The 72,089-nt window shown below is 46.8% G+C and overlaps 1 protein-coding gene and 1 pseudogene across 1 annotated transcript; both read right to left on the reverse strand.

Annotated features, from left to right (window-relative positions):
* Positions 1-2,958: 2,958 nt before the first annotated feature.
* Positions 2,959-41,484, reverse strand: LOC144113243 (uncharacterized). The gene is made up of 20 exons (XM_077646216.1): positions 41,416-41,484; positions 41,184-41,278; positions 37,197-37,351; positions 35,771-35,817; positions 35,290-35,351; positions 34,942-35,102; positions 34,805-34,842; positions 33,019-33,149; positions 32,646-32,749; positions 32,183-32,288; positions 29,752-29,819; positions 26,579-26,660; positions 12,813-12,857; positions 12,681-12,725; positions 11,741-11,938; positions 11,144-11,350; positions 8,477-8,611; positions 7,955-8,092; positions 6,129-6,176; positions 2,959-3,162 (listed from the first exon to the last, which is right to left on the reverse strand). Exons 2-20 carry the CDS (start codon positions 41,259-41,261, stop codon positions 3,100-3,102), a joined length of 1,911 nt encoding a protein of 636 aa, XP_077502342.1. The 5' UTR covers positions 41,262-41,278; positions 41,416-41,484; the 3' UTR covers positions 2,959-3,099.
* On the reverse strand, positions 38,707-40,663 carry LOC144113244 (uncharacterized; annotated as a pseudogene).
* Positions 41,485-72,089: the final 30,605 nt, after the last annotated feature.

Genomic DNA, 72,089 nt, shown 5'->3' on the forward strand with positions numbered 1-72,089 from the left:
CGTTACTTGATAAGTTCCTCCAGCAGTCACGGGTACGCCAGCCGCGATGTCTCGTGTATATATTCTGACGCATGGATGCGATGCAGCTGGCGATGAGTTTCATCATCATCAGCCTGACTACGCCTACTGCAGGGCAAAGGGCTCTCCCACGTCTCTCTAATTACCTTTCCTTTGCCAGCTGCTGCACCCACCGTATGCCCGAAAACTGCTTAATCTAATCCGCCCACCTAACTTTATGCCACCCCTGCTACGCTTGCCTTCTCTTAGAATCCACTCCATTCCTCTTAAGGGCCAGAGCAGTTATCTTGCCTTCACATCACATGCCCTGCCCAAGCCCATTTCTTCCTCTTGATTTCGACTAGGATGTCATTAACCCGCGTTTGTTCCCTCACCCACTCTGCCCGGTTCCGGTCTCTTAAACTTACACCTATTATTTTTCCTTCCATAGCTCGATGCGTTGTCTTTCACTTAAGCTACCCCTTTCGTTAGCCTCCACGTTTATGCCCGGTGGGTGAACCGGCAAGATAAAGCTGTTGCATACTTTTGTCTTGAGGGATCAGTGTTGTAGGCGTTACCGAAAGAAAAAGTAACTAAATATGTTACTCGTTACGATAAAAAAGGAATGCGTTACCGCCCTACGTTAGCTACAAAAAAAAGGTAATGTGTTACCGTTACAGAATAAAAGTGGCATACATTAATTGCGGTTACTCCATGGCTATAAATTTTAATCAGTGCATCTTCACTGCAAAAACTCACCATAAAAATTTTATAAAGCTCATATTTCGCATAAAACTTCTACCCCAAACAATGATTTTAGCCGAAATCCTGATTTAACGAGAATAATTAGCACAAATGTGCAGGAGCTTAGCAATGTTATATTGGCCTAAAGTTGCCTGTAGAGTTACATGCGATGGCTTCTAACTCTGGCACATGGTGAAGCCTCTTTCTGAATGTGACATTAAACACAAAATGACACTTCATCGTCAATTTTCACTTCGCAAAGAAAGCATCACTGAACTCTCAACAAATTTACAATTCTGAAAAATGAGATGCTCAAAAATCCTCGGCATGTTTCTTCTCTTTAGAGAATTGTGTGCGAGTAGTTTGGGAAGGGGAGGTAGGCAAAGGCAAGTGTGTGAATGCGTTTTCGTGCACGTGTTTCGTGCTTTATGGCCCTTCTGTTTCTTTTAGTTTGGTGCGTCGTCAAGAACAGGTGTTTCCTGGCATGCATGCGAGCCCTCAACGAGGGTCTTCGAGACCACCTGTACATTTTGTTTATTTGCAATGTCACTTTAGGTGCTCTGCATTTTTTTTTTTTTTTGTGGGAGACAAGGGGGAGACAACTGGAATTAAAAGTAACTAGTAACGGCAGCGCAGTGTGAAATGTAGTTACGTGGGTCATCTACAAAGCTTTTGTTTTTTGAGATCCACTTTTTTCCTCTTCCGTGCAGCTTAAAAGGCAGAATTTGTAGACTCCAATACAGGAAGATTGTGTAGGACCCAAGAGGCCGCCGCTGCGAAAACAGTGCAGAAACGCACGCGTGCCGCAACTTGCCCCCTCCTCGTTGCTCCCTCCCTTCTGCCAACAAATGCGAATAACCCATCGCGACCGTTCAGGATGAGGGTCCGCGCATTCAGAGCTATCACAGGGCCACAAAACCTTGGCAAGTCCCAGAAAAGCATGTTGCGCTTAGCTTAGTCAGTTTAGTGTATGGGGGTTTAACGTCCCATAGCAGCTCAGGTTATGAGGTACGCCATAGTGAAGGGAAATGTAAAAAAGTGGTAGGGTTTTAACGCAGTTAAACCGAGTAGACGTGCGAAAGCATGTGTTTAGTCTTAATGGCTCACTGTTTTGCTTTGCTGGGTCATTGGCATGTCTGGCGACGATATTACTCGGGTTAAGGTCTGATCGAGGTTAAGCTGATCTGATCTGGAAGCAGGTGTGAACATACCTAAAACTTGCATCGAATGACACAAGATATAAGCATAAAGCTTAAAAATATTAACTGCTTTCAGCACAAGCAGAACTCAGCCTAACTACACACACCCCCATACACTAAACTGATTAAGCTATGCGCAACATGCTTTGCTGGAATTTGCCAAGGTTTTGTGGCCCTGTGATAGCCCTGAATGCGCAGAACCTCATCCTGAATGGCCGCGATGGGTTATTCGCATTTGTTGGCAGAAGGGAGGGAGCAACGAGGAGGGGGCAAGTTGCGGCACGCGTGCGTTTCTGCACTGTTTTCGCAGCGGCGGCCTCTTGGGTCCTACACAATCCTCCTGTATTGGAGTCTACAAATTCTGCCTTTTAAGCTGCACGGAAGAGGAAAAAAGCGGACCTAAAAAACAAAAGCTTTGGAGATGACCCACATAACTACATTTCACACTGCGCTGCCGTTACTAGTTACTTTTAATTCCAGTTGTCTCCCCCTTGTCTCCCACAAAAAGAAACGCAGAAGACCTAAATTGACGTTCAAAATGTACAGGTGGTCTCGAAGACCCTCGTTGAGGGCTCGCATGCATGCTAGGAAACACCTGTTCTTGACGACGCACCAAACTAAAAGAAACAGAAGGGCCATAAAGCACGAAACACGTGCACGAACACGCATTCACACACTTGCCTTTGCCTACCTCCCCTTCCCAAACTACTCACACACAATTCTCTAAAGAGAAGAAGCATGTCAAGCATTTTTGAGCATCTCATGACACCGTAACTAAAGGAAATTGGAAAATGTACAAATGGCTCGATATCACTTTAACTTGGACGTTCATGCACAAGATGCTGAAACATGATCTTGAGTGCGAAATGAATAAAATTACAAGCAGCCCTCATGGCAGCATACTTTGCATAATGTATTCATAGAAATTTTTTTTTTCAAGGAAAAGAATGACGCACATCCTAATGCATTTTGTCGACATAAAAAAGGATTCAAATAAGCGATGCTCTCACGGACATTTGGTGCACTCAGAATTCTTTATTGAGGCACAACTTGAAAACCATGAAAAGATAAATCGGGACTACAAGGAGTCATAGACACTCAAGCTTGAGTTGACCGATCTGTGCTTCTTTGGGGACGATGCACCTGCCGGCATTCCAGTTCAACTTGAGTCCTCTTTTTTCTCCAGCTTTGATTTTTTGGACGAAGCTGGAACTGCAGATGCCTTACAGCAATATGAAAGTATAATGCATACATTTAAATCCAACACTTAAAGGGTACCTGAAATAGTTTGCACCAAGGCTAAGAAAAGTGAAAGCCAGGTGAAAATCTTAGCTGGTCAAACTGGTTTAAGGACTTCAGTGGAAGCGCAGGTAGAAAGAAGGGACAGCATAGGACACAAGAGTAAAGAGCGCTGACTATGCACCACTCTTCATCAATCTGTATCAATCCTGGTTTAAGGAACAAATTCCCAGTAGATTCCAAATGGAACAAGTCAAAAACGAGCCAGATATCAATTGGTTTTGTTGGAATTAAGTCGCAACTAGTTCTTTAAACCAGTTTGACGGCTTAGGATTCCTGCAGGAGATGGGCAATTCAACATCCATCAGTACTGATAGATACTGAATTGCCCATCATCCTTCTGAAAAAATTTTAGATCTAGCTTATGTAGCACCACAGATATCAGCAATTAAAAATGAACCCCTTCCTTTTCTTTTCCACTCGTACACCAGAGTGAGCCACAACAAAAATTATAGGCCGGTACTCCACCGTCTTGGCTCAGTTTACTTTTATTTTTGGCTGCTCACTCCCCTGCCACAGCACTATAGACTGGATCTTCTTCAGCTGGTCATGCCCCCGCCTCCATCATTTACAAATATCCTTGGGGTTTTTGGCAAGCCAATTACAGTCTCCTCATAACTGATGTCATGCGGGCCACATGTCATTGCATTGCAAGATTTTGACAACTTGTATGCGGCATGAATGCTCAATAGAATTTATTCTACATACTGTAAAATTCCGAGCAAGCGCCCCCATCCCCGCAAGTCGAAATTACTGGCGAAGTAGGGGGTGGCGCTATCCCGTAACAGGGCTGAAATTCAAGATCGTGGCGACACTTTCCTGACAGAAAAAAAAAAGGTGCACTGCACATGGATTTAAAACATCCTGCCACTCTTTCCCGCTCGAAGAACTCTAAGAGCGCATCGTCCACGTATTCACTAAACACCCGCGCGCCGTTACTCAACTTTCTTTGAAGTTTTGCTTTCCCGTAGGTTTGCTGTAGCAACTTCCCAGCATTCTTGTCCCATTCCCGTATCCGTTTCCGGTCGAGTTTGAAGTCTCAAGACGTTTGGTGCATGTAAAATTGCGCTTCATCAACGTGTACATTTTTTTTCCCCCTTAGCTTGAGGTCACTGCGGGCCTCTAGTCTGCGTGGAGAGCTCTCAGTGAAGCTCCAAGCTACCCCCTACCCGCGTGCCCCCTCCCACAAACAGCGGCAAAGGCACAGGAGTCATTCGCCGCTTGACAGCACCGCTGTGACGCCCAAAGACTCCTGGTTTTGTTAAAGGGGCCCCGAAACACATTTTCAGAGCATTGTTTTGCCTGTTGGTTGCATAGAATTAGTTATATTGATGCTATTAGCATCGGTCGCACCACGTATGCTGTGGTTTTTAATATTTTAATTAGCTTGCAAAAACAAATTCGTGCTGCTGACAGTGTCACCATACAGTGGCGGTTTTTAGCAGCGGATATAACATCGCTTTGTGCGAGCTTGATGATTGGACAAAGAGTAAATATACTGCAAATTGCATTAATAATTAGAGATACGTTTTGTCAAGTTTTTGTGTTTTATATTACAATAACAAAACTAACTTGTTTGCCCTAGATAAAAGCACTCAAAACCAAGTAAAACAAAAACACGCCACCAGAGGCACTGGCTACATTTTGTATCAAAGGACTTTGCGCCTCTCTGTAAACATCCTACGACCTAGCACTAAATACTTATGGCTACTCTCTATGTATCTGAGAGCGGCTTTGCGGAATCGATCCGATCGAGCCATTGCACTCTATAAGCGTTCATTTCGGTCCCAAGGAAGGATGCATTCGTTTCACATTTAGCAGGCAGTGCGCATCATCAGCTTGTGGAGGATCACCGGGCGGTGGCACCAGATGGCGCCATGTTCCCGTCAACAGCACGCGCTCCTTGCTCGCCGTAGCCGTAGCCAACCAGTGCGCTAGGAGCGACGGGCGATGGTTGGCGGTAAGCAGTAGCGGTACGCACTATGGTAAATGTGTCTGATATCTTGCGCAGGCTGCCACACCGTCGCAGTATCTCGCACTCGAGTTCACATCCATAAGTAAGGGAACGTCACTGCTCAGTGTTCCCTTCTGCGCCGCCGACATGACAGTGAAGCATCGCTGGGTCAGCTGGGCGTTCACATGGTTGTCGTAACCATGCAAACGGCGCTGCCAGCCTTGGCATGAACGAGTTACAGAGAACAGGCAACCATGGAGTGCAAACTTCCGCCATGTGCTAAGATAGGCTGTTCTGATTGGTCGCCCTGAGTGTCGTCATTGGGAGAGTGAAATGGGAATGGGAAGCTGCGCGAAAATCGAGTTGAGGGCAGCATTTCGTTTGCTTGTATTTTGAAATTTCTTCATTGAATAACTCCCGTTCCTATGCATCGATTCTCGTAATTCCTTTTGAGTCAGCATCTGTGTGACATAAAGAATCCATTTAAAGTGTAACCAGCATCCGTTCAAGCAGTGTTTCGCAGCCCCTTTAAGCGAGGCGCACAACGAGCACGTGGTGCCACTTGGTCTAAGGCAGCATTCCCACGGCGGCAGATCCCCATACTGCATCTGTAGGGTGTCTGCGCCCGTGTTATCCGCAATGCACATGAGCCAAAACCAGTATGGCGGCATACACAGCTGAAAGACACACAGCTCCCATGACTTTCCTGGGATGAGTCTGAGCTGACTGCAGCTGCTGCAGCCATTCTCCTCCGCATGGCATTTATAATCTAATGGACCATACGAGCAGCAAGGCAAGCTAATGTGAGACACATGGAGATGCGTGCCCCTTTCCGACGCTTCATGCTGGGTAGCACTGGTATGCTTCACGTCACTTCACAGACTAAGAAATAAGAAAATACAATAGTTTTCAACTGCAAAAAAAAAGCCACTTACAGTGCAAGGACGCTTTCGCTTGCGTGGTGAAGCCTTTACTGGTGTTTTCTGCAAGAAAGCTTACTGTCAGATCAGTGATATATGCACAAAATATGCCTTTATGTCACGAAAAGAAATAAGTTTCAACTGGAAGCACACTCTCCCAGTTACTCTAAAGCAGTAACCGCATGAGGCGAAAATTCGTGGCGACACGCCGCGCGATGGCATCGCGAGATGGGCTGAGGGCCGCCGAAGCACTGTCGCTCATCGCGTCGCCCAGGTTCTGCGTTTGCAAAAAATTTCGCTCATTGCCCGGAAATGCCGTGCGAGACTAGCCAATGACGGTAGGCCTTGCGGGTGAGTAACTTCTGATCCGTCTTGCGCGTGAAAGACGATTTTTTTTTTTTCAGCGGGCTTTCCGCGCGGAGCAACAGCCGACGCATCCCTCACCATGGCAGCTATGCAAGAATTTAATGAAATGCTCATTAATGAAGTTCAAAAGTAAAGGGTGTTGTGGGTATGTCCTACACGCACTATAAGTCGCAAGAGCGCAGGAATGTCGCCTGGCGCCTCATCGCAGCATCCCTCGGGCGCACGTTTCTGCGTCACGTGACTTTGTGTAGACTAAAAATAAAATTATTACCTAAATATATTTTTCAATGTTTTTATTGTGTTTTATCTTGTATGAAGCCTTAAGAGCATTGTTCTGCGCGTTAATTAACGCAAAATGACTGTACGCTGAAGCAGCCGCAATCGAGCAACACTGAAAACGCGCCGCTCCGACGCCGAGTCCCATCGCTTCGTGCGGTTTGCGCCAGCGGCAGCGATAGGCGACGGCGGCGTCATCGCGCGACGTATCGCGAAGGAATATCGCCTCATGCGGTTACCGCTTAAAAGTGAGGGTGCAAGAGAAACGAATAGGCAGTAATGTGGCAACATGATGAGGACCCAGAAATCGTGCTCACAGATTGCTTTGAGTTTAGCACCTTGCCAGACATTCCTGTGGCATGGCATGCAAACAATTGTAGTAACAATAATTGACAGGATAACTTTGTATTAAGCACAGCTACCCTGTCCCTGGCCAGCCACTTCCACGTACAAAATTGAGTTTGTATTCTTATTTTTTAATGAAGTGCTCAACATACTGCACAATGCTCATGCAAAACATGCGTAATATTTCTCACTGAACTCCTTTCACTCCACTGAAACTTTTGTTCGACCAGGGAGGCATGAAACCGCACAGTGACACACATATCGCTGCTGCTGGTTTCAAGGCTAAAAAGGGCAACGAGGAGTCTTGTTCATGCTTTAAGGCATTTGCAGAGAAGTCATGCAATCGTCTGAAAAAAACAAAGCCATCCCTCAACCAAGATACTAAGTGATTGAGCACAACAAGGTTGAGCCCATATGGCCTAGCAGTCAGTAGTCAAATGCACAACTACTATGTGGCTGTGGTTGGCACACAATAAAAGGAAACCCTTTATTTGATTCTATGTGCACTAATGCATGCAAGCCACAGCTCCCATAATTGGTTTATGGATCCCAGCCCACATCTTCTGCATCAGTAGCCAGGCACTATAAACCAGTCAGCCACTGCGGCGGTTACAGCTCCCATGAGGAAAATAATAAGTATTAGCATTTTTCAGCTTCTACGATAGACAAGCAGAAACAAGGGACTGAGATAACAATTATAGGCACAAGTACAGCTCAACGAAACTTGATAAGAAACACAGCAGCAAAGAAAGCCTGATGATAGCCCTTGTTAGACTGCGGAATGTCTGTCTTCTCATGTGTGAATAAGGACTTTGTAACAATGAATGAACCCCACACAAAAGTAAGGCACTCACTGCCTCCTGCAGATGCTTTGATGCCATTGTTGCAGCGACTGCATGGGATTTGGTTGAGCAGGATTTCCCTCCAGCATTACCAGTCGGAGGCTTTGGCTTGACTGGAATTGCTTCGCAGATGCTAGCCAACTCAGAGAGCTGAGAAAAAAATTAATATAAAGGGTAAGTGGAAGCATTCATGAACAAATGTACTCAATCATATCATCTCACCATCAGGATGCTTTCTCTAGAAAAACACGCAATGCTCACAGAAAACAACCAAACTTCGACATCTATCAGAAAACAATGCTCTTTTACTTAAAGAGCTCACAAGTCGAAACAACTTATGCTGTACACGGGTTGGATAAACGAGACGAAATCTGCATTACAGTTTAAGGTTCATATCTTGAAGTAAAATGTCACTCTGGGATAAACCTCCACAGCTGCCACAGCATCACTCCAATTATCATAATGCATACTTTCTCAGAAACAATCCAAAATGCTCCTCTCAAACAACCTTGCGCGCAACCTTCAAGCCCTCACCGACACTTCACTTGATGAGCTTTCCTGTGATGAATCAGCAGGCATCTCCGCAACCTCAAGTCCGGGTGAAGTGCATGGAGATGACTCTGGTGTGACCACTGGTCCTTCCTGTCTCAGTGCAGGCTCATGCACAACCTGCAGTGACAAAGTCATGGGCATTGCATCAAGCACAGAATCCTCCTCAGCTTGTGACAATGCTAAAACCTGGCTAAAACTGGTTTGGTTTCATTTATGGGGGTTTAACGTCTCAAAGCGACTCGGGCTATGAGGGATGCCGTAGTGAAGGGCTCGAGAAATTTCGACCACCTGGGGTTCTTTAACGTGCATTGACATCGCACAGTACACGGGCCTCTAGAATTTCACCTCCATCAAAATTCAACTGCCGCGGCTGGAATCGAACCTGCGTCTTTCGGGCCAGCAGCCGAGCGCCATAAAAACTCAGCCACCGCAGCGGCTCTAGCAAAAACTGAACTCAGTGGCAGCTCGAAATGCTAGTTTAAGAGTGTGGCATCTAGTGCTATGTATGAGTTTTCATGCAAACCAATTGGCTAACATGTTGGGTGGCACATGACATAAATTGATGTTTTAATACTGAATGTACCCCACAGAATGCTTTTCAGTTGACTTCACAAATGTGCAAGGTACGTTAGGCAAGGCACATCACTGAAAAGCCTTCCGAAGAAAATGAGTACTGCCTGACATATAAATGCGATTCCCTACTTTGCTGAGATTTTCTGAAATAGTACAGAGTGCAAACCGCAATGTTTCATTCAGCCTATGAAATGCCTGTTGCCTGTATGCTGGAAAACAACATGAACTGCCAGCCATATGTATGACTTCCTTTGTATCGGTAGCATTGCCAGTGCTGTTTAAGGCCATGAATTGCTTGGCTTGTCTGCAACATCATTCAGTGTACTTCCACTTCTACATTTATTGTATATCAATACCCAGCCTAAACTAATGCAACGGACCTACACAGTGCAGACTTCAATAGCATGATTGACATGTTTCTGCCTAAATATATGCTGGCATGCATTTAATTATGATCATCCATGATCCAGGCAGACAAACAGAGATAAGCAAAACACACAGGAGGACAGCGCCATGCATTCATGTCTGCAGTCTTGCCTGGTTTCCTATCCTAAGCGCGAAAAAATTCTTACTCTTTTCAAAATCCTTCACTCAAACTTTCAAATGCCAAACTGATGCCCAGGAGTTCACATTACCAGGCCCAGGACTCTCATATGCACCTGCCTATACTTGCCAGCACCACCACACCAGTGGCCAGCACCCTATTTACTTAGAAAATAATGTTTTGCTGCCAGGTATTACACTGCTGCTGATCAATGCCCTAAGTCATACAGTAGGCCCCATCTGCAACACTTCTTAGTACATATCTTGATCGAAGTTACCCGATACTTTCTCTCAGGAGTGGAAGCCAATTTAGTGAAGGCTCCTTAACAGTGCTCTGCGGAAGCAGGTGCATGGCACCTCTTCAATTGTTCACATTTTCAAGAAAATTACAGACCTACAGCAGCCTGTGGTGCAAACAGCGATAGTGCTTCTGTAACTGGGTGGTGGTAACTGTGGGCGTACGGCCTGTATGAATGCATGTAAACAAAAATTTTCGAAGTGGCTCTTTGATTTCACAGGGCACCTATGAGCTTGCCTATTCAATAACAAAACCGAAATAAAAACCCAACAATACACATAGTGTGTGCAAGTTGGAGTTACCTTGACTTGGGGGTACACAGTGTGCGAACATAGCAGATGTAAAGAAAGCTTTTCAAAATTATTTTCTATTTTCACAATGCACTAATAATGGCGGCCGTTTATTCACTGCTGACAAGTTTCTCCGAATTGCATAAGCTTCTTGTGCATTCAGACGTGCTTTCTGTGTGTGATAAAATTACTCAGAAATATAAAATCGTTCAAACTAGATAGTTTAGACAGCTCTACATAGAAGGCATCTCTCAAACAGCATAATAAGCGAACTGCGCACAATAGCAGATGACAGCACACAGGATACCTTCAGCCGACTTTGGTAGAGCACCTTGATAGAGCTTCCTTTGGTAGGGTGGAGACACTCATTATCTGATTAAAAGGTGACGTTTTGAATCACAGGGGTTGCGCCGAACCCTATAATAAACAAAAAGATGCTAAAATTTATTCTGAAATAAATTTTCAGTGTAATGAAGCAGTATTAAATGCTCTCATGTGTCAAAGACGAGGAAATGCTGAGTTCCGGAGAAATATTTTATTGTGGCTAAATGAGATTTAGCTCCAAAAACTGGAGATGTCGCCACCCTACCAAAGGAAACTATCGAAGCAACCTAGACTCCGGCGCCTGCGAGCACCCTCTATGTCTGTAAACATGTTGTTGATCTATATCCTTGAAAAAACATTATTAAAGCAAGTACAGTGCGCAGTGTCATGTACACTATTAATGGGAAGCAGGGTAGCAAGGGATAAAACTTTTGCCCATTAAGAAAACAATCCAAAAAGGGGCTGTATTGGTAGCTATGCTGTTTCAGCATTTGTTATGGCAACCAGGGTGCAACTATAGAGATGCTCTACCAGTGGCCTGTGGGGTTTCACTTTGACCAAAGCTACACACCCTGAGGAAGCAGTTCGAGTGGGCGGCTAAATGTATGCTGCAGCCCTCACCACTCTGCCTCTAAAGGTGCTGCTTGCTGGCGCTTCTGCAAAAGCAGGTGCAATCAGTGATGGGGCTTGGGCCACGGAAGTGCTAGGCTTGTATGGAGTGTGCAGAAACGACGATGTGAAAGGGCATTCCTGTGTCGGCATGCACTTGGGTACATCTTGTGGTGCTGCAGGCGCAGGTCTGCTTCCCCGTTGAACAGCGGTTGAAGCCTGGTCAAAACAAAATGATCTTATTTAGCTGCAACAGGCCCCCAGCGTAAACTGAGTGCAACTCTTCGTTACTTCAACAAGCTTTCATGCAAAGCAGCTTTTGAACTGTAGCCAAAGTATCAGATCAATTTGTGTAAATTGCAGTGTGAGTAATTTTGCCACCACATGTAATCAACCATTCACGACCACCACAGAAATGGATTATGCAACTTCTAGCTGCCTATATAAATTTCAGCCCACACAACCTTGTAAAACAAATTCATATTAGTCAACGCTGGCACCCACCTCTCACACTTACAGTTGGCAAAATGATTGCATGCAGTTTAAGGAGCCCTGATCCAATTAGGGAACTACTATTTTCTTTCTCGCAATCACTGCTGCAGAACCTACCTGGCGGCCTGGGGTCACCCCTGCACTGGCAGCAATGACGGCTCTTTTCATGAACTGGTTCTCTTCTTTGGCTTCCCGGTAAAGACGCTCAATGCGCTCAAGTTTCAGTGCTGCAGAGTTCCTTGTTTCAGCTATCTCGTTGGTTAGGCTGCAAACCTTCTCCTGCAGCTTCGACACTTCTGCCTTGAGATGCTTGTTCTACAATTCAGAGAGAAAGAAGCGAAGTTGCGATATCAGCGGCTTTGTGCATAGGCACTATTAAAGCAATGTGGGCTGCTTCCTGCTTCAAAGCAGGCAAGGGCTGCCACATGCAAAAAGACTCTTAGTGTCAGAGACCGGCTGGGGCAGTGCAAGTCTTCCACCTCTGTTCAGGTCTAGAGTTCGTTCTATGAATAGATTCTGACTCTAATCAACCAGACAAAGCTGCTACAGGCACTCATAGGTACAACTGGGGCAGGTGAGGGTTTTCAGAGATGTGGAAGAGAGGAGGAGAGGCAAAAAAATTGACTGATGACTACGATAGTTGGTAATGCGAGATTTGAGTGCACCTCTTCACCTGCCTTCACCTACCACCGCTGGCAGGTGGCATGTTACGCTGCTAGCCACCTTCCAAGTGGCATTTCGCTTTGCTACTTGGACAACTGGCTACGCCAATATTGCCGAAGCCGAAGACGACACAGAATACAGGGAGGATGCACAAGGACTGAACTCTAAAAGGACACTAACAGTCTGGCTTTTCCTGCAACCACCCCCCTCCTGCACTTTTCCATCCTCGCAACATTAATGGCTGCACAGCACAACCCACTCACCTCCGTGGGTGCACCCCTTTCGCCCAAGCTTGCACATCCCTCAAAGAATTTTTCAGAGTGTGGACGAATTTATCTAGTGACAGCACCTTAGACTGTCAGGTTAAGTGCACAGCATGCACATGCTTGCTTACCTCAGTCTCGAGTTTAGCCAGTGCCTGTCTACTGGGCTCGGAAGGCTATGCATCAGATCAGACAATGATTGACAATGATTATATGCAGTTCTACTGTTAAGCTGACAAATGTGACATAATAATGGCACCTACCTTCAGGGCTATTTCTCCCTTTGAGGTTTTGAGAAACTGGATTTCCTGCACAAAGAGGATCGATACACTTAGCATCATGCTTGAACTAGGAAAACCTTGATGTACGCTGAAAGGACTGTATCGAGTAAAATGTGCACAAATTGTACAGGAAAGCCCTGCCCAACACAATGCAATGCACTTTCAGTTTAAAGGCCTACTTGAATTAAATTTTAAACAATCTAATCTGGCTGCAGCTTTGTAGAACACATGAAAAGAAATAAAACAAAATGACATAGTTGTCAGACGTGTGTTTCTCATTTCATCATCATCAGCCTTACTAAGCCCACTGCAGGGCAGAGGCCTCTCCCATGTCTCTCCAATTAACTCTGTCCTTTGCCAGCTGCATCCAGCCTTTGCCTGCAAACTTCTTGATCTCATCCGCCCACCTAACCTTCTGCCGCCCCCTGCTACGCTTACTTTCTCTTGGAATTCACTCCGTTACCCTTAAGGACCAGCGGTTATCTTACATGCCCTGCCCAAGCCCATTTCTTCCTCTTGATTTCAACTAGGATGCCATTAACCCGCGTTTGTTCCCTCACTTACTCTGCCCGATTCCGGTCTCTTAACGTTACATCTATCAATTTTCGTTCCATGGCTCGCTGCGTAGTCCCTAACTTAAGCTGGACTCTTTTCGTCAGCCTCCACGTTTCTGCCCCGTAGGTGAGTACCGGTAAGATACAGCTATTGTACACTTTTCCCTTGACGGATATTGGTAAACTGCCATTCATGATCTGAGAGAACTTACCATATGCGTTCCACCCCATTCTTATCCTTCTAGTTAATTCCCTCTCATGACACGGGTCAGCTGTCACTACCTGCCCTACGTATTTCTTAATCGCTGCCGATTGTGAACTGCTGTTCCCCTGCTAGACTGTTGAACATTACTTTGGTTTTCTACATATTAATTTTTAGACCAACCATTCTGGCTCTAACTCATTGGTCATGATTTGCAGGTCACCTCATGAGTGACTAAACAAGGCAATGTCATCAGCGTATCTCAGATTATTCAGGTATTCTCCATTTACTCTTATTCCCAACTGTTCCCAATTTAGGCCTCAGAATACCTCCTGTAAACAGGCGGTGAATAGCATTGGCAAAGATCGTGTCTCCTTGCCTGACGCTCTTTCTTATTGGAATTTTATTGCTGACACGATGGAGGACAATAGTAGCTGTGCAGTTGCTACGTCGAGGTGGCGTTCGACGTGCTTGGGCTGGCGTCACTGACGGCGTTCGACGCGCTTGGCCTGGCGTCGCTGGCTGCGTAGTACAAGCTCCCCGTCCAAGCGCCCGTGGAGGTGATGCCGGTGTTGTTGGCGTTGGGGGCACCACCCGGATGGATGGCAACAGCGCTGGAGACAGCCCTGGCCGTAGCAGGTGGTAGTGTCCTCCGTTGACTCCCCGGAACGGCTCAGGCACGGCAGGAAGTCCACGATGCAATGCCGTAGAACGCGAGCTCACCGGAGCAGTAGCCGGCGTCGCTCTCTTCCAGCCGATGTGTCCCTGACCCGCCGGACCCTGCGCTTCTCTGCTGTTCCCCCCGTGCATCGCTCGCACTCGCCCTTTTATAGCCTCAGTGTTAGTCCACGTAAGCCTTGTCATCGTTTTCTTCTCTTCTCCACCATCGAATGCTTCTTCTTCCTCTTCTTTATTCTTCGGTTAATCCACGTCGTCTTCCTCACACCTCTTTCCTTTAAAATTTAATTTAGGCTCCTTAATATATGTGACAAGGGCCCCCTCTCTCAAGAGTTTTTCCATGAAAAACTTCTCACGTCATCCTCATCTCCAAGCCACCCAGCCAACCGACTATCTTCTGTGGCGATTCTGGACCCAGCACACACCACACCGCAGATGTCCGCACAGTCCTTAATAAACATGTTCGTGTCCACAACACACTCCCTTGTATAATCACATAACACCAACGATAGCAACAACAACAACAAGATAAATCCCAGAGATGCATTAACACAACAACAATAACAACAAGATACATCCCAGAAATACCTAGACCTGTTCAGTTAGCTCTATCTGTATACAAGTCTAATTTGCAACATATGACCTCCGTTTTGCCTGGCCCATCCGAAAACGTCTCCCCCTTGATTTGGAGTACAGCTGTAATCCTCTGTCTGCATTCAAATTGGGCTTCTTCAGTACCTCATCCCCTCCTGCGTTTTTCTTCCCACTGAACGTGGGCACCTCGGCAGCATCACCTGTCTCCTGGGCCACTACCGCACATGCTACCTTGGGGGCGTACCGTACGGGACCCCTTTCTTCGTATTTCTTCAACATATTTACATGAAAAACGTTCTTAGTATCATCTATGAATAACTCATAATCCATGTCCTTTTTCCTCCGCGTCACAAGGTACGGGCCCTTCCATTGCATCACTAACTTATTATGATCCGTGGGTAGCAGAACGAGAACCCTGTCGCCCGCATTCAGATTCCTGTGAATGGCTTTCTTTTCATAATATCTCTTATGGCGTCCATGCTCCTTTTCCAGGCCTTGATGTGCAAGCCTGCATGTTTCCTTCAACCTGTCCCGCAACTCAAGAACGTACGTGTATGTTGTTTTGAGATCTGATTCAATCTCTTCATTAGCCCACAGCTCCTTGAGTAATGCAAGTGGACTTCTAACGGTTCTCCTACACAACATCTCGAAGGGCGAGAAACCAAGACTTGTTTGTGGTACTTAGCGGTATGCGAACAAAAGAGCTGGGAGATATCTATCCCAACCAGTAGGCCACTCCTGGCTCATTTTCTTGATCATATTTTTGAGGGTGCCGCTGAACCACTCTACAAGCCCATTACACATGGGATGGTAAGGCGTCGTCAGTACCTGCCTTCCTGACAAAAGGCGGTTAACCTTCTTCATTAGTTCAGATGTGAAGTTCGAGCCCCGGTCACTCAAAACTTCCCTCGAGAACCCATAACGCGAAAACATTTCCACGAGACCCTCCGCCACCTGGATACTGTCAATAGTTCTCAATGGAATTGCATCAGGATAACGAGTGGCCATGTCAACCAGAGTAAGCACATATCTATTGCCTTTAACGGATACTGGAGAGATTGGCCCCACAATGTCAATTGCCACTCACTGAAACGATAGGTCGATGGCTGGCATCTTGCCCAGGGGTACAGGACGAACTCTTCCCTTCGGAACTGTGCGCTGGCACACGTCACATGAGCGAACAAAGAGCTTAACGTCACTCTGAACACCCGGCCAAAAGAGCTCCTCGGTGATCCTAGACACCGTTTTTAGAACACCCTGGTGTCCGGCCATAATGGCGTCATGTCCTAAGCATAGCACGGTCTCTCGCATATCTCTCGGTAACACCAGCTGTTGGACCCGCCTTCCTGAACTAAATACGCATTCCCTGTGCAGAAGACCATATACCAATTGATATTCGAAGGACGTACGACTCTTCTTTCTTTTCACTTTTTCCCCGACTCTTTCGAAGCAGGCTTTCAAGCTCAGGTCTTCTTTTTGCCTAATTGCAATTTCGCCCGGTGTTACGCTCATGCACATCGTAAAAGGAGTAGAGAGCGAACGCTGCGTTGCTCGGGCTGTCGCTTGAGCTCTTGTCTCCACTGCCGACGAGAAACTGACTGCACCCATCTGAACTGTCGCAGGCCTTTCCTCCTTTGGATGTTCTTCAACGTCGAGCATCCTCCACTCGGGATCGGGTTCTTCGACACTTCTTGCACCCGTAATGTTTCCCAAGATGAGATCGTAGATGGGTTGGTCTACGCATTTTGCCACTACCTGCCCAGTATAATATGGCGTGGACACTAGAGTCCTGGCTTCAGGAAGGTACCTTACTGTGCTATCTACAAGAGTGACGGCCGACGCTTCCCCTATAAGATCCTCGTCCTTCACCAGGCTTCTCCGAACCAAGACTGTGTTGGCTCCGCTGTCTCTAAGCACCAATATAGGACGGTCCCCTATTTGCCCAACCACCATTGGCATTGCTGCTTTCGACTTGGGTGTTCCACTCACTGCCTCATTTTCCAGCGGCGTTTGCTCTCCTTTCAGTTGTGGAACTTCGGGTGGCGTGACAAGTTCTACCCTAGAGTCGACAACGCATGCAGCTCGGTCCTGCATTCTGTGTCGGCGCTCATCCAGAGTATGACCCCTCCTCTTAAAACCTTGACACACAACCTGTGTTTTTTGGGCAGTGCTGCTAGTTCGATAGTCAGCTGCACGGTGTCCCACCTTGCCGCAGAGAAAACACCTTACTGGCGCCTTAGATGCACCGCCATATGCTCTTGGTTTTGCCGCATCTGTCTCTAGGATCTTTTGGGTTTCCTCCTTTGCCTTACTCAGATTTCTTAGCCCTTGAGCCTCGAGGAATTGGTCTGCAGTGTCGGCGAACTCTTCCAATGAACACAACTTTCTTTCTTTCAGGAATAGCGCTAGCTCTGAGCTGCAACACGTTAAAAATTTTTCTGTGACCAGCTTGTCACGCACCCCTTCAAAACTCTTTTCTGTGTTTGACATATCAAGCCACCTATCAAAGTAGTTGGTCAGTCTGCAGGAAAACTGCTTAGCGGTTTCCGAATCCTCGGGTTTCGCGGTGCGAAATCTCTCACGAAAACCTTCTGCCGTAAGCCTGAATCTTTGGAGGAGCGCCTTTTTGACTTTCTCGTAGTCCATGGAATCAGCAGCAGGCATCCTTCCAAACACATTCAGCGCCTCTCCAACTAAACACATGCTCAATGCCGTGGCCCATTCATTGCGCTCCCAGCCTTGCCCCAAAGCTATCCGCTCGAATCGTTGCAGATATGCGTCCAGATCATCTCTTTTGTCATCGAAAGGAGCCATCGGCTTCCATGGACAAACTCTGGCCGGTCTAGGAGATTCTCTACCCGCTAAGGAACGCTGATCACTGTCCGTGATCTCCTCATATCCTCCAGCGACATGCGCCTGTTTCCACAAAAGAAACTCCTTCTCCCGTTCTATCCTTCTTTTATCCTGTTCTTTTGCCTCGCGAGCTCTTCTAGCTTCCCGCTCTTCTGCCTTGTGAGCTCTTTTATCTGCTTCGCGAGCGTCTGCGCGTGCTTGCACCCTTTCCTCTATCTGCCTCCTCTTTCTGCCTCTTTCCCTCCTCGTCATAGAGATGCATCGCCTCTTCCTTGCTTAAACCTAGCTTGAGCGCCAATTCGAACGTTTTTGCCAAATCCATACTTTCTGCCGTCGAGAGATCGGAAAGATCCGAGACAAAGAAGCAAAAAAGGAAATGAATCCTGGCACAGGCTCGCCAATTATCTTTGTCACAGATCACTCCTGAGAACACTCGAACCGAAAGAATGGACTAGGCGACAGGTGTGCCCACACAAACGCACATTTAATCCACCCTATGTGACACACACTAGAACACAAAACTAATAAAACTAACACAAAACAAATACTATAAATACACACGGCCCGGGCACACTGCTACCAGCGTCTGCTACTAGCGTTCTACTATTAGCGGTCGGCGTTCGTGCTCACGGTTGGTTCGGTGTGGCTGCGGCGTTGTATGGATCCAGTAGGCGGCATCAAGGCGGCGTTCGTCGTGCTTGGGCTGGCATCGCTGGCGGCATTCGACGTGCTTGGGCTGGCGTCACTGGCTGCGTAGTACAAGCTCCCCATACAAGCGCCCGTGGAGGTGATGCCGGTGTTGTTGGCGTTGGGGGCACCACCCGGATGGGTGGCAACAGCGCTGGAGACACCCCTGGCCGTAGCAGGTGGTAGCGTCCTCCGTTGACTCCCCGGAACGGGCTCAGGCACGGCAGGAAGTCCACGATGCGATGCCGTAGAACGCGAGCTCACCGGAGCAGTAGCCGGCGTCACTCTCTTCCAGCCAATGTGTCCCTGACCCGCCGGAGCCTCCGCTTCTCTGCTGTTCCCCCGTGCCTCGCTCTCACTCGCCCTTTTATAGCCTCGGTGTTAGTCCAGGTAAGCCTTGTAAGCCTTGTCGTCGTCGTCTTCTCTTCTCCACCAATCATCTCTCTCCACCTCACCGAATGCTTCTCCACCAATCATATCTTTCCACCTCACGGAATGCTACTTCTTCCTCTTCTTTATTCTTCAGTCAATCCACGCCGTCTTCCTCACACCTCTTTCCTTTAAAATTTAATTTAGGCTCCTTAATATGTGACACCTACGTATTCCTTTATCGCTGCCAATTGTGAACTGCTGTTCCCCTGCTAGACTGTTGAACATTACTTTGGTTTTCTGCATATTCATTTTTAGACCCACCGTTCTGCTCTAACTCATTGGTCATGATGTGCAGGTCACCTCCTGAGTGACTAAGCAAGGCAATATCATCAGCGTATCGCAGATTATTTAGGTATTCTCCATTTACTCTTATTCCCAACTGTTCCCAATTTAGGCCTCGGAATACCTCCTGTAAACAGGCGGTGAATAGCATTGGCAGAGATCGTGTCTCCTTGCCTGACGCTCTTCCTTATTGGAATTTTATTGCTGACACTATGGAGGACAATAGTAGCTGTGCAGTTGCTATAGATATCTTCCAGTATTTTAACAAGGCTATTCTACACCCTGATTACGCAATGCCTGTATGACTGCTGAAGTTTCCACTGAGTCGAATGCTTTCTTGTAATCTATGAAGGCTATATGTAGAGGTTGGTTATATTGTGCGCATTTCTCTATCACCTGATTGATAGTGTGAATATGATGTATTGTGGAATTCTCATTTACAGGTGTTCAATTCACTAGACGATGCTTGCCCTTTGTGTTGGGTCAATGAGTTATCCAACAAAGCAGACATGATGTGGACTCTTCTGCTTTACTCGTCGCTAGTCCTCCCACTCCTTTTCAGTGTGTGCCCCTTGTTTGGAAGTCATTTTTTTAGGTAAAATATTAATGCGACATAAAGAGGCTCGCAAATGCAAAAGACGGGACTACATACTACTGACAACCGATTATTTTATTGAAAAACAGATAATGTAGGGGTCATTTCACACCAAACGTCTCAGACGTTGCGCTCGACTATCTCCAGTTTTTTCAAAAAATTCGTGGAAACTTATCCTAATGTGCATAATCAAAGCCCTGAAATATTTTTTCCGAAAAAAATTTGTTCGTGACGTGATGACAGTTTGAATATTTAAAAAAGGCAAGAAACCAGGCACTGCTCAATAATTAATAAAAATTCAAATTTTTAGAAAACCCTTCACAATTTTTTTTCATTCATATTTGCAGATTATGGCTTTTGATATAACTCGGGGCATGCAGCTTTAGAGACCTTCATGTTTGCAAGCAAACGAGGTGGTGTGGCAGTTGCTAGCGGGCTCGCGGTAGGCACAAGACAGGGAGTAGCGTCACGGAGAGGTGTTGAGTGCTGGTTTTCAAGACTTGTAGGCGCGTTATCAGTTTCTGAGAATCACAGCAATGGTTGATGCTTTGAACTTACTAATTTCTCGAAGTACACGAACTCGCATTGGCCACATGCCGCGTATTCAGAGAAATAGTTCACCACTGTGTATTGTTTATATATGTGGTTAGTATGGCTAGTAGCAAACAGAAAGCATTTCTGACATTGATTTCTATGCTAGGTATTGAATAAGATAAGTTTTTGACACTCTGCACTTGATGGAATGATTTTACTTTAGGACAGTACAGAGGGGAAAAGTTGGCATTGCTTCGGCGGAGCAGACGTGCGCTCACCATCTGTTGACACACATGTCGTGCTATGCAAAAAGCAGAGACAGCGTCGTGTCCCCGATCTCCTCTGTCTCGCTTGAGCGCTGTTTTTAGCCGCAAGATCATGCACCAGCCAGGCCGACTTCTCCCCTTGTTAAACTGGTAGCTTTGGTGAAAATTTTTTGGTGGAATTATTTTCTTTGCTAGCCCTGGGGTTTGTGATGAAATATTATAGCAAAATATTCAGAGAAATTTAAAAATTACGCTTTTCAGATGCGTGGTCATCGAAAATTTGAGGTAATTTCTTTGAGCTTTTGTTAGATTTCAGTGCTGCATTTCTTTGATCAAAGCGAAAGTGAAAATGCCATAAACGAGGGAATAAACTTTAAGGTCCGTTTTCTGACCTTTCACATTTTCTGCGATTTTCATCACTCACCCCTTCGTAATTTCATAACAGATAAAAATAGAATGTTTCTATTTGTGGCAAACGATTCCTGAGACACTGAGGAGTGTAATAAATCTCTCGATTTTTTTTTTCTACATGTGCAGTACTGTGCTAGTTATTTTTGTAAGAAATGTTTCATATAAATGCATCCATGCCCAAGTACTGATCATCTAAAAAAGAAATAATAGCGTCATCCTAAAGAAGAGAGCTTTGTGAACATGCTGGCATAAAAAAATTTCCGCACTTTCTACTCAATTATTTAAGACCTTAGGGTGACTTGATGAGGGTGTTAATTATAATTACCCAAGAACTGCACCAGACATAGCTAAAAATAAAACGCATTACTGAAACTAGTGCAGCAATTTCATAGCTGCACCAAATTTCGTTACATATCGCATGTATAAATAACGAAAACACCTTTCACTGCCGTGTCCCCTCTCAATCTCGCCGCATAGTCTGTTAGTAGCATGCCTGCTTTTTTCCAAACAAGCTTCACGATCACGTACTACCTCATGAAACATGACACATGACATGCAAGTTTTACAGAACTTATGAGACTTCTTTCTACTCGAATTAAATAGTTACATCAGTCATATTAAGAAACAGTTTCAAGTAGATAATAAATGTCATAAAATGCACCATTAAAACACGCTGTGCTATTAACAAAAGAATGCATTCCTTGGGGGCCAGTGAACCTGCCGGCACCTCCGTGCACACCGCTTAAGGTGATAGATATGTGTGCAGCTCCATATGTGCTTTTTTTCCTTGCAGAATTATAAGCATACTATGGCGATGTTCAGGTGAATGAATGCAGTAACTCACATGCTATTAAGTACATTGAGTGGCAGTGCCGATCGACGCCCAGACTTCGCGCTTTAGTACCGCAGTCCATTGTCTGTTAACCAGTTTCCTAATGCGGTATTTATCTGTGAGAAACATATCAAGGCTAATTTTAATTTTTTTTATGCTACTACGCGGATCCAATTGTGACGCAGCTAGTCAATACACACTGCCTCTGCAGCGTGCAGGCATCATGCATCCGCCGGTAACTGCGGCAGCTGCGATAGGCACGGGCAGGCAGAACCTGTTTTGCCTACCGTGCGAAAGTCGCTGCTGAAATCAGCGCCACGGCATCTTCGCGACGTGGGGTAAAGGAGGCCTATAGGGCATAAATATTTTTCAAAAATTGGAAAAAAAAGTATGAAAATGTTTCATTTTTGTTGTTTCTTGTTTTAAATATGAACTTTCTCTGCGGTCCCATAGCACGTCGTTCTATCGTCATCCTCCAGCGAAATCCCGCACTCCGCAAACAGCCACATCATGACATTGCGTGGAACAGCTGAAAATTTTCCTCGCTGCAGCTGCCACACCTGTATCACCCGTTGCGAACGTCGAACTTGCGGCCCGACGCGCGGCTGTTCGTTTCTTCAGCACAAAAAATGGCAGCCATCTTGAATGTAGCCGTGAACAAGTGCCGGTCGCATGCCAGACCTGGCAAATGATGACTGACGAAGCACTACATTAAAAACTTGTGAAACATGGCCGGCAGTAGTCAAATGCATCAGAGCCAAAGAGAAACTATTCGTGAATGGTGTCGGCTCTTCCGTCGGCTACCAACACTCCCGGGCACCGCTGCCGTTCCAAGCGGGGGTGCCACCTCAATTGCAACAGTGGCCCTTCCATCAACTCTTAACGCTCCCTTGAGCGCCAAGCGCGCATTTGAAAGCAAAAAGAAAACTTGTTGGATGCTTGAGCTTCCCGTAGTTGCGTTATCGAGCCGCCGCCGCATATCGGCAACCGCAGTCAGCAGCCACGTGTGGGATGCCAGTTTGCTTCTTATCGATAGCAGCCATCGGCCGCCGCCCGCGCACACCGGGAGGGGATGCCAGTTTTGCGCGTTGACATAGCAGCTGCTCAAGGCCAGCACCAAGAGCGATGCGATGGAGCCATGCAGCAAAAATGCAACCACACTGTAGCAAGCCTGATATCTCGTTTGCCTCGCATTTACTTATCGTGTGATGCTTTCGTTTCGATTGTAAGTTGACCACAACGCTTGGGACTTTCAAAATTTAAAATAGGTCGATTACAATCGTGTAAATACGGTATATCTTACCATAAAGATCCAGAAAAGCAAATCACAAATCTTGATAAAGAATGCTGACATAACCAAAGAATTCAATACAGAAAAGTAAAATAAAGGGAAAAATAACAAAAAATCATTTGTCTGCACGTCAAGAGTAGCATCTGAATCCACCTGTGTGCAAACAAACACATAAAAAGCAAATCTGTACACGTTCTTCAAATTTCAAAGTAAAAGAAAAACAATGGCATAAAGCTCCACAGAGAGTCTGTACGTATCACAATCAGCTCCAGTAAGCAAATTTTGTTTCTTTAAAACAATGGTGTCTCCAGCACTAAGAAAGAATATACTAAACTCGATGCTTCAAAATTGAAGCACATTTGGCATTCATTACTTTTAAACGGCTACAGTTGAAACCGATTAACTCGAACCCAATTATATCGAAGTCGATTCGATCGAATTATCATTTATATAGAATAATTTCTGTGCACTATAAAGCTGTCACCTGAATGTATAGGAAAATAAACGGCTACATCATACAAAAATTAGCCACATCTGATAGATCGAACTTTGGGAAACACCAGGCGACTCAAGGAGCTGGGTTTTCCTCAACACACTGGGGATTCACTTTCCCACTGGCATGCTCAGACCAATGATGAAGCGGATTTTCCATGACAAGCAGCAGATGCGTACAAATCATGCATTGCGCCAGTTGTGCCCACGTTGTCCCACAGTTCGCATGGTGCATCGTGCTGGCGCTGGCAGTTTTGCGTGGTTTTCGTTAGTCTCCATGTGCACACGATGACAGCCGCGAAATGAACGGCAGAACCTCCCCTTTTCCACGAAGCTGGAAATTATCACGCGAGTTGCACAAGATGAGAAATCCTAAGTCGCCGCAGCGCACAGGATTCCGAGAGGCATGCTGAGCAACATTCTAAAGAACAAGGATGACGTTAGGGCCAAAGTGGAGAAGAGACCTGGCACTTGTGGCAGATGTGTACATACAGCACCATATGAACATGATTAGGCAGCTGCGTACAAATGGTTCCTCGATGGCTGCCTCGCTATAGACAACGGCTGTGCCTGGCGCTTCAGTGCAAGTTTCAGCAACATCGCACTTGGCTTCCTGCCACCGAAAGCTACACTGGTGTTAAAACCCTTGGACCAGGGGGTAATCTGCGTAGTGAAAGTTAGTTGTAGGAAACAACTGACTGAATGGCTCCTGCAGAACCTGAGGACGGGAAGAGACCTAAAATCGACCTCATAGGCACCCTGCCTATACTGGTTGAATTGTGGAATGATTCCAAAACCAAAACTATACAAAACTGCTTCCAACATTCTGGTCTCTGTTTTGCCGGAGCTCGTGGGTTATGATGATTTGTGTAACCAGTTGTCCAAATTTTCAGGTGCTATTTATGAATTCGTCTCAGCGGATGGTGATGTTAAGACTGTGGAAGAGTTTGCAGGCGAACACATCATTGCCGATGTTAAGGGTAACCAGAACAGCACTAATGCGAATTGTGATGTAGAATTGAGAGAACATGTGCCCGCATGCTCTGTGCGCTCAACATGGTTCGTCGACATATTGCACGTCAATAGCAGGCTGAGGTCTCAGCTGTTTAAAGTCCATTGGTAACAATGAAAAATGAGTTTTCTCCTAGGCAATGATGAAAAACATAATAAATTCACAACTATTTCACTTGGTAATCTGCACACAGTAAATGGCTACCATAGAGATACATCTTTTTCCATCTCAATGAGTTTGTGTGTTAAATTTACTTCAAGTTTTACATCGAATTACACATTATATCGAACTTTTAGGCTTTCTTGCAACTTCGATATATGTGGGCTTAACTGTAACTGTGCCTTAGGATGCAGTTAAAGCTCAGCATTTTCAGGCAGCATTTTTTTTTTACAGAAAATTCAGCTTCTCGTTTCTTAGAATACTTGATTTACAGTGTACAGGAACCCAATATAGCTATCGGACTTTCATAAAGCATTACTTCAGATCTGGATTGAAGAAACCATAGTAGCTGGCATTCATAAAGTTGTGTGGATTCATCATCGCTCGTATGCATGCCTCTGTGTTGCAGTTACTTGTTACAGTGCATCTCATCCAACTAGTGACATAAAATGCTGTAGTTCCTTTTGCCGCCTGTGCTGCACATAGAAAATTGTAGTAAATGTAGTACATCAGACAAAGATGAGCTGGTCCCATGGGTGAATAAGCTTTGCATCAGGTAAACCTGATAACCTGATGCAGTAAAAGCTTGTTAATTCGGACTCGATGGGGACCGGAAAATTGTTTGAATTAAGTGAAGTTTGAATTATCGAACGGGCACTGGAATGAGTAGCATTACAGAATCCAAAGCAGTCACATCTAGACTCGTTAATGCGAGCTAAGCGCTACTACAAGTTAGTGGCAGGAGATTCTGAGAATTAAATTCATGCAGTCCTAGTGGCAAATTAAATAAATTGATTGGCCAGTTATGCGCCAGAAACAAGTACTGGAATGCATTCGCATGAGCAGCGAGCTCTAGTGCTGGAATATAGGATACTCTTTATGCTTCAAAACATGTCTATTTATGGGGAAGGGTTGTCAAAATTAGAAGGAATCAGTGATGTCCATTTGCTTGCGTTTCTTCTGCCGAGACTCCATCAGCATCATTTGCAGCTTGCCCAAGAGCTCCAGCGCAACGTCCGGGTTCTCACTGGCAGAGAACTAGCGTGCGGCAACATCGAGCGCCGATGCTACTTCACATGCACTTGGTTATGGCATAGGCTCATCGCCACTATCGGACTCATCCCTGTCGGCTGTGCTCACCGCCCGTGAGCACTGTGGAGTCTGCTGATAACATGCTGCCTCAATTATATTGGCGCCACTCGAGGGCTCCAACATCTCCACACTGCTGTCAACATAGCTCGTGGCATCAACAAAAAGCATGTCGCCTGCGCTCGAACCGCCATACTGTGTTGTGTGCACCATATGATCACGACCCAGTCACCGCGGCAGAACGAACACCAGGAACGGCTTGTGCCAAAGCATCGGTGACATGGGCTCCGCCAGCCTTGTGCACCCGGCTTTTTTTTCTTTTCCATTTTTTACATCTCTAGTAAACTTGCACCACATTGTACTCGCTCTGGGTCAACTTCTATCTACGAGGAGCGGTGTCAGCCAGTGGCTCCTATTCGAATTAACCGTAGCAAACGTCGACTTGTTCGAATTATCAAAAGTTTTCCCCCCATTGAAATACAGAGGGCTATGCCGGGACACGGGCATCAGTTCGAATTAACCATCAGTTTGAATTAACGAGCTCTTGCTTACATTAGCGAATGTTGCCCTTTTCATGACCAAACATTTTGAGCTGAAGACCAAGATGTCCTTTGCATTCAGACTTCTTTATTATTACAAATTTGCAATTATTTTTCCTCTGAATGTTTTTCAGTTTTTATTTGATTTCAAGAACGCAGAGGTATACATCCTGCACAGGACCACAAAGATCTCGCTTCTAAGAACCACCACTACAGAAGGCATGCACAGATAAAAATGCAACTTACCATGCTCTCCCGCCAGTTCTTTTCTTGCTCAAGCTTTTTGGAAATGCTCGATACAATTTCTTTCCATTTTTGATTGCACTCCCTGCAATGTGATGATGTTTAATTTTAATGCTGCAATCTTTCCTTGAGGGTTTAGAAATAGTTGCATAGCATCAATCAGACTTCTCTTTAGTTTTAACAAATGACCTGGCAAAAAGACCAGCCTGCAGCGTATTCAACATGTGTTGCAGTTCATATCACACAGACAATGAAATTACAATGTCTATTTCTCTCATTTGGGATTCCCTGTGATGACACCCATCATGGCTTTTGCTATGAGCAGGCTACTGTGAGCATAGATGACTTTTATCCAAATAGTGCAGTACACTGCTGGCACACATTACTGAGGTCATAACCAATGCGCAGACATAGCCTCGGTGTCACCTTTAGCAGTTGTGTACAGGCAACAAAACTGACCTACGCTTGCTATACAAAAAATGACGGATGATTTAGTGTGGTTAGGCCAAATACCAATTGGGTGTGCTAGCACTTCAGTCTCAAGCTGAGGCTCAGTTTTCAAGCTCAATCAGGTTTTAAAGATTGGCAAAATCGGTGAGTGGGGTCCTTAGTGCTAGTGCACTAAGCTCTACCTTAAGGGTGTATGCGGAATTGGTCATTCTCTACTTTACATTCATAGATCACTGGGAGTGGCGCAGCGGTAAAGTGATGCGCCACTGCCCTTTTTTACTAGAACTAAACAAGAAAGTCACGGCAGAAAACAATGTATCATTTTCTTCCCAGATGTTTCTCGGTTATTGTCCCAGCTGGTACACTTTTTTATGCGGTCCCATGAAAAACGTAACTGTAGGGTTCTACTGTAGACCTTTTTTTTCTGTTAAAGAGGGAATGTAACTGAGCGGTCATTTTATATAGCAGACGATTTCACAAAGTAGAAGAAAAGACACCATGCTGCCAGTGGACAATGACTTAAACTAGTCATGTCCCAACAGCAGAACTTTGTCTATTCTTTTATCTTTTGCATGCCACCCTCACTTGGGATTTCTCTATATGCCAATGACATTTACTTCAGTGCTCTGGAAATACAACGCACATTACGTGCTCATGTGCAACTATGGAGGGCAATCAATCTGTCAGAAGCATTTGACTGCAAATAAGGCTTTGTGATGCCTTCCAGTATGCATGCTGCAATCACATTCACCAAGCGCAATCTTTTGTATTACGTACTGAAAGTTGCCAACAGCCTCATACCACAAGTGAAAACCCACAAATTCCAAATTGCAGTAGAAAAAGCATCTGTCATGGTCACTACATGCTCGTGATTTATTCAGCAAACTCTTACTTCTATGTTTTCACCATCTAAGCACCCTCCAGCGGCATATGTCAATACTCCATTCACCCTTTCATGCACCTGTGTACAATGCTCTAAAAGTCTGCAGTAGTCTCTGCTATCTGCAGAGTTTCTCATAGGCTCCTATCACATGGAAAATATCTCAGTGCCTATTGACTCACTGCCTCAATTTGAATAAGCTGGTGCCACATAATGGGTTTGCAAATGATTATTACAATCTTAAGGACCACATACTATGAGAGCAGACTTGCATTGACCACGCTTAAAAACAGAAATCACAATAACTTAAAAAAAGGTTACTGCTTCCCATGATATTTTTTGAAGGCCACACTGCCTTCATAGATTCATTTTCAATCCTTAAGTTGAAATGGCAACTCCACAGTGTCAGATGTTAAACGAGTGGTGCCATTTTTGTTGTGTACCAGAGCCATGTCTGTGTCTTTCATCAGTCTTTGCCTCTTAGTGCATTTTGCAGCGACCAAGAACCAAAATTGCACCATCAGAGTTGCAGTAGTATCTATGGGCAGGACATAGATGGTCACTCATTTGTGGCAATTTCACTGGGAAAAAAAATGGCTGTAGTTTAGCTCTGGTTAAACCTGGAGTGACGCGATGGCTGCAGCTGGCCGAGTGGAACTCGTTCAGTCGAATTGCAAATTTAGTTTTTCGCCACTCCGTTTCGCTGGGCGTTCCTTCTTCATCTTTGACCATGGACGTGGATTCACTCCCCACCCCCCTCTAACTCGGTTTCGCTGGTCATGCCGCCTGCAGCTGCTCTGCACCACATGACCAGCCACGGCGCGGCCACAGAGCTCAAGGGTGCCACGCTGATGGCTCGAAATGCTAGCGTAAGGTAGCTATCGCTAAAAAAGAAAATTAAGAGAACACCTAAACTCCGCGTTAGGTGTTTGACGTGATAGCTCAAGGGGTTTACGTTCAAATATGCCGAATTAGTCATTCTCTACTTTGTATTCATAAATCCCTAGAAGTCTTCATACCACTCCTGGCAGGGTGGTGTAGTGGTTAAGTAATGCGGCACTGCTCTGTAAAGCAGGTGCTTCTACTGGTGGGCCTTGTGCATCACAGACTGCTCTTCCTGAGCAGCCAATCATGAACGACCACCTGCTATTGTGAGCAGTTTTCTCACAATCCGGTGGGTAGGTAGTGATGGCGCTGCAATATCATATTTCCTAGGTGGCCTGTTTGCATCCTAGTTAGCTTCTCTGGGGATTTTTTGGTCACGGTCAACAACACCATCGCTGCCGACGCCGGATTTTCTGGAACACGAGCTCCTTAACACTATCACATTAAAAAGCGTACTACGAATCCTTTTCAAGCAAAGTGCACAGCACTGCCTATCATCACCGTATTATTGTGACTTGTGAGTTGTGCATAAGCAGAAGATATTTTTTGTCCGCTAACTTTTACCCGCTAAATTCAGATCTAATATTATACTGTATCACATGCTTTCTGTGAACAGCATGCGTATGATGGTACGCATCACTTCATGTTTCACCACTTCCTTTGGAGTAGCCTACAAACTATGATATTAGGCAAGCATACTGGGTTACCATTAGAGAGTGCCTCCTCCTTCTTTTCTACTAACGGCCAGAGGCTGTTCTAACAAAACTTGCGCAGCAAAATGTATTCAGCAGTAAAGAATGCCTCATAATATTGCAGCAACCAATATAAATGTATAAACATGCAATCCTGTTCAGTTTCAGTGTCTGCAAACTTCGTAGAGCAAACAGATTCGCAAAGAAGCCAAGTGACCTACAAAGGGCTGAATAAACAAAAGATGCAAAAAACAACTGCTGCCACACACCTCAACCTCTCTGACTCATCCACTGCTGCCTTTTCCTGGACAAGACTGGCAAGCTCCTCTCTCTTTTCCTGATAGTTTTTCAAGAAAAGACAAGGAAGCATTTAGTGCTGTGCACAATCACAATCAACAATTTTAGGCATCAGTGAAATAAACAAAAACATTCAACTTCACAAAAACAAAGTAGTTCAGAGTGAACCAACTCCTCAATATAGCAATGGCAATCTAAGCACTCACAAGGGAGCAATACAGGTCTCTGGAAAACATCGCAAGTGAAGCATGCACAAAAGTGATAACTGGTTTCATAAACAAAGCTTAAAGAGTTAACGTTTTATACTTCAAGGGCTAACACAAAGTGAGCTACTGTAAGCTAGCCACAACCATGCTAAGGTGCAAACACCCTGTAGAGACGTGAAAACAATACCCTGCCACTGTACATATATGTGAATGGTAAACATTGAGAAGCATGCCCTGCAAGATTATTCTTCAGGGTAACTGAAAGCATTACTGTTATGAAAGCTGCTTTTGGTGATTTCAAGGCTAAAGAAAATTAATGGTTGAGGTATCTCGCAATATCCAACACCGACATCGGTTTCCCGTGTGCAGCTGTCAATTATGCTCACACATTTTACACACTTGAGTGATGCAACAAGTGACAACCCAGGTGCAAAAGATTTGACTCTCCACTCAGCAGTGAAAACTGCAAATGCAAAGGTGGTCACAGTTAAATAATTGTAGCCTGACAGAAGGTTCAGTGCACATACACTAAAACCTCAATATCTTGAAGTCACAAAACCAAAAAATAATTGAAATAAACAGAGCCTTGAGGTCAACAAAGCACAAAACTTTCAAATGTACTGATCATGCATTTTATAAATGTAAGCCTGGATCTATCTATATCTAGCAGTGATAATTCCCTTCTAAAGAATAAGCAGTTGACCATTTAATAGAAGAGTCTCGTGAGTGGCACAGCAGTGCAAGAAAACCAGCCGACAAAGACCAGTGCGCTAGCTTGAACCTGTTATCGTGCTCATAATGTGGAGGCAGTAAGGGCCACCACCATCTCTGCCATGTCACAAATGATACTGCTGCTCATGGGAAAGAAGATTCAGAGATTCACCCGCATGTACCCTCTTCCTGCCTGCCCCACCGTCATTGTCCTAGGAAGCAGACTCTGTACATGCCTCGTGTGAAGTCAAAATAGCACAAAATCATGCAGGGAAACAGAGTGGCAGTAATGGGCGCACACTCCAGCCCACTGGTGCAGACCCACCTGTTCGTCAGTAGCACGACTTGTAGGCTGCAAGAATCACTGGCCAACAACTCTCCTTTCCTTTACCAAGTACTCACAAATCATATTCCAAGATATCCAAATTTCGTCATAAAAAGCTTCCAAGATACTAATATATACAGTACATAATGGTCTCCACTGCATGACATGGAAAAAGTTGCTCAACTGCGATCACAGATATATTTAAAGATATGTGAGTTGGAGTTAGTGGAAATTACTGTAATTGCACTGATAAGACCAAACAGGAACAACCACTGAACTAGCAGCAAACTGCTTTGCAAGACAGTCTACAGAAGAAATGGTCAAAACGCACTGTTTACTTTCTTACCAAGCAAAATGCTGAGCAAAGTATACAGCACAAACTTGCTGAATTTTTAATCCACATAAAGCCTGAAGTCCGCCCACTGATGCTCACAATGACGCACCCGCCCACTCCCCCAGTAAGGCTACACATTGAGCCGATCGTTTAAAATCAGGGCTGAGATACTGATCAATTAACTGCCCAAATGAGTAAGGCTTCACCACGATCAAACTTATTGACCAATTGTTCCACAGGAATTATGTCAGCCAAAGTGGCAAATAGAAAGTGCATTGTTTGCTGACCAATTCAGAATGTTGGTTGTTGTTTGGAGGTAATATCTTGTCAAACAATGGACGACCAAAATGCACAAAGTGTGCCTTCTCAAAGTTATGCAAGTACATGCTTGAAGTGAATTTATGCATTCAAGTAGTCAATCTTTCACTGCAAAAGGATATGCCAAGCACAGTTACAATCTCTTTCCTAGCAACGTGTTTAGCATGTTTAGAAAATGCAACGACTGCAGGCTTGCACTTCTAGCAAAGATAGACAAGAAGGTGGCTGTTGTAAGCATGCAGTTCCAGAGAATGATTCAGAACGCTTGATATGCCAGCAAGCAAGCCAAAAAAAAAACTTTCTGCCACAGAAGCGTGTGCGATCTGTGCCCACACAATATGCTCGGTTATTGAGCTATTAAAGGTTACTAAATTATTTGAGTTAAAACTGCACCCAGTTCTGCTTGATAGGCACAGATAGCAAGCCAAGTCTGCAGGTTCTGCGCCTCATTGTTACACAACTGCATGCCATCAAATGCGTGCAAGCAATTCAGCCAGCCCCTGGACTACCTGCAGCTCTCCTTCCAGCTGGGCTATCTGTGTGTCCTTTTCGAGAAGCAGCAGGGCAGCCTCCTCTCGTTCTTCAGCCTCCATCTGGGCTGCAGCCAGGGACTCCCTGGTGGCATGAGCACAGTGCAATGTACTCAAAAATCATTCACACTGCAGCAGAACCACAGCATTCAGTCACAGAGCAGTGAGTTGCAGTAAACGCTTCAGGCTCCCCGTGAAGTTATGCCTTCCACTAATTAACATGCGAGCACACCGCAGTGAGTACCTGTGGTTATGGCCAAGGATCATCAAAGTTGGGAGACTGAGATATATTTGCAAAAGGTCCTACAGCCAGGCTATGCGAGATCCAAACACAACAAAAAGCTTCAACTGTGCGGCTCTCAGTTATGTGCAGCTAAGTGCAAGTTGCAATTAAGGGACTATGCTGGTAAGTGTGGAAAAAAGATCACAAATAAAATCTCACTTGAGGGACTCGGCTTCAGCCTGCACTCGTGCTAGGTCATCAGCACTATCTGCAGCAAGCTGCTCAAAGTTGGTGATACCACTGCAGAGGCCTTCAATTTCAGCCTGCAGGTAGAAACCAGACATTCAGTGGAACTCACACATCATGTGGACGTCCCGCCTCTAAGAAGCGGTGTGGTGACATTGGCTCCGGTTTGCTGTGCGATATCAGAGCACATAAAAGAATTCCATGTGACTGGAAATAATTTTCTGTTCATGCACTACGGCATCTCTCACAGCTCACATGCAGCTTCGGGACGTTGAAATTTCACTTACCATACACAGCCGTCAATCCTAAGCTCTCATGCCCAAAGGAAGCATGGGAAACAGCCTACCATCTGCTCCCTGATGACAGAGTCCATTCTTGCGCACTCCGCAGAGAGTTTCTTAACTTCTTCTTTCTTCCTGGCCAATTCGTCACTCATGTCAGAGGTCACTCCCTGGGAGCGGCTCCAGTGATCATAGACTGTTTGGGAACAAAAAATGCCCCACCTTGCACTGCGAATGGATATTTCTGCACAAAAATGCTCCAGACTTAAAATCAACAAGCCCCCTGCACAATAACAGCAACAGCATCTCTCTCCTTTTGGAGACGTTCCATTTGAATGACAAAGAAAATAATATTCAGCTCAGAGCTCAAGTCTACATCACCTTGATGTCATCTTCCCGAGAGAAGATTGGTGTATTTTTCATTTCTTTCCCTATGCAGCTGCTTTGTTTTCCGACTATTCACAACTTGCATTCTGATTTGTCACACAGCAAATGCAAAGATATTAGTACAATGAGGCCCACCATGCACATTCGGAGCTTGCACACATCCATTATTTGTCACTGTACTTGACACAAGAAAAGGCTATTAGAATACATTTGTCTAAACAATAACGCTGAGAGCGCCGTTGGGAGGAACGACCCGAACCAGTCGGCTGCAGACTCAAGAACAAGTTTTTTTCTTTTAATCCCTTGTCATTGCCCAAGTGCCATCTCGAAGCCCGAGCATTCTAGCATGTGGCTCATGTCTCTTGGTCATTTTCAGTCGCTCCAATCGTCCAGGCAGGAAGCTTCTAGAACCTAATTATGTGAGTCATCTTTGGGGGGGGGGGGGGGGCTAAGACAAAGAAGAAAGTTCTGAAAAGTGTTACAACTACCAATAAAAACACAGCCTCGACTTCCGGCATCAGTTTAGCTAACCTGATGTGGCTGACTTAAATTTTCCATTATGGAATACGAGAACCTGCTGACAGGTGCATTTAAAACTGCCATCCAGCAAGAAGTGGTGATGTTTCCAAAACCTGGCAGCGCTGAGAGCCAAAGTGCAAAAAAATATCACAATGGGCTATTCTCAGCTGCCATACATAGCACCAGCGTCACAGCTACCTCCATGTACAAAATAAGTTTTTAGGTATGCATTTCCTATAACTCCAACAGCAGTCCAAATAGCACTAAAAACAAAGTGTAGCACATGTGTTTTCAAAAGTGCAGGCATCTTCCTGCAGTGAAGAAAGTCAGTGCACCTTGCCTAGAAATTGAAAATTGGTTTTTGGAGAAAGGAAATGGTACAGTATCTGTCTCATATATCAGCAAACCCTGAAAGCAGGGACTAAGAGAAAGGAAGAAAGAGGTGCCATAGTGGAGGGCTTCGACCACCTGGGTATCTTTAACGTGCACTACACATTGCACAGCACACGGGGCACCTTAGAGTTTCGCCTCCATCGAAACGCAGCCGCCGCAGTCGGGTTCAAACCCAGGTGCTCCGGATCAGTAACCGAGCACCCTAACCACTGAACCACCGTGGCGGGTGGTACCTTGCCTGAAAAGAATACTTAGCACATGCTTATACAGAGAGCAAATTTAGTGCAATGACTAATCCCTGGTTTCTAAAGTGAATGAAACCACACAAAACCACTCTGCCATAGTGCAAAAAATTTACCCCAAAAAAGATAGAACCAAATAAGGTGATGCAGCCCCAAGACTGACAGATCTCAGCATAAAATGCACATCACATGCACATCATTCTGAGCGCAAATAGACACTAACACTGAGATGTGCCAGTTATCCAAGAATGTTGCAACACCGTCCTTGCCTGCAACATGCACAAAAAGTAAATAGAAATGTGGAACTCACAGATCTGTGCGTGCAGCTTCACGGCTTCTCTCGCAATACTGGAGCCAAGAGGAAGGTCAACAAGTAATGCAGTCAAATACATATGCAATCTCTATTCACACATGTGAGCTGGAAATCAGACTGCAATGACAACTTACGTCTGCACAGTGGCCTCAAAAGGACCTCGAGCAATTGCGCTTTCCTGTACCACTTGCTTCAAGGCATCGATGGCACTGGTCAGTTGGTGTACTTCCCGTGTTATGTTTTTGGCAAAATCTTTATGAATTGTGAGGTGATGTTCAAGGCTTTCTTTTGCTTGCTATAGAAACAGAAGTGGATGCCATGCTCAAAACAGCTTTTATACCTCCATGAGAAACCATGCTAGCTAGTGTGAGAATTTGTGCATGGAAACAACACGCAGTTGGACTGCAACTTTTCTGAGCAGGCAAAAAAGAAGAAAAAAATGTAACACACATGCTGTTGGCAAATGGCATTAATTAACTGACCTGAAGCTCATTGTAGTCCTTCAGTTTTTCTACAAGGACTCTGTTTTGAGCCATTAGGGCATCTGGAAACAGTGCAAAATAGTCACCATTATTTTTCAACGTATTATGATGCAAATGCAGAACACAGTAGTAAAGGTCATGCAGCGACACTGCAAAAGGAAATGACATGGCAGCACATTGCAGCTCCATTGCAATGGTATTAAAAACTATACCCTCCAATGGCAATTCCAGTCTATCCACAAGTCAAAATAACTTCATGGCATTAAACACCACGCAAATATTTATGAAAAATCTCTAGTTGTATGCTTCTCAAGAGCACCCTTGTTTCGGAGTGCACTGTTCTTAGTACGGTTTGCATGAGTCAATATATCCATGTGAATGTGGATATCATACAATTCAAAACATATTGACAGAAACCGAGAAATCAAAACTTCGACATTAGATGTTAAAAAAAAAAATGAGGATAAATTTGTAAGTATACCTCTCTCTCCCATCAGAGCTTCTATAGTGGTCTTTGCCGCTCTTTCTCTGCAAAACAGAAGCAAGGCTGTCAGATGCGCCGATAAATTTGTTGGGAAAAGATGAAAGCTGTAATTAGAAGAATAGATCTTCAACATTGATACAGCCAGCCACCTGAATATACCGCCCCCAGGCAACAGTGGTTTGCCCTATCCAATCCAATCCTGCTTTTCAAGCCATTCGCAATTTCACAAGCTCGTTTGCCACGCGCCACTTGTTGACTTGTTTTGGCGTTGCCAGGTTGGCAATGCATTCGTAAAAGTGGCGAATAAAATTGAAGTCATACAATGGCATCGGGAATACGGAAGGAACGTGCCCCAAATGGCTCGAGACTTCGAGCACAACCAGAAATGGATATGGGACTGGGACAAAAATTTCGAGAAGTTGCTACGGGAAACCATAACTTCGAAGATAGTTGAGTTAATAAGCGTTGCTGTTTAGTGATTACGTGGAAGATGCGCTCCTCAACCGGGGAAGAAAGGCAGGACGTTTTAAGTACATGTGCACTTTGCTTTTTTTTTCTGTCAGGAAAATGTCGCCGCCTACTTGAATTTCGGCACCATTCCGGGATAGCGCCCTCTCCCCACTTTGCCACTAATTTTGACTTGCAGGGTGGGGGCGCTTGCTCGGAATTTTACGGTAGGTATTCAGAAATTTTCATGCATGGGAACAAACATCATCTGAAATTATTTGTAGAGGCACTTGTCATCAGAGTCCAAAAAAAAAAAGGCTAAAAAGAAGTTGCCCCTTCAAACAGCAGAGCAGAGCAAATGGCAGCCAGCATATATGCTTCCTACTTTCAGTGGTGCTGGCCTGTTGTTCTCAGGTGATCTTTATTTCTTTTTCTGCTCATTTTACTCTGTCAGTCGTGCTTGACCTAGTGCCTTTATCCTAATTTGGTAAAACCCTCTCTCATTTATATGTTACGGCCATTAAAAGTAAGCATAATGTAGGTTTCTATCACAACCTTATAAGTGGGGATTAACTTTTGTTGAATCAGTACACTCGGCCCACGTCCACATCACGGCTGAAGAAAGGGATACAGGAGACAACTGCTAAGACAGATAAACAAATATACTCTGGGTGTATATCTTGGCCACACTACATACTGAACTCCCATGCTGAAAACTTGCAAGTGCCTTAAATAATGCCTGTCCTCACAAATTAATGAGCTTAAACATATCGCCAGCAAGCAAAATAGAACTCAGAATATTGGTAGTACATCACTTCATTTTCCCTAATGGCAGCCACACACAGCAAAACAAGAAATGTTGAAGGTTATTGGTAACAATATCCTGCAGTGGAGTCCTCACTGAAGGTGAAAACAACAACATATCAGGGGTGGGATGACAAGCTCGTGGCTGCACTGAACCCTGACCAACTTTTACCTATCATTCAAGGAGCTGCGCTCATCACTGAGCTGCTGCACGGCACTGCTTAAGGCCTCAAAAAGTTTCAGGGCCGACCCATCGTCCAAGTCAGACGGGTCGCACAGCTTGCTGGCCAGCGTTCGCAGTTGTGCAATGAGCTGGTCCTTCTCCTCCTGGGGTCAGGCATAACAAAAACAAAAGGTATTTCAATTGCAACCACATCCGAGCAAACAACAGTATAGAGATTACTCATGCATATGATGTCCATAGCACGGAGAACCTATATGCAGGTAACTATGACTGTAAAACATGGCATTTGAACACATAGCCAGTCGCAGCTCATATCGCATGGCAGCCTCAAGAGTGTCACAATTTTTGGAATAATCTGATCAGGAGGCCCACCTCCCTGTAGGCTGCAAGCGTATTACAGCACTGCTGCACAAAAGCAGAAAACCTGCTCCTGCTGCTCAAATACTGGGTTCTATGTTGGAGCTTTTAGAGAGAACACTCTACTCCATGTAAAATTTGATCTCAGATTCAGTGTCTCCAGATGACCTTGAAATAACCTTGTGATGCCTACCATAGGAAAAGTTTGTAAGCTGCATAAGGTGTATCATGTCTGCAGGGTTCACCATGACCACTCTGGTCCACTATGGTGACATGGTCTTTGATCTTGACCTCTGTCCACCCCAAAAAATTGGCCCACCCACCCCCGAAATTTGACGTTGGCAAATTTGAACCAAAATCGATGCCTAGCTATAACTGACCGCACACAACACTATGGTGACCTCCAAATTTGGCCTGGGCTACCTCAAAAATGCGGTCCACCCACCCCCAAAATTTGGCCTTAGCATATTCGGACAAAAATCGATTTCTAGCCATAACTGACCGTGCCAAACACAACGGTGACCTTCAAATTTGGCCTGGGCCACCACCAAAATTTTACCTTGGTCGATTTGGACGAAAATTGATGTCCAAACATAACTGAGCAAGCCTGACACGATGAGGACCTCCAAATTTGGGCCACGCCATTGCAAAAATTTGACCTTGGCAATTTGGGAATGCTTTTGCACTACAGTAGGTTTAAGGTATGTCACCACCTTTTTGAAATTTTTTTAAAATTTTGACCATTAAATTTTTATTTCACACTGACCTTATAAAGCATCGTTTTATATGATATTCAAAAGCAAAAAAGAGTTTAAAATATCATGCTAGAATTTGTTATTGACAAAAAATGGCCCAAACTTGGCTGTTATGCAAACATTCATAACTAGACAATGGAGTGCAGAAATTCTAAACTTTTTTTGCACAGAGTTAGCCAACTAACCAGGCTGTGCAACCAACTAGGATCTTTGCCATCCGATAATTGGGAATCAAGTTATACAAAAAATTCCAAAGAAAACAAACAAATGTGTCATTTTTGTTTGCATTCCTTGGCATAAAACATGATTACATCAAAACTTACCATTCGATTTCATTCATCCTAGTTCATTGCACAGGTTAGTAATAAAGAAATGAGCATGCAAAGTTTCATTGAAAAATATTTATTCAGTTCGAAGTTACAACTGTTTGCGCAACAAGAAAGTGCAAGAAATCAAGTTTTGAGAAAAACACTATTAAAGTTTTTCAATCCTTGTAGAAACAAGATCACCATGCCCAAGGAAGTTAAAATCCACCAGGTTCATAGCTAGGGCCCTCTTTAGCTGCCACGAGCTCTCTTTTGGCTTTTGTTGCTGCCCGTCTTTTCTTGCGGAGATGTTTTACCTCACCCGTTGATTGACGCTGGGCCTTCTTCACACGGTTCTGGTCACTGGTGCAACATGCTACGAGAGTGTGGTGGCCAGGTTTGATGCCTGCTTCCCTCAAAATATCTGCTGTACTTCTGTTACCATCATTGAAGTGGCACACAGCATCATATAAACCAAAAAGTAGGATGGGCAGGCTCACGTGGACGTCTTTGGGAACCCGTTGCCAAATCATACCGTTGAAACTCTCGTTGGCATTTTGGGTTTTTCCATGCAGGCACTTCTTTAAGAGCTCGTCCGTACAGAGGTCAGTATATACCGGCTTCACTTTGTTGAGTACCTCTTTGGAAAGGCCTCCCTTGTGCTTGTAGCATCCACCACCGAGTGCACTCCGGTTAAACCCGCACCAACTCTCAGTGCCAAGAGGGCACAGACCATGCCTTGGTGTTTCATCTGTTGAACTACAGTGAAAGAGGCTCGCTAATGCAGCTTGCTTCATGGCTCGCAGGTCTCCCACGTTCGCTCTGATGGCAATACCATAATATTTCTGCAGCCAGTCGATGAGGACATCCGTTAACTTTCCTTTGCCTCCAAGCCCAGGAACACTTTTTTTCAACTTTCGTAGTCGGCATCCTACACGCTTCTGTACGTGCCCAATGAACTCCAGTTTGCGCACACTATTTGTGCCATATATGTCCTTTATAGCCGCGTGGCTCTTGGAGTCGCCGTCTCCATAGAAGTCTACATATTTTAAACCACGACTTCTTTCTGCTCGCTCGAACATACGATAGAAACCTACTGCCTCCATACCACCAGCACTACCGGTGTAGTTTGCTTGGCACTGGGTATGATTTGCCTTCCACTCCAGATATTGAGTGCTTGAGGTATTCAACTTGCTTTTCGAATGGCATGCCCTACATTTACTTGACGTGCCTTCTGCGTCAATAACTTTCCCAGTATCAATGGATATCAAGGTCAAACATCCATTCAATGATGAATGTCCACGCCTTTGCCATGTGCCATCACCTGACACACCACACTCAGTACTTTGCACAACACAACGCAATTCAGCAGCGGCATTCATCATTTACTTAGACGCAACAGTCTCTGCCGCTTTATAGAGCTTAGCAGATATCTTTTGGTAGGCAGAATGCCAAGGCGGCGGTGGCATGTTCATCACTTTCGTCAGCGTTACAGCTCCAGAATATCCCTTGCCCAGCTGACGCATTGCGTAGACAAGACGCAGGTTGTTCTCAATAGCAATCCCAACCTTTTTCGACGATTGAAATGAATATGCATATGCGCACGCATCACACAGAACAGCATATGCACGTGATATTATAAGCTGCGAGCATTCTTCCAATCTGAGCGACGTCTTCTTGCATTCCGGGCAGGCCAGTTTTGCAAAAACAGATGATAGGATCTCCATATCAATAATCCTATTGCCTTGCAGTAGAAGTTCTTGCAGCGGCACTTCACAATTGTTCTCTAAGTTCCCAAGCTTTGCAGCACTCGCCGATACATTCACGTCCGCATGGTCTTCGGTCGGAGCATTCCTTGTATGTCGATTGCCAAGAAACTTCCGTTTCAATCGCCTTTTTACCCTGAACTTGGCCATGCTTTCTTATAAAAACGTCCAGCCTATGTTATTACTGTTGCTACTAAAAATAATGCCTATAAAAAGGATGAATCCGGCAGCATTCAAAGCGGCAGCACAAAGCGAACGCAAACTAAACAACAGAGACGCTTGTAGCGTCATGCATCCCCCTTGCGGAAATTTAAAGAAATGTTTAAAAAAAAACGAAGCCTTACAAACTGCCTTTAATAATCTTTTACACATCAAACTAAAACATAATAAAAAACTTTCAATATACGTCGTTGATTATCGCTGAGTTATCAGTTTCTGTTACCAAACCACATCTGTTTCGGAACTGTTCATCACCTGTTCGAAAGTTAGCTATAACTTTTGAACTAAATAAGATACGAACATGATTCTTGCTGCAAAATATTTTTGAATGTTTGGGAACTCTCTAAATCTAAAAAAGAAAAATGTCATTTTACAAAAAAAAAACGCCTTTTCAAAGGTGGTGACATGCCTTAACCAAGTTGAAACTGACAATTTTTTTGTTCAAAACTTGCTAGCGGTGTGCCTGCAAGTACACAGAGTTGCCACATGCCAACTTCCAGCCGCCTGCCAAACCTGAGAACGAATACAGTCTCTATAGGTTTAATTACTCAGCTGAAATCATGATGAACAAACCTTTTCAGTTCTATGCTGGAGTACCAGACTTTCGTAGTCCGCAAACACATTTGAATGCTCTTCAACAAGGCGCTGCATATTCAGGCGGCACTGAGCTGTACGAGTGAGAGAGTATGAACAGCAGTTAGTCACTTCATTGAGCAACAACATGAGTGAGGCTGCCATATGTGCAGTGTCCAGACGGCGAGGAATGAGCAATGAGGAATGAAGCAAGTTTGACAACGGTACTTACTTAGTTGAGCCGTGCATGATGCGAAAACGTAATCGTCTGCGTAGAGATCGGCGAACCAAACCCCGCAGACGACGTTTTTTCGCTAAATGGCGGCAGTAGCGTCATCTGTTTTTGGCAGTCGAAAGCCTAGTCAACCTAGTTGTGACGCTTTTTGTTGCCGAAAAGAGATGGCGCCACTGCCAGTTTTTAGCGAAAAAGCGTCGTCTGCGGGTTTTGGCTCGCCGATCTCTCGTAGACGCTTACGTTTTCGCATCATGTGCGCCTGAACTAAGTAAGTACCATTGTCAAACTTGCTACGATACAAAAGTTACCATAATACGCAAGCTCTGTGTGCAGTTTCACCGCAAATGAGCCAGCGGTTGAGGCGGGGAAATTTTTGAAAGTGTCAGCGATAAAAACGCACAATGCTGTATGTAAGTACATGGAACATCCAACTTGTCATTACCACATAAAAAAGGCAATTTAATATATTGCTGGGGGAGCAAAGAGCTCGATCAATAATAAATACGGCGCACTAGCATATGAAAATCGGAAATATAACGCAACATCGAGATGCTCTACAAACTGACCTGTCTGGCACGGGCAATATACGCTGGCGCTCCAACGCACGCTCGATAAAAAAAAAATGCTTTTCAGTCACGAGCTGTTATATACACGACTATCGCATATATATTCTGCACCTTTGTCGTCTACACTGAGACCGAAATGAAAAAGGCTACAAAGTTTACGAACTATACTAACGGAGCGAAACTGCACACACGGTTCTACACATCGTTTACAGCTAATTACTACATGAATAATAACGCGATACCTAGGACTTGCCGTCGTTAATGCGGCGAGGATGTCGCGACTTACGAAACTCTGCGATGTCCGGCGATGTTTTCACCTTATTTTCACTCTCGTTCAACGCGCTGGCGCCACAAACGCAGCCAATGAAATATGCAGCGAACCAACTGTGTACTGGGCATACCAAACGCCTTGCAGACGATCGCCGTTATAATTTGAAAATTAAAAGTTATAAGTTCAGCTACGGACATTTAGTTAGATAAAGTGGCAACATAAAAATATTACTCTTTTTTTTCGCAAGTCACAAAAGATACTTGTTTCTTTCTTGTTACTGGCAAAATTTGAAAACCCGGAATTGCCGCTGCTGCCGCCACTGTCGCATCGCGAAGTGGAGCGGACTTCTGCTAGGGCGGCTAGAATGAAAAGGTGTGAAGACCGCGGCGCTTTCTCTCGGCCGCGCGTGACACCTCTGCTCATCGATGCCGCTAGGGGGAATGTGGCGCTGCTACTAGCGGCGCGGTAAGCTCAGCCGCGTCAGCCTTGCACACGCCGTAGCAGTTCAGTTCGTTTCGTTTGTAGCAGCGTTTTCTCAAGCGAGGGCGAGGTGCCTTCAACAACAAAAGTGACTGTGGAAATAGTGGAAATGGCTGTAAACCATCACAGCTATGTTGAACGACACAGCGATGCTCGGCTGATTCATTACATTGCAGCCTATGTGGCTAGGAAGCGTGTTTTGACAACTGCATTGTGAAGCCTGTAGAGCAGCATATATATGTCTCTGATAAAGGCAACATTCCCAAAGAACTTCCAACTGAGGCAACTAATGAGGGGGACAAATTGGGGGCCTTTTATATTGTAGGTGTTTGCAGCGCACACGAAACACGGACGGACAGAAAAGGGAACGAAACACAGCGCTGACTTTCAACTGAGCTTTATTGGAAAAATAAGCGACTTTTATACAAAAATTTTTAACATGTGACTCAGAAGATGTCAAAACGTCCTACTACATGTGCCATCTAAAATCACTGATACTCTAGATAAAAAACCCTGAAAAAACACGAATGGAAAACACTGAAAGACACGTGCCGCCTAAACCACCTAAAGGGTGTCATGATCAATAACGGTGAAGGAACAACATTCGAAAAAACTACCAAAAAACTATGATACCAAAATGCAAAAGCAGGGTGAAGCTGTATATGGGCTCCCGTTGTCACAAAAAAAAAATAAAAAATAAAAGAAAATACATTGACAAAAACAGGGCTGAAATGGTATAAAACACATTAACTAAAACAGCATAAGACCCATTATTTAAAGAGTGTTGAAATTTACAGGTGCGCGCCTGCGGCCTGCAAGAATCCAAGTTCTTTATCCAGGAGTACTAAGGACACAGCGCTGACGCACATGTCCCCTTTCTGTTGGATGGCTTTTGCCTCGATAATCTCCCTCGTGGTCTGATCGCTGCTTCTACCTAAAATCGTAGTGTCCTGGAACCGTGGTATGCACTTATTGCATTCGCTGCAGTGTACAGCGAGATTTCCTTCTCGTATGTTTCTCTTGCGCAGATTGTCATAATTATTGTTGTGTTCTCGGAGTCGGTCGTTAAGGCATCGGCCCGATTGTCCTATATAGACTTTCCCGCAGCTTAACGGAATCTGATACACCACACCCTTGGTACAAGGTACAAACGGAGACCGGTGTTTTTTGGAGCACTGCACACGTGGTGTACCACACGTCTGAGTAAGCTTACAAAGCTTTGACAGCTTTTCCGGGGCTGAAAACAATACTCTCAACTTCACTTTTTTGCCTATTCGTTTCAAATTGTGGGAGATGCTGTGCAAATAGGGTACTACAACCAGGTTTCGTTTTTGTTGACTCTCAGCCGAAGCTTTCATACTTCCTTTGCTTTTACTCTTCACTTCCCTATAGATTCTTTCAGCCACCGAGATGATGATCTGCTCCGGATAACCACTTTCTTTCAACCTTGCAGTCTGTTGATAAAAACTGCGCTCCATGGTATGTGGACAGGATTTTTGCAAAGCATTTGTCAAACACAGGTTAATAATGGAACGTTTTACTAGTTTAGAATGTGCCGAGTTGAACGGTAGGACACTTTTTTTGCCTCGTGGATCGTATGTCGTGGATCGAGAGATCATATCTGCTGGACATACGATCCACGAGGCCAAAAATGTGTCCTACTGTTCAACTCGGCACATTCTAAACTAGTAAAACGTTCCATTATTAACCTGTGTTTGACAAATGCTTTGCAAAAATCCTGTCCACATACCATGGAGCGCAGTTTTTATCAACAGACTGCAAGGTTGAAAGAAAGTGGTTATCCGGAGCAGATCATCATCTCGGTGGCTGAAAGAATCTATAGGGAAGTGAAGAGTAAAAGCAAAGGAAGTATGAAAGCTTTTGCTGAGAGTCAACAAAAACGAAACCTGGTTGTAGTACCCTATTTGCACAGCATCTCCCACAATTTGAAACGAATAGGCAAAAAAGTGAAGTTGAGAGTATTGTTTTCAGCCCCGGAAAAGCTGTCAAAGCTTTGTAAGCTTACTCAGACGTGTGGTACACCACGTGTGCAGTGCTCCAAAAAACACCGGTCTCCGTTTGTACCTTGTACCAAGGGTGTGGTGTATCAGATTCCGTTAAGCTGCGGGAAAGTCTATATAGGACAATCGGGCCGATGCCTTAACGACCGACTCCGAGAACACAACAATAATTATGACAATCTGCGCAAGAGAAACATACGAGAAGGAAATCTCGCTGTACACTGCAGCGAATGCAATAAGTGCATACCACGGTTCCAGGACACTACGATTTTAGGTAGAAGCAGCGATCAGACCACGAGGGAGATTATCGAGGCAAAAGCCATCCAACAGAAAGGGGACATGTGCGTCAGCGCTGTGTCCTTAGTACTCCTGGATAAAGAACTTGGATTCTTGCAGGCCGCAGGCGCGCACCTGTAAATTTCAACACTCTTTAAATAATGGGTCTTATGCTGTTTTAGTTAATGTGTTTTATACCGTTTCAGCCGTTTTTGTCAATGTATTTTCTTTTTTCTTTTATTTTTTGTGACAACGGGAGCCCATATACAGCTTCACCCTGCTTTTGCATTTTGGTATCATAGTTTTTTGGTAGTTTTTTCGAATGTTGTTCCTTCACCGTTATTGATCATGACACCCTTTAGGTGGTTTAGGCTTTCAGTGTTTTCCATTCGTGTTTTTTCAGGGTCTTTTATCTAGAGTATCAGTGATTTTAGATGGCACATGTAGTAGGACGTTTTGACATCTTCTGAGTCACATGTTAAAAATTTTTGTGTAAAAGTCGCTTATTTTTCCAATAAAGCTCAGTTGAAAGTCAGCGCTGTGTTTCGTTCCCTTTTCTGTCCGTCCGTGTTTCGTGTGCGCTGCAAACACCTACAGCATGAAAAACCAACTATATCTATAGCCCAAGAAAAGACGATTCTGGCCTTTTATATCCTTCAGTATCTTTTTACAATCTTGTCAACGTCCTTGAAAACAAAATTATACATGCGTTTAGCTGAACGTGCTTGCATGCCGAAGCTGCGGCAGATTCTACACGTGCCAAAAATTAACGTGGTAACGTGCCAAAAATTGGTTGTTCTGAGCATTCTGTTGCGCTGACAGCATCAGTTGTACGTCTTTATTGTCGCACAAAGATTCGCTTTTTGCTTAAGGGTATACAAATCAGTAGGATTAGTGAGAAGAAAAGGCAAACACTGAAACCTTGTGTGTTGTAGGTCAAATTCTGCAAAAGCTTTCCCCCTCACTTGTAAATAAACAATTTTATTGCCAGATGTGTTACTTCATTGTCTAGAATCGTCGGAGATTGTTTACATGCAGGGGGCAAGCTTATTTTGTTATTTATTTAATGGTCATATACACAATAAATTTTATTATTATTTATTTTTCAAAGTGCAGAGGGTGATGCAAACTGTCACGTTGTGGTGACGACGCTCCATCAGTCTGGAAGACAACGAAAAAAACTTCCAAATCGAACTGTTTAAGGGGCTGACTCGCGCCCACTGAACTGAATGACTCGGCGGCGGCGATAGCCACAAGCGCGCTCGGCGTTCATAGGACTGAATGCCTGCAGTATACTTGGCCGCGTTCAATTTAAAGCTGGCGAGGAACCTTCGAACCAAAATCAACTACAACAATCTGGAAAAATTTGGAAGCATTTGCTCGTGGCCACGATGAATGGAGATAAGTCTGGTCGCATCTCGCATTACAAAACAAAATGATAAAGCCGCTTAATTGCCAGTGGTTTTAATTGAGTTTGAACGAACAAACCGTGCAAAGATTCACGGCAATATAAAACGAATTGAAATGGGAAGCTTTACGCACGAGGAGTGATCAATTGCAATAGGTCATGTACATACATGGTCGGGTCAGACAGTCGACTGCTGTTGGGACATGACTGGTTCATGTTACTCATATACGAAATGCTTTGCAACTGCCATGGGTATACGAAGCGAAATAGATGAGCCCCACTGTGCTTTGCATTAAAGAGTCCTAGAACTGAAGTGTTTCAATTGTGAGCAATCTGATCCAAGTGCCAGCAACGGAGACGGGGGCGCTGCCCCCTTTGGAAAAATCGGGGGGGGGGACCACCCCCGGCGACAAAAGCTGGTTTGTGTGTTGGGGCGCCTTCAGCCAATACGACTGCAGTTTTGAGGTCCTGTGGCAAGCATACAACCTGCTCTTCTCGCCTTAGTGGCTGCGTTTCGATGGCGGCGCAATGCAGAGAGTCAGTGCACGTTTAAGAAACTAAGGGGGTTGAATTATTCAGAAACCTTCCACTGCGGCGTCCCTCACATCCTGGGCAGCGTGTCGAAATGTGCACGCATAAAATGCGCTTTAGTCCATCTATACGTTAATTGCAAATTGCATGGGCTTGTGAAGCAGCAGATTTCACGGGAATAATGATGCGAGTTGACGAAACATTATTTTATGGTAAAGATTCATTCTTTGACACTCGCAGAAAAAGTGCGATAAGCGAAACGGGCTCCTCCTCGCCTCAGTGGTAAAAATTTAGCCTACGCGATGCGCTCATTTCGGCTGCGCGCCTTACCGCGCCTTAGTGTTCCTGTATATGCTCCCGCAGGGAGCAGAGTTGCGCGAAGGTCCGCCATTTTGTTCCAGGCTGTGCTGGAAAGCAGCTACTCGAGCGCACGGGCGCTGGGATCATGACGGGACTGGCGTTGTAGAGCAGTTCGCTTTTTTTAAAAAAAGCTTACAAACGGCGCTGGATTTCGGGCATCCTTTTTTCCTTTTACTGTCTCAGTGCTTTACTGTCTTGTACTGTCTCAGGATCGATGCTAAGCCCTTCATACTTCGTTGAAAAAAACGCCGAAAACTAATCTGATTTAATTGCCTAAAATATCATACAGCATGGCAGAAAGATCGCGGAATGACAGCGATAGCTCGCAGTACGGACATTAATGGCGCAGAAATGCTTGAAAATTAAAAACCTGCTTGAGTTGTGTGATGAAGAGAAGTGCGGTAATGCATCTCCCTGCAGAACCACATTGAAATACATTATTCTACAGGGTTGCGACTGCCGATGTTGCACGAAGCTTGGGAAACCACGCTGCACATGATGTGAATGTGGGCAGTGTAAAGCAATGCATTTTGCACGCAAGTAAATCTAACCAACCGAAGGCACAGATATCGCAAACTCGCGCGCTTATATTTCACAAAATAAACGTATCATTTGTTGCTCTGACTTCTAGCCCTCCATTGCATTTTTCCTGTGCCATGGTCATCTTTTCAAGCCAAACACATCACGTGCCGTACTTCTTTAATAGTTTCCAAGGACCTCGAAAAGTGATGTGTATCTCTTTCTGGGGCCGCTATTTTCTCGTTTTGCCCTAAGCACTATTGCGTTTTCTCTAGACCTACTTGAAATATATGTACCTTCACTGCATTCTGAAATATCTGTTTTGGACTGCTCCATGCTTTTACTCAAAGAAAAATAGTTATCTGAATATCCAATTTTGCTTTCAAGTATTTCATGCTATTTTTGTTCTCCTCTCCTCCAGTGTTAACATCCCTGTCAGTGGAACCTTAAGGGTATTCTTAACAAATAAAATAGTTAAATAGCTTAGCCAAAGCTTGTTCTCTTGCAGAGAGACTGGCCTCCCACTTCTGTGTAGTAGACTGGGACTAGAACAAAATTTCACATACAGAAAATTTGCTTGTGAAACATTCTTTATTTCACAAAACAAACCATTTCTGCAAGATGCTGGAGGTGGCAGCAGAATAAGCAGACAGGCTGGCAGCGGCTGCACATGAGAAATGCTCTGTCACGTGCAGTTAGGTTAGGAACAAAACCTTTTTTCACATTTTCATTTGGAACTTTTAGCGTTGCAGGAAAAATGAAGATAATTTGTTGATGGAAAACATGAGTCGCCGCATGGAGTTTGAGCGAGCCTGCTGAACAATTTATAATTTATATTGAACTGTAATTTTTATCAGACTAGGCTGCCGTCACTGCACACTATCAAAATATATACAACTGGAGCGCACGGAAAAGGCGGGAACACACCGCAGCCGACCGCACCGGACGCGTCCGATCACGATGGCAGCCGAGAGGGTACTGGAGCTGGCGAGGTACCGGCGTTGCGCATGTAAAGTCGGCTCCTCCACTTCAAAATGGAACAAACGTCGTCAGCGGAATCACGTAACGGCCGCTCGGCGAATGGCGTCAAGAGCGGCGCGAGGAAAACAGTCGCGCAACTTTGCTCCCTGGAGCATATACAGGAACACTACCGCGCCTCTGCCTTCAGCGCCGCCACACGGCATCGGCGCGCTGCGGGGCCATGCTTCCTCGGCCGCTTTTCACACCTTCACAGTCTAGCCACCTTACTTCTGCGGAACAACCACCAGCAATGCAGGAATTGCTGGCGCTTTGGGCATAGCCGGTAAAGCTTGCAAATCTGCGACGCGTTGCCGACTATGCGGGGAGAATCATTCCGCAGACCTCTGTGCATCTGAAGGTCCCGTTTGTACTCTATGTGGCGGCAGTCATCCGGCTGATGATGCTGGCTGTCCCAAGCTTTCAGAAGAGCAGAATGTTCTGGACATCATTCAGCAGAGAATGTTCTAGGGCGGATGCTTATGCACAACTAGACAGAAAGAAGCACTCTTATGCGGGCATGGCAAGATCAGCTGGTTCTGAGGCAGAAGCGTCGCTGACAAAGTCCGTGGTGTCAGTGGTCGAGAAGGCGCTTGCAGGTGTTGTGGACCGTATGCTGAATACATTCACTGAAGCTCTGTCCCAGGTTATTTCAAATCAGGTTGCTCATCCAACTGTTGACATTCCTGTTCCATCAACCAGTTCTCATAGCCTCTCTGGTGTCTCTCCCATGGCTCCTATGCCTGCTGAATCCTCGTCTGTGCATGTACATGGTAACGGGGATACCAGCATTTCTACTGCTTGCACTGCGTACGTAGAGATGGGGAATCCTTCCCAGAAACGTCGTTCTGCTGCTTCTCCTTCGAAGTCCGCCCTCCCAAGCAAGAAAGGTTCCCCAAGAATTCCACATAAAACTGATTTGTTACATGAGGCTGTCACGGCCTCTCTGCTTTTACAGTAACAATGGCGCGGTTAAAAGTACTGCAGTGGAATTGCCGTTCAGTGGTATCTTCTTTTCACGATTTACTCCACCTTGCCTCACAATCAGATCCCGACATAATTTTACTTCAGGAAACTTGGCTTACTTCTATTAGGTCATTCTCTCTCAAAAATTTCCGGGTATTCCGAGCCGATCGCAATTACGGTCGGGGTGGTGGCTTGTTAACACTAATTTCTTCTAAATTTGTTCATCGGGCGCATATAGCACACCAAATTCAAACACCTGACTGCGAATCGTTGGCTGTCGATATCGCAATTCCACAGTGTGCTCCCCTTACCGTTGCTAATGTTTACTTTCCTTCAGGTGTACGCAACACCGATCATTTAAATGTTCTTTTGCGGTCTAAAAATAGAGTGGTGGTTGCTGGAGATTTCAATTCACACCACGTAATTTGGGGTTTTCGTACTGATGCATGTGGTCAGCTTCTATGGTCATGGATGTCGGCAAGGAACGTGCGTTGCTGTAACAGTAGTAACTTTCTTGCGTTCCGACTCTCGGTCTGTCATTGACCTAACACTGGCTGTGAATGGGGCGCAGGTTTCTTCGTGATCTACAGTGGACCGTGGTACTTCCAGTGACCACTTTCCGATATCTTTCACAATAGCAGCTTCTCCACCAAGGACGACTGCGTCTCAGCAAAAATTCGTAAACCACACACTTTTCAAAAAACTTGTGCAATCCTCTTTCTCCTCCATTGCATCATCGGATAACTTGAATCGCGCTAACCGAGTTCTCGGTTCTGTGTTAGGGGCATCTGAGCGTTCCGTGTTCACGGTGCAGTCTACAGTCAAGAACAAACAGCCCTCCCTGTGGTGGAATGATGACTCTGAGAGAGCATATCGCCTTAGAAAAGCTGCTTGGAAAACCCTCTCTCATAACCACTGCCCGCGGAATTGGATAAATTACAAATTTCTAGCGGCTTCATTTAAGAGGACCATTGGTAAAGCGAAGGAGGAGTACAATGAGAATTTGAACAGTTATTTATCCAGCCCTAATAACCGCAGAGCTTTATGCCGATTCATGGAACGCACCCATAAAACACCGACTTCTCATGTTACACAGTCCGTGGTCTTAACACCAGAGGATGCAAAAAATCAACTTGACCAGATAGCACAAGGCCTTGCTTTGCGTTTTCAGGCGCGGTTGGTGGTTCCATTCGTACTACCCCCTCCGCGCGCAGACTTCACTGCGGTTACACCCTCTGTATTATTTTCCATTGTTAATGGCCTCAAACCTGCAGCTCCCGGATGCGATGGGATCTCTATCGGTATGTTGAAGTCTCTTGTGGAAGAATTTACCTCGGACGTATTGCATATGGTTAATGTGTCCCTGGAGAAAGCTTGGCTCCCTCCTGAATGGAAAATTGCGAAAATAATCTTACTTCTCAAGGATCCAAAAAAGGGTTTAGAAATTGACAACATTCGGCCCATTTCTCTCTTGTCTAATTTAGTTAAAGTTATTGAACTAACTGTGCACAGCCGTCTAACAGATCATGTTCAAGCGGTACAAGCCTTCAGTGCTTCTCAGATAGGGTTTCTGTCGGGGGTTCTCGATTTGTACCGCACACTTGGACTTGGAAAGCAGAATTAGGATGGCAATGGAGAAGAAAGAGGTCGCGGCGTTAGTCACCTTGGCCAATCCCCCCGCGTGGGTATGTGCCATATACCTGGGGTGAAGAAGAAGTCACCTTGGATATCGCTAAAGCGTATGACAGTGTAGAGCATTCGATTTTATTGAACAAGCTGGACGAAATTCGGCCACCTTTTTATATTCTTGCATGGGTTCAGGAATTAATAAAAGAAAGGCGATTCTTCTGCTCGGACGGTTCCTTTACTTCCGAGACTTTTTTCATAGACTAGAGGTGTGCCTCAGGGTTCCGTACTATCTCCGTTACTTTTTAACATACTTGTGCGAGATATACCAATTCAGGGTGACGTCAAGGTGTATGTGTATGCGGACGACATCGCCTTTTTCGCTTCTGCTAGAGACATACACTCACTTTACCAGCTTTTGCAGACCTACCTCAATGCACTGGAAGTATGGCTGGGCAAGTTACACTTAACTCTTAATGTGAACAAATCTTCTGTTCTCATTTTTCCTCCAGCGTCCCCTCTTTATATAAGTCTATAGTACTGTGGCGCCCAAATCCCGCAAGTGGAGTCCTTAAAGTGTCTAGGTGTAATTTACGACCCTCACCTCGACTGGCGACCTCATATCAAAAGTATAGTCTTAAATGGTGAGCGAGCTCTCGGTCGCCTTATGCGAATCATCAATAGGAAATTTGGTATGCTCAGAGACACTCTGATTTCTCTACAAAACTTACGTAAGACCAATTTTGGAGTTCGGTTGCGTTCTGTTCTCCGGTTGCCCTAGATACAAAATTCAACCGCTGATTCTTTTGGAGAGGCATGCTCTACGGCTATGCCTGGGTTTACCAAAATCAATGGCGAATTGTGTCCTCTTTCTGGAAGCTCGCATACGGGACTTGAACTCTCGCTTCCAACTTCTCACAATGAGCACCTTCTTACGGGGACTTGAGCCAGTGCCTGGAGTGGCTCCTCCAATTTTTTTGACAACCCCAGCATTCTTTCTAGATAAACATTGGCCGATTTACAAACTGCCTCAATTTATGTTTACTGAGCACCTTTTGTCTAGAATTGCAGTCTCGCTTAGGTCTGTGCAATGCGTCAGAGATTTGCAGGCTGCACCAGCTGTTTGCTTCGACCACGTGCTTCCGCTTTACGCAAAGCAATCACCTGCCAACGTGCTAAATGGTCTCCTGGAGGAATATCTATTGCAGTATCCGAGCCATGCTGCAATTTTCACAGATGCCTCTCAACAAGCCGAAAAGGAAGCAATAGGTGTTTATTCACAAACACTAGATTGGCGTTATTCTCTCCGGATACCTGATTATACACCAATTTTCACTGCTCAATTTCTCGCTATTGGTTTGGCCCTTCAAAACGTTCCCAGTGATATTTATCAAGTCATCATTCTCTCGGACTGCCGCTCAGTCTTGGCTGCACTAGAAAGCTCGCAAACTACTCTCCTGTACCGATCCCTACTGTACTTTGTGCCACGTCATGTCCTAGAGGCGCGTTTTCAGTGGATCCCAGGACACATTGTGGCATTTCTTCAAATTTTATGGCCGATCTCTTAGCGAAATCTGCCATCAATGGCCCTTTTGCCCAGGGCGTTCCAAACCTCATACCTCTGACCACGTCCCGTTATGAACGTTTCCAAATTCACCATTACCTGAGCCATGAGCCCATCCTTGGTATAGCGGATTTCAAACATTTGAAATTCCGATGGAATATACGTTACTGCGCATCAAGACAATGTGAGGTTTCTATGACGCTGCTGCGTTTAAGGATTCCTCCCCTTAATCTATATTTATGCCGTTCGGGGTTCACGCCGTCCAATCTATGTGCGCCATGCGGGGACGTTGAATCAATAGATCATTTCATCCTCTACTGCCGGCGGTTTGCACGGCAGAGAATTCAGTTTTTGGTAAATCCTCACGCTCAATTAGGTCTGCCGTTTACTCTTCCCGTCCTCCTCTCATTCAGTGCAACCGTCAAAGGGCATGCCATTTGGCAGGTGTGTCAGCTACTCCACAAGTATATCATTGCAACCGGGAGATTTTTGTGTTAACTTCTCGATACCTTTTCTTCTTTCTCAAAATTATTTGCTTTCTTATCAATCCTCAAAATTTAGTAATTCTACTCGCACCGCTTTGTTTCCTTGATTTCCAATTCGATTTCCTCATGCTCAATCAAATTAAGGATTTCCTTTTCACTCACAATCTTCTTAATTGATAAGCCGTTTGAGATTCACTTGGATTAGACCTTCCCTCTTTGGATCTGCACCAAACCCTGGCCAATCCCCCACCGTGGGTATGTGCGATCATCTTTCAGGAACAACAACAACAACAACCACCTGACATTCGCCGACGCGCGATCCTGTGTTCTGCGCATGCGCGAGGAAAAAAGATGGCAAGGAGAAAATTCGTTTTCTTTTTTGTTAGCGGAAGTCACGTCGTTGTTTTGTGCCTACTCTCGAACTCTGCTTTTGCTCGCCCGGCAGCTGCGCGGTGGCGGTTTAAAAGATCGGAGGTTTGGTGGGTTTGGCCTGATGACTGGGCTCGCCGAAATACGTTTTCACGGCACCCCTCCCTGCAGCTTTCTCCGGACTTTCGTGAGTACTGCAAAAAGGCAGCGCCGTGCACGCATGTTAGAATATCGTCGCTGCTCTCCCACTGTCTTCGAGCTTGTTGGAAGTGGTTCTGCTTGGGCACACATACAATGATCGCGGCGTCTTCCTGCGAACTGATTTCGCGAAGGCTTCGAGGTGAAGGTGTATTTAGAGTACGGAGGGGCACGGTGAGCTCGTTTCCCTGCGCTTAAAAGCCCCGTCGTGTAGTTGCTTCCCGTGCTTCGATCTGTCGCCGGTGGCGCGCACGAAAGCGCCTTTCTTTTGTCTTTTATTATCCAGTGCGCCTCTACTTCTGTCATAACTACCGTTGTTTTCTCAGGGTGAATAATTTTGTTGCACAGCGATTGTGGGATCTTATATCCTTCCTCGCAGCTTCTGCTCATGGACTCACCTGCACCATCGATACCTTGCGCAATTCACGAAAGGTGGGGAACCCCGGTTGCTGTGCAGAAGAGAGCTGCAGTTTAACTGAAGGTTTCCCCAGTGTGAAATGACTTACCTATTTTGATGAAGCTGCAGTTCTTATGCAGTACGGCTGTGAAGTGTTCCCACAGGGCGTGAGTTTTTTCCCCATAAGCGGCAGAGCCAAATCAACCTGTTATTGTAGTCATTTGAATGCTGCATGGAAGTCAACGAGTGAATTTAATAGCTTTCATTTGAATGTAGTTATCAGTTTTCTGGACGACTGTGGGAATATTTATCTCATTATAAGATGGACTGCTTCAGTGGACTCCCTTAAACAATGCATATTACTTAGCTAGGGTGTTCACCATGACCGGTGATATCTCTGCGGCCATTAGATTTGTTTGCGGTTCCTGAGGAGGAGAGTGGATGGACAGGCTGGCTTGAAGTGTTCCAAAAGCTTCAATTCCTTTTGAGTATTGTGTAGGGAAGATGGCTGGTGCCAGTTCCCATGTCCACAAATAAAAGCTAGTTCATGTCTTCCAGTACCTGTCAAATGTGGTGACGGGGTATTCAGACATTGAAGACTGGATGAAGCTGAACCAGCCTGCTTTGTGTAGGGGAGCTAGTGCCCTTAGGGCAGGCCTCTCAGGTAGGAAAGAGCAGTGCAACTGCCCCAAGTGCTTTAATGTAGCACTTTTGGGTGGGTCAGCTGATAAATACCTGAAATGCGACTGCACTGTATAAAGTGGACAGAACAAGAAATGGGCAAGGGGGTGTTTCTATTTTTCCGCCTGCAAGTTTTTTCAGTTCGTACAACCTAATAATATTCATGCTTTCCTGCAGTGTACCTTGCAAGAAGCAAATGCACCAGCTGTGCTGGCAATTTTTTGCATTGTTCTGCTCATTCATTAGGCAGCTACCGGTATTATAACTTTCTGTTCGGCACAAAATTTTTCACATCTTACCCTTCCCCGGTGTGGGTATTTTTTTTTTACTTCCAGTGTTTTCTCTTTTTGGTGCATATGCAGAGACAGGGATCCCTCTGAGGCAATGTGCAGTTTTCTCGTCTTGATCCTGTCTTCACCTTGTTAATAGTCGACAACTATGACTGGCATGGCCAAATGTACTGCACAGGATGGTGGACCAGCATTCGGTGCATATATCTGTACTGCTTTTTTCGGGGTAAGACATGGTTCCAGTGCAGTTCTTAAAGAAAATTTTGGATTTCAGACAGCTTACCTTCTGTGTTTTCAATTTTTTTTTCATGGATTATGTGCTGTGCTACCTCTCTGCTTCCTTATCCAGTTATTCTGGTGCTTCAAGAATAACTCTAGGCTTTCACAGCTAGCATGGTCTGCAAAGAGAGGAGTAGCGGAAGTGTTGTTACGTGGGTCTGTATTCCAACTGCGTTGCTTTCGAAAATGTCCCTTTCGGTGACACTTGGTTGGTCAGTCGAATTGAAAGTGTCGGCTCATTCACTTCAGCATTTCGGCCAAGCAGGTGTTGCCGAAAGGACGCAAGTTGCAGTACTGGCCCTGATAAGTTTTGTTTCATTCAGAATAATGCCACACTAATTTGGACCGCAGCAATGCCTTAGTCGTTTGAGCATCCGCCTCGCATGCGGGAGGTGTGGGGTTCAATCTCCGGTGCCACCGGGTACCCACCGGTAATAATAATAATAATAATAATAATAATAATAATAATAATAATAATAATAATTGTTTTGTTGGGAAAGGAAATGGCGCAGTATCTGTCTCATATATCGTTGAACACCTGAACCGCGCCGTAAGGGAAGGGATAAAGGAGGGAGTGAAAGAAGAAAGGAATAGGTGCCATAGTGGAGGGCTCCGGAGTAATTTCGACCACCTGGGGATCTTTAACGTGCACTGACATCGCACAGCACACGGGCGCCTTAACGTTTTTCCTCCAGAAAAACGCAGCCGCCGTGGTCGGGTTCGAACCCGGGTACTCCGGATCAGTAGTCGAGCGCCCTAACCACTGAGCCACCGCGGCGGGTCACCGGTAATACAATGGGTACAAACTTTCCCCTGCCTGGTGCTCGCCTTCTTTAGGGTGAAATGCTCGGGAAATGGGTCTTTGACACCACCTTGAGTATAATAAAAAAATATTTGTGCCATGGCGCTCTTTGGCCACAGATGCCCTTGCGCAATAAAAAGTCATCATCATCAACCCTAATTTCGTTGATGTGTGTCAGTCAGCAGTTGCAAAACATGAGCTATGTGTGACTAAATGGAGTATCCTGCTGTGATATGTGAACTTAGTGCTTTTGATGCTCATATAAAAGAAGCAACAGCCACCAAAACATAGGAAAGCAAAGAGGAATATTTTTATTTGTGGTTTTGATTAACAAGGAATCAGTAGAGTAATAATTTTCTTACCTCAAAGTTAACAGAATAGTAAATAGAATACAAAAAAGGCATGCTGTCGGTGGAACTGAACCCATGACCTTCTCATGTTCATTTAGTTTATTCTAATTAGACTAATTACCCAACTTGCAGTTCTTAGTTTATATTTTCAAGTGTCCTAATCACTTTTTACTCATGTTGCAACCATCTAATCAACAGTTTTGTAATGTTTTAGTCACTTTTCAATTCCGTTGCTGCACGTGTGATGTAGCCACCTTTTCAACCAGTCCAGAGTTTGACACAACGTTGATGGACTACACCGCGTTTCCTTTTCCGCTGAACAGGACGCTTAGTGCAGTCGTGTTGATATGAAAAGATATAATCTTCAGCATTCTATAGATGCACAAATATTAACGATATGCAGTAAGGTATTGGAAATGATAAAGGGATATAGCTGTGTAGGACAAGTAGTGATTGTAGGTCTGGGCCATGAAAGTAGAATAGCTAGGAGAACATGAATGCGGTAGAATGCATTTGGCAGCTATTTTGAGCTCATTTATAGTGGCTTACCCGTACATCTCAGTAGGAAAGAACATACAGTTGAACCTCGATATAACAGTTGTACTTTTTGGAAAAGCTTCGTTATACCGCAAACTTCGCTGCATTGAGGTTTTGTCTTTCAGTGGCGCAAATGATATCACTTATTCCTAAAATCTACCCTTTCGCTTTATTTCAATCGTGTGCATTCATGAAGATGTTACAAGCAATTTTAGAAGAAACACCACGGAAAACTATCGATGAGAATCGTTCACTACAGCTTCGTTACCTCGAAATCGCATGTAACGAAATATAGGTTCCGGCAAAATTTCCTGCAGAGCCAAGCCACTCCCCACAGTCCCATGCATTTATATTACTGTTTGCCTTGAAGTATTTTCTTGACGAACTGCAGATATTTTGAAATCTTGACTGATAGCTGGAGGTAAACGCCGCTTACAAGGAAGTATCACAAACTTCATGCATTACTGCGGAAACTGCCACAAAGTGGGTGCCTTCACTGAATACAAAATCACGCAGCGCTGTGGAAGTCAGTCAATGGTGTCAAGCAACCCTGCGACACATCATGTGCTCTTGCAGGTTGATGGGAATGGGACATGCAAGCAGGAGGTCCCCGCAAAATAGTGCATATGTGTCAAGGTATCGTGGGCGGCTGTGGTGTTGGTTGGCGCCGAAGTTACAATTAATCGGGCCCACCTGCCCACCACTGCACTCTCCGTAAGTTCGGAGGGGGAGGAGCGACAAACTTCTCCACCCCGCGTGCGAAAGATTGTGATTCGACTGCTGACCGGCGATAGGGGCCACGCCTGATTAGTCGTTGACCGGAGGCATGAGGCGTAAGCAAGTTCCGCTGCGAATTAATTTAATTAGGCAAACAACAACCAAGTATTACAATATGCCCGAGAAGGTAGCGCCGTACACTGACGTGACGCAAATAACACAAGCACCAATTGAACACGTTAACACAACAATTAACACAAAGAAAGAAACATAAGGGCGATTGCTATACAAAAATGTTACGAGACGGAAATACAGTACAAAGGATTACAAAGAGAAACACAGAAAGCAAAAATACAAAGATAAAAGAGTTGAAGTGAGTGGTGAGAAACGATGGCTTAGCTGCGGAGTGGCAAGGTCCGGTCGCAGGGAGCGTCGGGCTGCGGTTGCTCGTCGCGGGGCTGCTGGGGGCTTGTGGCTACGGGCGAACTTGGGCCTCGCGTCTTCGGGGCCACCGTCGCCGCGCTCTGCGCGTCAGTTCTCCGCCTAGGCTCCTTGCCGACCACTTCCCTGGCCGACCTCACTCACGACCGCACGCACCGAAATCTCCAGACCAACTGCCAGCGCGCGGCGTCCCCGTCGCCCCCTTCGCATGGCAAAGAATGAAGAAAAAAAATCAGAAAAAAAACTCTTCAGGAGCCACGCACAGAGGAATGCAGCTCCCAAAAAGAAAAAAAGAACACATGAAGGAATGTTGAAAGAATTCGGCACAATGCCTTAATCCCACGAGGAGTCATTGGGGGCCGCGAACAGTGCCGGGGCATTCAATCCGCTTCTGCTATTCCCAACACGTGCAAGCGCTTGCCACCTGTATGGCAACAATGCTAGGAGGGGGGGGGGGGGAGGGGGGGAGTAGTTTTGAGTGACCCCTCCAGCGCTATGGTGAGAATGCCGTTCCCCCGCGGGGGAGGGGGAAAAGTCGTCGACGCCGCTCCGCGACATGTTTCTGGGAAACAAAGGTCAAAGCTGGACAGGGCAGTCATGAACTTTGTGACACAACCCCCACGAAACGAATGATATTCTCAATAACATTCACAAACAAAACACAAATTTCGTGCATGCACACACACACACACGCTCCTGGCGGACAAGCCACCTCAGATGAAAGACGCGCACATCACTGTCACTAGCGCGCACCACCTCGTCGTATCACCAGTTTTCCGCGAAGGCTCGCAGGATAGCGCGCCGACACACGCCTCACGCACTGCCACACCTCACGCAGTCACGTCCCAGTTAGTAAACAGTTCGACGCTGCACATTCGGTCGTAACAGTCCAACACTGAAACACGACCACACGCAAACATCTTGCGCTGCATAACATTTCAAAACACTACCAACAATGCACAAAATAACAATAAAAAGACATTTCTAGCTAAGGGTGAAACTGGGCCGTCGCAACGCGTTTAGTTCACCCCATGGCTATTCATACCCGGCTGAGGTAGTCTGCGCCGACGTTATCTTTTCCCTTAATGCTCTCGACCCCGAAGGCGTACTCCTGTAGGAGCAGCGCCCAGCGAAGCAGCCGTGAATTCATAAACTGAGCCTCGTTCAGATATTTCAGTGGCTGATGATCTGTCTGGACGGTGAATCGTTTGCCGTAGAGGTAGAAATTGAAGCGCTTGATAGCCCATACAATGGCCAAGCACTCCTTCTCAACTGCTGCGTACGCCTTCTCTCTGGGAAGTACCTTGCGACTCGCGTACGCGACGGGATGCAGAAGTCCGTCTTTTTCCTGCAACAGTACTGCCCCAACCCCTTGATCTGAGGTGTCGGTACGGAGTACAAATGGCTTGCTGAAATCCGCAACCTGTAGGATGGGGGCCTCTGAGAGCAGTTGTTTCAGGCTGTTAAAGGCTTGTTCTTCGTTATCCCCCACCTAACGCTGTTTGGTGCGAGGTTTTTGTTCAGGTCTGTCAGAGGTGCGGCAACAGTTGCGTAACTCGGGATGAATTCACGATAGTATCCCGCTAGGCCCAAAAAAGATCGTACTTGGCGTTTGGTTATCGGCGGTGGGGCTTGGCGGATCCTGTCCAGTGTTGATTCCATCGGGCCAAGGGTCCCCTTTCCAATCGTGTGACCGAGAAAACACAGTTTATCGACACCGAGTTCGCATTTCTTCGGGTGTATGGTCATCCCGGCTTCCCGGATTAGCGTGAGAACCTGCTCCAGTGCCTTGACATGGTCCTCCCACGACTCGGTCGCTACGAGCAGGTCGTCGTAGTAATGATAGACGTTGTCTATCCCGTCTAGGAGCTTCCTCATCAGTTTAGCAAAGACGGCTGGGGCGGTCTTGATGCCGAAAGGCATGTTCCTGAATTGGTAACGGCCACTGGGAGCCGAAAACGCCGTCTTTTCTCTTGAGTGATCGTCCAGGGGGACCTGCCAATAGCCCTTCGCGAGTTCCATATTAGAGAAGAACTTTTTGCCTCCCACCTCCGCAATGAGGCAGTCGGCGCGGGGGATCGGTTAGGCGTCGGCGACCAGTACCTCATTTAATCTCCTGAAATCTACGCAAAAGCGGTTCGAACCGTCGGGCTTCTTTATCAGGACTGTTGGGGCATTATACGGTGAGCGTGACTTCTCGATCACGCCCTTCCGCAGCATCGCGGCAACCTCCCTCTTAACTTCCTGACGCACTGCGAAGGGAAGCGGGTACTGCTTGACCTGGATGGGCTTGTTGGTGGTAGTGGTCAAGTTGCACACGGCCCACGTGGTGTATCCGGGCCGATCGGAAAACAGCTCCTTATGTCGAGAAATGAGGGACCGCAGCTCCTGTGCCTGTGGTGGAGTCAGTTTCTCGGACGCCGCGACATCGCGGTGGTCGGTTTGTTCCCCGAGAGGCCACACCAGCGCCCCATCGTCTATATTGGAGGCTACCGCCGCAACCACCGGCACGTGAGAGCCGGTTTCAGGGACCCGGCTGAAGTATTTCTTCAGCATATTGACATGGAATGTTTTTGGGTTGCCCTTAACATCTACCACGTAGTCGACTTCTCCCTTTTTCCCTTTAACCACATAAGGGCCCTTCCATTTCATCGTGAGCTTATTGTGCTCGGTGGGGAGCAGTAAGAGCACCTGGTCTCCAACCTGTAATGCCCTCGATTTATTCCCGCGGTCGTAATACCGCTTGTATCACTCACCTGCCTCTTCTAGAGCCTCATGTGCCATCTGACAGGTCGTTTCGAGCCTCTCTCGCAGGTCAATCACATACTGGTAGGCCGTCTTGGTCTCCTCTTCCAGTTTGTCCCCCGTCCACAGTTCCTTCAGTATAGTGAGGGGGCCTCGCACGTTCCGCCGTACAAAAGCTCGAACGGGGAGAACCCAGTGCTTGCCTGTGGGACCTCTCTGTAGGCGAACAAAAGCGGCTCGATAAACCGATCCCACTCCTTGGGCTGTTCTGTGCACATGCGGCGGAGCATCTTCTTGAGCATCCCGTTGAGCCTTTCCACGAGGCCGTTGGCCATCGGGTGGTAGGGCGAGGTGGTCTGCAGGCGAAGAGACAGCAGACGGCCCACTTCTGCCATGAGTTCCGAGGTGAAATTCGACCCTCGGTCGCTCAACATCTCCTCCGGAACACCCAATCGGGCGAAAATTTGTGAGAGCCTCGGCCACCCGCTCGGTCTCGATGCTGGGCAGGGCGACGGCCTCTGGGAACCGGGTCGCATAGTCGACTAGCGTCATGATGTAGCGATTGCCCCTTCCGAGTTGTGGGCTTGAGGGGCCCAATAATATCGATAGCCACCTGGCGAAACGGCGTGTCAACCAGAGGCATTTTCTCAAGGGGCACCTTTTTGACTGATCCCCGTGGGGCTGTCTTCTGGCAGCTGTCGCACGACGCCACAAACCGACTAGCGTCACCATGCACGCCGGGCCAGAAGAAATCAGCCAGAATGCGGTCACAAGTCTTTTTGTGCCCCAAATGACCTGCCATGAGTCCGCAGTGCGCGAGGCGGAGAACCTTGTTTCGGTGCTGAAAGGGGACAACCAGCTGTAAAGTACCCGAGCCTGACTCTGGTAGGAACTGGGGATAGAGCATGTCATCTCTTAGCAGAAAGGTGTACGAGCCCCCTCCCTTGTACCGGACCTTTCCCTCTCCCCTCTGCATCTGAAAACAACGCCGGAGGGTCTCGTCCGCTTGTTGGTCTCGGCTAATCTGCGTCGGGGTGACTTCTGCCATCGCGGTTGGTACACGTAACTTGCGGAACGCCTCCGACGATTGCTGCCTGGACTGTTGACGGGTAATCACGGCCGTCGCGGGTGCGGGCTCGTCCGGTATACTTGGCTGTCCCTGTACGGGATCCGATGCACCCGCTTCGGCCCCTTCGACACTCAGGGCTATTCCCCTCCAAGTCGCGTCGGGCTCGGACGGATGCCTGGCGCCGTCGAGATTCCCGAGAATTAGGTCGAACAGTGGCGATTCCATACATCCGGCCAGCGCATCTCCCCTATAGTAAGGTGTGTCAACTTGAATTCGCGCCTCGGGTAGCGTTTTGACCGAGCGGTCTACCAGGTAAATGACTCGGTGTCGGCCAGTAAGTTGGGACTTTGTTACAAGGTCTCGGTTGACAATAACAATGTTACACCCCATGTCTCTCTCACATTTATCCTTTGCCCAGCAATGAGGCCTTCAACGACGGGAAGGACCCCGGACTCTTGGGCCCTGCCAAGGTTCACCACTGGCAGGAACTGGCCATCTTTCAGCTCTAGATAGCCGTTTTGAATGCAGGCCGACACGTCCTTTGCTCCAGGGCGTGCCCGGTTGCCCTGCTCAGGATTTCTCCTGCTCTCCTTGCAATGCGCCGCGACGTGCCCCGGTCGCGCTTAAATGTAGCAGCGTGGTGTGGATGATACTGCCGCGGGTAGCGGTTTTCCCTGGTGGCCCTTGCGGCCAGCGTCGGAGGACTTGTCTACGGGCCGGTCCTCACGTTTCAGTTCACGCCGGCCAAAGTATGTGGACCCCCTAGCAGTGACATATTTGTCTACCCTTTGTAGCAGCTCATTCTGATCGCCCGCCGTTTTCTCCTTCAGGAAGGTAGCCATCGACGGCGTGCAGTTCTCTAGAAACTGCTCCCTCAAAACGAGGCTCTTGATACCCTCGTAGTCTGCTCGCACGAAGAGAGCTGTACCCACCGCTCCCAGTAATTCTCTAATCGGGAGAAGATCTGGGACGGGGTTTCGGGCTCGTGGGGGGCTTCTGTCCGGAACTTCTGTCGAAATCCCTCCTCCGTCAAGCGGAAACGAAGCAGAAGAGCTCGCTTGACCTTGTCATAGTCTACCGCATCCGCTCCCGGCATGCGGACAAAAACGCTCAACGCCTCTCCCGCAAGGCACGTGCTAAGGGCAGTAGCCCACTGGTCTCGCGGCCACTTTTGCGCCTCTGCGACTCGTTCGAACCGTGTCAGGTAGGCGTCCAAGTCGTCCGTTTTATCGTTAAACGGCGCCATTAGCTTATGTGGACTGACGACCGTGAAACGCGATGTAGGTTCGCTTTGAACCGAAGCGGAATCTGAACCAGCGCTCCCGCCACCCTCGCCTCTCGCGTGGAGAATTTGTAGTTCAGCGTTCAGTTCGAGCATTCGACGAGCGGAACGCGCCTTGTCCCTTTCTTCCTCCTCGAGCAGCCGCTGCTCTTCTGCACCAAGTGGCGCGGGCGGTGGTCGCGGCTACCGGACACGGATGCAAGGCAGAATATCTCATCATCCGACTGCGCACCGGCTCGAATATCATAATAATCAGTACCGATAACGAAAGCGCTGCTCAACAAATCAGGCGCATCACGCAACTGAAGTTTGGAGAGCATAGCTACGGTATCAACGCACACGTGGCGGCGCCGGTGGGAACGCTGCGCGGGTTCATCCACGGAGTGGACCCGGGGACCCCGGCCGAAGAACTCAAGGCGAATTTACGAACCCGCACACAAGGGGTGAAGATCCTGGCGGCAAGGATGCTAGGCCGATCGAGCACAGCCGTCATCACCTTTGATGGCCCCATTCTCCCCAAGCAAGTCTTGTACTACGGGGGAGAGATGTGGTGCTACCCCTATAGGCCGACGCGGCAAATATGCTAGTTTGTTGCCAACACGGACATCGATCGGACGTCTGTCCGAACCCGGGAATCAAGGCATGCAGACAATACGGCCAGAAAGATCCGGAAGAACGACATCAATGTACACCCAAGTGCCTGCTATGCGGGGCTCCCACGCGGCGGGCACGAAGGACTGTGCACAACGACTGAAGCCAATCAACGAACTGCGGTGGGGACCCCAGAGCCAGCAGCGACGCGGCCGCAGCCGAAGCAGAGGCGGGGCACGGAGAACGCGCTGGTTCCGGAACGAGGACCAGGAGCGGCAAGGTGACTACCGGAGCGATTCCAGGAGTCGCAGCCGGGGGCGCAGCAGCAGCCAGGGCCAGGTCCGGAGCCGGGAGCGGGACGAGTCCTACCCACCCCTGGTCGCCCAGCAGTCCTGGGTGAAGCCGAAGCAGCAACAGAAGAAGAGCGGCGGAGTCAAGGTGAGCTGGGGAGCCGGCCCTCCCAAGACGCTTTTTGCTCCACACAACAACACAACCACACAAACAGAAAATGAAAAAGGCTTACTGCCGAAATTAATAACATCAGGAAGGAACAAGAGCAGACCCGAGAGGAAAACAGACAGCTTAAGAAACAAATAAGCGAATTAATAGCGGAAATGCAAGAGATGCGAAACGCAGGCTGCTCGCCTGTCAGGGCACCCTCACCCCCACAACAGAGTGTAGAAAGTTTACAAACTAATGAAGGAGGAAACTCAACAATAGACGATCTAAAGACATTCATGCAGCAGCAAATGCAGCAGATGCAGCAGCAGATAGAGCAACGAAATCAAAAGATAGCCCTGCAAGATCAGAGCTTCCGCAACTATGTAAAGAGTCAAATCACACAGAATACGCTAGGGACCGCCTCTACAATGAGCGCAGGTTTGGATCAGAATCCCAGGGAACAAACAACAGTACCAATACGATAACATGGCAGGACAACAACAACTAGAGATATGGCAGTGGAATTGCCGGAGCTACAGGCGTAAGCAAGGGCTCTTACAGCAATTCATTAACACTAGAGGAAACCCACCAGATCTAATACTTCTACAAGAGACAAATTGCACCCCAACCCTAAAAGGATACTCATGTCAGGAGAACGGAAGAACAGCAACTCTCATTAGCAACAAAATCACAACCATAGCTCATAAGGAGTTTGAAGACACACAGCTAGAACACATAATAACTGAAGTGATTCCCAAGAGAAAGAGAAAAGCTAAAAGCACTTTTATAGTAAATTTGTACAGCCCACCTAAAAATAAAGGAGACTTCATTAAGCTTTTTGCGGAAGCAAAGAAGCATGCAGGGTAGAATACCCTAATAATAGCAGAGGATTTTAATGCGAAAAGCCCACAATGGGGCAGCAGGATCGAAGATAAAAAGGGGTGCGGCATCTGCACAGCAGCGGAAAACATAGGCTGCGAGTTACTCACAGATGAAAGTCAACCTACTTGACAGGGTAATAGCGCAAGCGTGGACACATGTCCCGACCTAACCTTTGTCAGGGGCGCCAAGCAAGTCGAATGGGAGAACCTGCAAGAAAATCTCGGCAGCGACCACTAGATCATTAGGGTCAGCACAGAGGCAGAAAGCATCAAAAGGAAGATCGGCAAGGCAAACCTAACTGACTGGGATGCCTTCCGCACCCACTGCAAACAACTTAAGGACGACATAACTTCGGCAGAAGATTGGAGCCAACAGCTTAGACAAATCAGGGATCTCTACACTAAATAAGTGGATCGAACAGAACAAGCACCAGAAGTGGACAAGCGACTCCTCAGGCTCTGGGAGGCAAGAAGAGGTCTGACCAAGCGGTGGAAGCGCCAAAAGATAAACAGAAAGCTAAAGAAGATTGCCGAAATCACCAGGCAAGCAGAGGAATATGCAACGCAGCTGGCAAGACAAAGGTGGCAGCAGTTTAGTACCTCGCTGAATGGCACCCTCAGCATGGCTAGAACGTGGCAGATCCTCAGAACACTCATGGATCCGAGCAAAAGCAAGGCGGAAAGCAGCAAATCCATCCAAAGTCTAATTCATCAGTACGAAGGTACAGAAGAACAGCTGCTCCAGGCAGTACGAGAAATGCTACGGGGAGGACCAGGTAGACGGCTACCAAGGCGACTACCAGGGCGAAGAAAACCCAACCACGGACAGACCCATCACAAGAGAAGAGGTCGTCGAGGCCATAAGGGCAACAACGAAAATTACGGCAGCAGGGGCGGACAAGATTCATAACTCGTTAATCCGAAATTTAAGCGACGAAGCAATCAGCCAACTCACCCTATACCTAAACAAACAATGGGAAGAAGGGACGGTCCCAGCGGAGTGGAAACACGCCGAATTCGTCATGATCCCCAAGCCCGGCAAGAAACTCCAAATTGAAAACCTCAGACCGATCTCGCTAACATCATGCCTAGGCAAGCTGTACGAGAGAATATTTACCCGACGAATACAAACGCATCTAGAAGACGGAGAATGGTACCCCAACACCATGTTCGGATTCAGGGCAAATTTATCAACCCAAGACATCTTGCTACAACTAAAAGAAGAGGTACTCGAAACAATGCCAAAGGACGGGGAGAACGTTGTCATGACCATCGATATTAAAGGGGCCTTTGACAACGTATCCCATGCCGCCATTATGGAAGGACTTAACACCACCAACTGCGGGAAGAAGGTCCATGACTACGTTGTAAGCTTCCTCACGGACAGAACAGCGACGGTAGGCCTAGGAGACCTGCGGAGTGACACCTTTCAAACGCCATGCAAGGGCACTCCGCAAGGCTCAGTAATCTCGCCAATACTCTTTAACATAGCGATGGTCAGCCTCGCCAAGAAACTCAGCCAACTCCAGGGGATTAGTCATGCAATGTACGCAGACGATATCACCATCTGGACCACCCAAGGCTCACTGGGGGAGAAGCAGGAGGCGTTACAAGAGGCTGCCACCTGCATTGAAGAATAGACAAAACAAAGAGGACTTAAATGCTCCACGGAAAAATCTGAGCTCCTCAGAGTGGGTAGGCACCCTACGAATGCTCCACTCGAAATAAAACTAGAGGGCCAGAACATCCCGGAACAAAAGATGATCAGAATCCTCGGCATGTGGCTGCAAGGAAGCCGGAAGTGCAGTCATACACTCAGCCTGCTAAGCAAAGCGGCAGGAAAAGTAGGCCGGATGATCAGCAGAGTAGCGCACAGGAGGTATGGCATGAAGGAGGAGGACACACTCAGGCTAGTCAACAGCCTAGTGGTCAACCGGGTAACATATTCATTACCGTACCATGTGACTATCAAAGCAGAGAAGGAGCAAGCGGAGACAATACTCCGGAAGGCATATAAAACAGCTCTTCATCTCCCAAGAAATACATCCAACGACAAGCTCATGCAACTCGGAATCAGCAACACCTTCGCAGAATTAAGAGAATGCCAGCTCAAGGAACAAATACGAAGACTTAGCAAGACAACGACTGGAAGGGCGCTCCTGACAAAGCTAGGTCGGGAAATAGAAAAGCCACAAAATAGCAGGGCCGCAATACCAGAGCCGCTAAGAAAGAAGCTATGCATACAACCTATCCCCGGAAACATGGATCCAAACCTCCATGCTAACAGGAGACAGGTTAGGGCAGAATTTTATGAGAGGAACATGGGGCGTAGGGACAACACAGTCTACACTGATGCCTCCCTATACCCCCAAACGCACAAAAATAGCGCGGTAGCAGTAGTAAATTACCACGGAGAACACATCACAAGCCTCACAGCCGAAGTATCTAACATAACGGAGGCAGAGGAGATTGCTGTCGCCCTGGCAGCGAATGAAGGATATAGCGGCTGTGCGGCGGAAAGGTCCGGAGCTGCGGAAAACACACACAGTCACACGCGCACCTACACATTCCACCACACAGACACCGTTCATCGTTCGCCGACCGTGCCGACGCAGGCAGCGCGCGAATAAGATAGCGGTGCCAGGCGAGCGCTGAGAATGCAGCGCCCGAGCCACCACCGAGAAGTAGAGGAGCAAGGAGGCCTTACGGCCTGAAGTCCTTAAGGAAGACGAAATGATGCAGGCTAGGCGTTTTCGGAGACGCCTATCTGGGCATTCTCCTCATTCGACGTCTTCGCCTTCTTCTTAGGAGCTGGAGTGGCCGAAGACGAAGGGCCCCCATCCGAGGACGAGTGCTGGCGTTTCGGGTCCTCGAGGTCTAAAGCTTTGCGCACCCCCGCTCCCACCATTTCCGCGGCGCATGGGGTACGCGTGGGAAGGGCAACCGGGATGTGCGCACTGTGCGAGCGCGCCTCGCTCGCGCTGTCACTTCTCGTGACAGGCGTGTGCAAGGCGTCACTGGGGGAGGAGGTCGCAGGCGACTCAGTGCCCGCCCCGACATCCTGAAGTTGTGCCATCGCCGGCGCGTCGGAAATGGACGCCTCCAGGCTGTGAGGCTCAACCTAGGGCGACTCGAGCAACGAGGCGTCCGAGTCTGGCGAGGTCGACCTCTCGGCGTCAGCGGCGCCCTCGGACCGCTCCCCCTCCTCGGACAGGTCCGAAAAGGTGTCGGTCACATCCTTACCCGCCTGGTCGACAGCGGGTCCAGCCACGGTCACGTCCCGCTGGGCAGCGGTCTCGGTGGAGCTGGTCGTCGTCTCCTCTGCCGCCCTGCTGGAACCGGCGGCAGCTGCAGCGGCATACGAGCGGGGCCGCACGCAGTCCGAGGTCGCGTGCTGACCCCCGCAGCGCCTGCACGCCGCCTGGCATGACTCAGTCTCATGGCCGTAGGCGCTGCAACGGCCGCACCGCGGGGCAGTGCAGGCGGTGCCAAAGTGGCCCTCTCCTCCGCACCGCGAGAACACCCGCTTCACGCCACGATATTCGAGCATGGCGCGGTGGCCCGCGACGGTCAGGAAGTTCGGCGGCGCCCGATGCACCTCCAGCTTTACCATTCGGCAGCCGTTCCGGACATAGCTCCGGCTCTTGAAGACGGGCTCCGTCACCGCGCGCACCTTTCCGTAGGCGCCCAGGGCTGCAGCCAGGGCGTCGTCCGTGACTGACGGCGGGAGACGGAACACCGTCACATAAACCACCGGTGCGGCCATCTGCGCCAGTGGCACTTCTTTTCCAGCGACGCGGAAGCTCCCCGCCGTCACCATTTTCGCCGCATGAGCCATCGAGCTGACGGCACAAAGGAACTTCGTTCCGCAAATTCGGTTTGGGACGCATCTTGAGGGGGTGCAACTCGACAACGGGTAGACGTGCATCGTAATTTCTCTGATAGATGGCGCTAAGCGTTGATCGCTCCGCTAGGTGGAAAAGTTGTGTTACTTTTACTTTTCCGAACCGCTCAGGGTTTTATTCACTGGCCCCGCTATAGATGGGGAAAGACATTCGCTTTACACATGGCCAATAAAGCTAACGCTCGTTACTTCAACGCCTTGCAAACAGTGGCGGCCTTTTTTTCACTTCCTTTATTCGTTCCCCCACGACACAGTTTAGGTTCTCACGGAGAATGATACAGCTACAATGCCTTTCCCTTTCTGATGACCTCCTCCTCGAGGACCCTTCTAGCATAGATGTAAATCTGCCTCGTGCGGTAAACGCCTATTTGTGGCCGTTTTTTTTTTCTCAGTGTGAGTTCAGACCCGTTTCCCAAACATTTCACCCTAAAGAAGCCGAGCACCAGACCAGGGGAAAGCTTGTACGCATTGCATCACCGGTGAGTACCCGGCGGCACTGGGGATCGAATCCCGCACCTTCCACATGCGAGGCGGATGCTGAAACGACTAGGCCACCGCTGCGGTATTACTCATTAGCATCCACCAAAGCACAGCGATACACGACTGGTAAAGCTGCACCTCCCGCTTTACCATCCGGCAGCCGCTCCGGACGTAGCTCCGGCTCTTGAAGACGGGCTTCGCCACCGGGCGCACCTTTCCGTAGGCGCCCAGAGCTGCAGCCAGGCCGTCGTCCGTGACTGACGGCGGGAGACGGAACACAGGCTGAGTCGGGTCTAGGCCAGCGAGCGGGATAAAGCGTCTGCATCAGAGTGCTTGCGCCCACTCCGATAGATGACGCGGATATTATATTTCTGCAGTCGAAGCGCGCGCGACCAGCGGGAGAGACGACTGGTGGGGTCTTTCAGTGAAGGTAACCAGCAAAAAACGTGGTGGTCCGTAACAATATCGAATGGGCGCCCGTACATGTACGGCCGAAATTTACGGATTGCAGACGGCGGGACCGAGACGAAAGGCAGGAAAGCCGCGGCGAGAAACGAATTCAAGGAATCCCAACAAATCGAGGGAAACATAACAGCGACCGACAAGAAGACGTACGGACGGATGGATGAGTGGAAGAGGCCGAAGATGCCACCGCTGCCCAAGAACGACTACAAGATAATCCTGCGGCCCAGGGGAGGACTAAGGATCAGTGAACTAGAACCATTTCATGTCACGAGAGCAATGGTACAAGAATGCAAAGGAAAAATCAAGGCGGAGAACTTCATAACAAGGATCAGACCATGCAGGATCCAACACCGTAATTGCGAGCGTCCCGGACGAAGAGAAGGCCAAGACAATCGCGAAAATCCAGAAGCTGCAATTTGGAGAAAATGGCTACGAAGTACTCCTGTACGCAGCCACAGGAGGAGACTACAAAAAGCCGTGATCCACGGAATTCCGGCCGGTATAACGATGGAAGAGTTACAAGCGAACCTACGAGTAAGAACACAAGGGCTAACCATCATGTCGGCACGAGCCCTGGGGGAGTCAAAGACGGCGCTCTTAGTCTTTGACGGACCCATCGTGCCAAAATGGGTGATATATGAAAGCGTCGATCTCAGGACGCACCCAAACAGACCAACCAGGCAGGTCTACTACAACTGCGGAGAACTTGGGCACCGCTCTGACGTATGTACCACGCCCGAGGCCAAGGCCTGCAGAACTTGCGGGCTGAAAAACCCGGAGGAGCAGCACGAATGCACAACCAAGTGCCTGACCTGCGGCGGGGACCACGTCACAGGAACGAGAGAGTGCACCATGAACTGAAGAAGCTATAAGAGCTGCGAGGCCGCAGCGAAGCAAAGAAAGGAGCGTGGAAATGATGCCGAAGTCAAAACCGAGGACAACCGGGGCAAGGGCAAGGCGATTCCGGAGGAGATCAAGGCAAGCAGTCTCGGGGTCAGCGCGGTAGAAGCAAGTCCAGGACCAGGTGCCAGAGCAGGGGCAAGGACGAGTCCTTCCAACCACTGGAGGCCAAGGCACCGGAGGCACAGGCGGACAACGCAAAACGAAGAACAGCAAAGAAAAGGTGAGCTGGGAAGCGGGACCTCCAAAAACACTGCAGCCCGACACGGCTAAAGCTATAGAGATAGAGAAGAAATTCGAGAAAGAGAATAGGCAGCTCAGGGAACAAATTAAACAAGCCAATGAGCAAAACAGGCTGCTCCAAGAGAAGCTAGATAGTGTCGTGAAATTGTTGGAGGACCAAAGGAAGGGAGCGGCCCAGGCCCCAGCAATGGGGCATGGGCCATATCAAGATAAATGAGAGAACTTTATGCAATGCATAATGGAGAAAAATGCAAAAGTGCACGAGAAACTCGAGAGAATCGAGCAAGCAAACGATGAAATGGTAAACAGGGTAGCAACCATAGAACAGAGTGGGCATAGTAGAACAAAATTGCAAAAGCTATGTCAAGAACTAAAATACCCAAAGAATAACGAGCGAAACCAGGGAAGGTTCGGAACTGAAAGTCAGGACAACGGTCAAAACAACGATTAATCATGTGGGGACACAAAGAAATAGAGTTTTGGTAGTGGAACTGCAGGGGCTACAGGCGAAAGTAGGGG

Source organism: Amblyomma americanum, chromosome 1 (genome assembly GCF_052857255.1).
Source record: "Amblyomma americanum isolate KBUSLIRL-KWMA chromosome 1, ASM5285725v1, whole genome shotgun sequence".
Lineage (NCBI taxonomy): Eukaryota > Metazoa > Arthropoda > Arachnida > Ixodida > Ixodidae > Amblyomma > Amblyomma americanum.

Bases quoted from the DNA above. Each gene is read 5' to 3' on its own strand.
- LOC144113243 (XM_077646216.1), bottom strand. From the start codon at position 41,261: ATGCAGCGCCTTGTTGAAGAGCATTCAAATGTGTTTGCGGACTACGAA. The intron at 35,352-35,770 runs GTATACTTACAA...CACTGTTTCCAG, and splicing joins AGCTCTGATGGGAGAGAGAG to ATGCCCTAATGGCTCAAAAC. The intron at 35,103-35,289 runs GTCAGTTAATTA...CTGTTTCTATAG, and splicing joins AGGACTACAATGAGCTTCAG to CAAGCAAAAGAAAGCCTTGA.